Below are 72,089 nucleotides of genomic sequence, written 5' to 3' on the forward strand. Positions count from 1 at the left end.
TCTGTGGTACTAGACATAATATGGAATCTACCCGTTACAAGCGCCATTTGATAGATTTTACATTGTTCAAAGGCAGATCACACGATAATCTGACGGATGAGCGAAGAAATGGATGATACAATTCCAAAATCTATACCAAAATTAACAGTTTCTACACCTGCCCTATCAGCCAAAATATTAATACCAATAATAGAAAACTTGCAACACTAAATATGCAATAATACATTGTCATGAATAATAATAGGTTCCATATAGGAGTGAGTTGCCAAATCACTAAACATGCAAGAACAGACATGTTGTATTATTATGTATCGGTGTTCTGAATAAGAATCCTGATGATTGTGATAATGAATAGCACACTTGTAATATTCATGTACGTCGGCCGCCAGAGTGGTGAATGAATAATGTAATAAATAATGTATTACGAACCATATAACTGTATGTTGAACCATCAGCATAGCTCTAAACAAACAGCATTATGCAGCAAATACTGCAGTTACAACCTACCTGATGTTTTGGCTTTAGTGTTGGTAAGTGTAATATAAATTGAATATTTGTAATACTTGTAATGTTACAGGACCATAAAACCATAGTACAGTTTGAATATTTAAGTAGTTATATAAGTATTGTATGGTTATCAACATGATGAGTAAGCATATTAAGTATAATTATTAATATGTAATCTCCCTTTTTAAACACAGTCATTTTATTACATCTATAAAAAAACAAAACATCAATAGGCTACTTTATTTCACTTCTAGTTCATTTAAATAATGATGCATATACCTTTAAATGAGTATTCTGTGTTTTTTAAGTTATGGTTTTGTATGCTATCATTTGTTTTTCAATGATATGTTTTTATTTATTTAATTGTGCCCTGGAAATATATAAGAGTTTTTTGTTATTAGTCCTGTTTCTCTTGCTAAATTTTAAGACTAGTCTTGCAGCTTATATCCACTCAAAGATTGTTATAATTTTCTAAATTTCAAGCACTATAATAATTTTACCTAGGAGTTAATAGTGCGAAAAAAGTATACGTCTGTTAAAATTAAAATATAATTACAAGTTACAAGTAACTTAGTTTGTCTTCAGTGTTTATATGTAGTCTTATTCTTATTGAAAGATCAGTTTGATCTGTAAGATTAAATTTAATATCCAATCAACCTACGAAAAAAAGTAAAACTTACAAGGTGTAAAACGCGTTAAGAAGACATCCTCTGAAATAACAATTCAAGTTATCCACAATCGACTTATTAGGGATACTAAGTAATTTAATTGTAATAATGTACATTTGACGGTAAAAATCTTCACTAGATCAATAATAATGAAAAAATAATAATACACAGCCAAATTAGCCTAACATTACTTGGACAAATAATAATGTCTATTGCGTATGATTCAAAGAGCCACTAAACTTTTTAATGTAAATACAAATGTGTTAGTTAATGAAAAGAGAATTGACTACTTTGATAAGAGCATTAGAAAATATACTGTTTTGTAGAGATCTGAAGTTTATTTAACGAAGCACATTTTAAGGACATACTCTTTTAGCGAGGTTCAGTTAAAAAAAACTTAGCAAGGCGTAAAATTCTTACGATGAGGAAGATTACTTCTTGAAATGAACAAGAATGAGAGTTTGGTGGAATTCCCCATCTTACAACCAATCTATTTGATCCCCCAATCGTAAAAGGTGAGCGTCTGTCAAGACATTGATGAGGCAATTACAACCCGTTCAAACTAAGGCTTAAGTAGAATTCGGATGTTCAGCTTCATGTATTTTTTATATTTTTTTATTCAATATTTTTTTAATGGTAAGGTTGGTTCTTTAATGTTTGATTTAATCATATTGTCTTATGATCAAAGAAAAAATATACCAAATAAATACAGCTTCACTGTACTGTACAGGAATATAATACAGTATTCGTCTGTTTTGCCACATATATTATATTAGGCAAAACTTGTTAGGATCAATATTTAGGCCTAGTGGATAGAGGATTGTAATTATTTCTAAAAAAAAATCTCTAAGTAATTATTGTTTTATTGTCGTATATTTACGTAGGGGTAAAGGGGATTGTCTCAAACAAAGATAATTTTAGAATCGATAATCTTAATTATGACTTCTCTACCTAGTTAGAGGTATGAGTTGAGGTGGTCCACCTATTTATTAATTAAATTATTCATGATATGGATGGTTTAATTTTTTAACTCTTATAATATAATATTTAAGACATTGTTTTTAAAAAGTCTTAAAAGTAATATATTTTCAGATCAGGTAATTTTAAATAAGTTGAATTGATTTTAAAATGTACATTGGTACCCGTTATTTATAACAGTTAACTTATATATCAAATATATTTTAAGTCCTACCGAAAATTAAATAAAGGGGTAAGCTATTAAAGATTTTTTATTAAGGGTTCAAGTCTTTACATAATAATGCATATATAAATTTCCTGATGAAAAAGAAATCCATATTTATTTACTAGTGGTTGATATGTTATATAAAAAAGGATGAGTGAGGTTAAAAATGTTATTTGCTATCCGTTATTTATAAATTGTGTATATTTCAAATCCTACTAAAAATTTAAAAAAATGTAAAGCTATTTTAATTAAATTTGATTAAAATGTTATTGCCTTTTTACTAAGTTCATGAGCCTTCTACGATGATTTTAAAAAATAAAATGGTTCCGTAAATGGTAAAAGTTTTCAAGACGGATGTGCAAAAATATTTACTTAAATTTTAAATAGAAAAAATTATTTAGAAAAACAGTATAAGAGCGAAAAATTCTTGAACGAATTACTGGCCAATACCTATGTATTTGTAATTTATTTATGTTCACTTTATAATAAACGTCTGATGCAGGCTGTCATATGAAATAAAACCAGCTGACGTACAGGTTTGAACACCTGTCACTAGTCAGGTGATTTTTATGAGAAACAATAATCCTGCGTGTTTTAGAATTAACTGTCAAGCAATTTGTCATGTCATTCTATATTAATATAGAGAACATTGACGAGTTGAATGGAAACATATCCCAACCTATATGTTTTTGTTTTTTGACGTAGTAATTTTGTAAAATCTATTATTTAAACTGGAGGGGTGATAAAACATAATTTGTATATTTATAATTAATTAAAATGTAATTAAGAAACTACTACGAGTTTTATTGTACCCACAAATTTGTGGATTAAAAGGTATAGTCTTTAAAGATAAAAACTGTTCTGAAATCAAAGTATAGAAACTGTTAAACGGATCAAGTTTTTATTGAAATAATACTAATCCTATACATACAATAGTTTATTTATAATCACCGCTACCAAACAACCTATGAACAAAACTTGGTTTCTGAGTTAACATCAAAAAATGCTATACTTATAACAACTGAATATTAAATTTAAACAGTTAAATAATCACACATCTTAAGAAACAATTTAAGTTTATTGATTTAGGCCATAATACAACTGGTGTTTGTAAACAGAACATTTCTGTAAGGTATAAATCAACCAAGGCCCCAACAATGACTTACGGGCTTTAGTGTTCGTAATTGCTTTCCCACTTTCGAAGACTTTAAATTACAGATTCCTCTTGAAGGCATATTGTTTGTTATACACATATTACCAAAAAGTTATTATTTAATCACAAAAGAGCATGTCCTTGTATTAAATTATTTTCGAAAAAATAATATCAATTTGTCTTTATATCATTTGGAAGAGTTACCAATGTAGAAATAATTGATCAATAAACGTTTCTCACCATCTACTTTTTCAATTTTTACATCATAGTAAAAAAAATAAACAAAGAAATATTAAAAATCTAAGTAAAATAAAAAAAATAAAACAAACACTCCAGAAGAAAATAGTTATTTTTTTACTTTAAATAAATGTAAACTGTTTTTGGACTACTACAAACAATTTGAAAATTACGATTTTCCTGTTAAAATATACCAACTAGGGTCTATTGAAAGAAAAAGGGGCGATCTTTTTCCGCAAATGAAGATATATGTTCACCTGCATCCTGAGGTGTGAATTATACATCCAGCTCTTCGTGTCTATTAGAGGGATGTTCAGTTGAAAGTTGTCTGAAATAAATCAACTCAATAGGTTCTCAAATGTTCTTTGTTTCCGAAAGTAAAGGTTTATTGTTTCCTTTTATGCTATTTTTTCATTTAGCAAATCCTATCAATCCTGTAATAAAATGTATTATACTTATTGACTTTTGGTATCAATATTTTTATTATTTCTGCACAACTGTATTATTGATATAGTTTGAAACTACTGCGAATGTAAACTTTTTTTACAACAGCATAATATATTTGTAATTGTTTTACTGAACTTATACTAATAATAGCAATATAAAATGGGGTTTTTGGTAAGATGCAAGGGAGGAAACTGTATTAAGATTTGTAGATGTACATATATAATTTTTATTAATATATAAAATGCAATTGGAGATTTTTAAGAGTAATCAGATGTCAAAAGTAGTGTTTATCTCTAAAAAAATCATTCTGTTGAAATTACTCCACAATTATTTAAATCATGGGAATTAAAGGGTGAGAAACATGTGTATTGAGATGGTTAAAGATTTAAGGGAGATATTGCAACTGCCAAAATGTGCTATGATAGTAATACCATTCACTCCAAATCACAAGATTACTGGTTTGAATCCGAAACCACACTTATTTACTAATCATCATTGGCCTCTTAGTTACAGTTAAGATTTTAAAAAAGCTCGAAGTTTAATGGTAAAAAAGACGGGAGTTTGCAAAGTTATCCAACAAACGAATTTCATTGGCATAATACCCTTTAAAAAAGTATGGATAAAAAACTATTTCTTCTTTTGGTCTTATTTGAACGATTTTTACGATTCCGTGGTAGTAAATAGGCCTGAAGAAAATAATATTTGGAGTAACTTCCATCCCAAAGGTGTGATTTTACAATGCGCTACTGAGCATAAATACCGGTTCAGTGAACAGTCCGTTGTACCTAATTGCAGTTTCGTAGTTTGCGATTTTCCGATCAATACCATAATTTACTATACAGAACATGTTTTCCTTAATTAATATAGATTTTTCATTGAAAATTTTAAAAATGAGGTTACATTTTTAATGCATTTATACACGTTGATCTATTCAAATTAAACCAACGCTTTGAAATAACAAAGGATTGGGATATAATGTCTGCGATAATTGATTTATTATTATTAACTAGAACTGCAAAGATATAACTAAAAAAATTTGTAGTTTTACACAATTCATTTAGTGTTTTTTTTTCAAAGGTTATTTTGAAATATATTGTAAACCAATACATTATTTAGTATCCAATTAATGGGAATGCGTAGAAGTGTCTACCAATTTACTGATAAATTTTAATCTTGACCGAATGTTTGCTGGTTGTCAAGTTTTTACAAGCACAGTAAATCGATTAATGTCGTCGGTCATATTTGACAGCTTGCCATTAATTTTAACCCTGAGGGCATCCAGCGTTAGACAACAGTCGCTCGTCCTACACCAGTTTCATTAAAAATATTTAATTTTTTATGAAACTGAACTAAATTTGTATGAAACTGGAAAGTCATACATATTATGTTTGAAAATAATACACGGTAACTAATTCTCATATCATAAAGTTATCTGAACTATTTACACGAAATTGGAGTTCATATTGTTAAAATATACAACAGAAAACCTAACAACCAACGCTTATTCTATGTTAAATCAATGAGCTCTTCAACAATTATATTTTAAATGAAAATAAATTTATACTTGGATTCACACTAAGCGTAAATAGAATTGGCCTAATGAGTTATGAAACATAAATATAATGAAATATTTAAAATAAAATTAAAGTTTTTTTTTAAATAAATTTGCTAACGTTGTTTACTACATACTATATTTGTCTTTGGTACATATATTTACTCATCCAAATCAATACATTTACTGTTGTTGTCCGTTCAGTTACTATACCTCCATTTGTACTTGTATTTTTATAAAATATGACACAACATCTTAATCTATTTATCTTTACGACGAACCACCCATATTATATTTTCAAGGAAGGCTTTAATGGGGTTATTTAATACAAAAACAAATATTAATTGTAAGCAACATTTTAAATTCGGTATAGGGCTAAAAGGTAAACTCACAAGATAAAAATTACTGTTTATAACTGTACATATTTTTTATAAAATCAAATAGTTATAAAACACATTGTGGGCTTAGACTTACGTTTGCTTCCGAATAAGGAAAAAACACAATAAAAGAAGCATCGTTAGGTTCAGAGATCCAAGTTTAATGTCAGTTGCTTCTCTTGATAAGAGTTCCAAAAAGGGTTCAGATTAATTTTTTATTTATTTGCTATTAATGACCACTTTAATTGTATACGTGCGTTGACTATTTATAGTGATAAAATGAAAATTCTAGATTCCAAATCCCGTTTTTCCACTCATGTAGATTTTGAAAGTATTTGCATCTCCAATCCAATCGGAAAGCAATAAAAGTGCGCTTAAGGCAATTCTGTTTTCAATAGAAATTTTTTCCTCAGCAAGTCCAGTGAAAAGTCTTACATTCCAGTGGCGTATTTTTTTAAACCAAAGTGTAATCCATAGATAAAAAGTGTAATAGTTAATTTTACGCTGTCCTAAATATTTTACACATGCCTTTTGTCAATGTGAATACATTTTGTAAAACGCTATAAATGAAAAGATAAAAACTTTACAGACTATTATTTCAATGTTTCATATAACGATTAACACAAATGTTTTATAAAATAAATTAAATTATATTTGTTTTTTTAATAAGGCAACTCATAATGATATTTTAAAACATTATCTGATAATTACCAAAATAGTGACCTTTTCCCTCGATTATCTTCCTAATTATCTTGTTAGTGTTAAATGTAAATAGAAAACTACCCACAATTCTGTACTTAGTTACCGTATCGATATTACGTTTTCAACGCTAAAAGTACGCGGCAGTTAGCAAAATGATGGATTCACCAGGTTGGTCTGCGTCAGAAATATATTTAAAATGCATTTTTCGATTTGAAACTTATGAGGTTTGAGAATGTATCTTTACTATTTATTGATATTTCTGTACTATTACTGTAGGTACATTGGAAGGTAACTATTATTATGGCCACTTGGGAGACCTTGAATATACAAACTTGACACAAAATGTTATCAGAAAACTTCACCTCTTGTTTTTTACCGGCTCACTCTCTGCTTTGCTTAATCCTTCACAAGGCCTATGTGGAGTGTGGAAAGGAAATTTCAAGGTGAAAAACCATCCTATAGAAAACAAAATCAAAACAAACAAAATGTCCGGGATGTTTATTACTATTTTATTCAGCGTACATTTAACCATATTAACCATAAAAAATTTTATATGTTTTACTGTTTTTTATTAACTATAGCTCTACCTTTTGTACGAGAATGAAACAGTCTTTACGAGTCTGTTTGAAGTCACTTCAGATGTACACACGGCTTTGTTGTTTTAATTGCCAAGTTTGTCTTTCACAAGTACACTGGAAGTACGAGAACGCATCAAATATTGACAGTAACGAGTTTTACGTGAGAACTGTTATTTGGCTTTGGCCATTTACTATTCACTTAATGCAGGAACTGTAGAAAAGTCTAGAAAATAGTGAATATTTAGTATTTAAGTGGTCATATGCAGTTATTTAGTGTACACCACCACAATGAGCCAATGCATATGCGTGTTATTCAGAGATGTATTTAAGTAGACATCTTAGTTACCTTTTGTGTCGTGAATGATATTTAATGAAAATAGGATACTTGCGATTTTGTAAGTTAAATTTATACTTTATACTATTAATAAAACCTAAATAGTGAAAACTCCAAAACAGGTCCGAAACGTTATAAATACATTAATTTTCCAAAGTTTACTCTCTTTACAATTATTGCATTTTATTAGTTTAACCTTTATCTGGTTTTTGCTATAAGCAATGTGTTGAATAAATTAATTTTCAATCAATACCAGTACTATTTCCATCGATAAGGTGATTATTTTTATTTAATAGAGATATTGGTGGAGCGTGAATAAGAGAAGTTAAGTGTATCGTGTAAGCCATCTACGTTTCTAATGGCTCTTAAGGGATGGTATAATAGCTAGGTATCCTGTTTACAAGTGTGTTGTTGTTAACTGTAAGTGTTTTACCGCGTTTCCATTTCAAATGATAATAAACATGTAAGAGCAGATTAACTAAATTCTTATACCTTTAGCCAAGAGAGTTCTATGACATACAGAATTTTTCTCCTCACTTTTTATTGGTTTTATATATGCCATATACAGCTTAAGGTCAACACGAAAAAAAATTAAGACAACCTTATCACATAACTTTAATGTTATCCATCCGTAATGTTTCCAGTTTCCTTATAATATGTTAACATGCAGCAAACAGTGTGCTTAGTAAAACGAATAAATTGACCAAATCTTTATTTCTAATTTCAGTAATAAATGTTAACTTGTAAATAAAAGAGCTGATGTATGATGTATTACAAACATTCAACAATAACAGCTTTTCAATTGTCAATGTTATCAAAATATGAAACTGAAATTGGAACACCGTATACCTAGATATAGTCATTATTTAAGCTTTATTCAACAATCTTACAAATATATATTTTTACACAATATTTTAGGATTATTTTCCCTGTACGTGACGCCATTTTGCATTACTTCCACGCCATATTCCACGGATCTGACAACCACTAGTCTGTTGGCTTACAGCGAGAGAAAATGCCTGGATAAATATTTTACATTTGAAACACTGAAGGCTCAACTGTAAATATCTTGTTTTGCGGCCCTTGACGAAGGATTTTTGTGTTAAGTTGTATTGATAATGATTAATAAACAAAAACAGATTTTCATTGTGGAAATAGTATATTATTCAATCTCAGTTGGTAATGAATGTCTTTTTGCAATAAAAAACTAAATTCTGGATTCACCAACACTTAACAAATTTCGTCCCTCCTCTTCCTAATCTTATTTCTTATGTCGAATGTAAGTGACGCTTACTTTTTATGACGCTAAAATAATTTCTCAAGCATTATTTCTTAAGTGCTGTTTTGTCAGTACGCCATAACGGTAGGAAACATAAATCTGGAACCAATAGTAGGCTATATTACGTTACTAGTCCGTATAGGTGTTGCTACATGAGTCCATCATATAAGTCCAGTGCGGGATTCCTATAGGAGTCCTGTAAACACATTTTGGACGAGTGGCGTATACTATTTTTTGCCATACTACTCTAAACTAACCAAACAATAAAAAAATATATTGAAATAACAACTGTGCAAACCAACTACATATTCCCACCGACTAAAAAATCCTACCAATAACCTATAGAATAGGTTACGTTTTAGTTAATAGTTTTAAAAAATACGAAAAATCGTATTGAAGACTTGCTGATGGGATTATAATACCAATTGCCGTACTAAAAGAGGAATTGCTAAGACTAAAGGTATTTGACTAATTACTAAAAGTTCAGCAACTCTGGAGGCTACGAATGAAGAAAACAATGCCAGATTTGTCCTTAAGGATTTGGAAAACCCTAATATAAACATGTTTAACCTCTGGATAACATTACTTACAAATAAAAGGTTAAATACCTGCAGCACCATATGGGTTTGGTGCTGTTTACCTAATATATACAAACAACTCATACCTACATTAATGACGCACTGTATATTATTACACGGTACTTGCTACAATTTTAGGATTTTAGGAAGATGCAGTACGAATGCTACACACGGCTTGTATCCAAAAAAACTTCGTAGTTCCATATAGTCTATGATACATCATATAGCGCAATGATGTAAAAGCCAGCCGAGCGTGTTTGTTCAATTCACTGGTGTATCAAAAGTACAAAGGTAAAAGCCATCAGTTTCTGTTACTGGCTTGCATTTTAACATAGCGTGTGTATTAATCATAAAGTGAAAAGGAATGCATTTAATACAATGTTAAAAACTTATTGCAAAATACTATTTTATACTTTAGTTATAGCTCAATAGTGATAGTTATAGACCATGGATTATTGTAAAAAATATTGTTTAAACTAATTACTTTACCATTGTCTTTATTAAATACAAATTTCTCAAGAATTATGTTTTTATTAGATAAGGATAAGATTTTTAAAACTCATGTACATATTTTATTTAAAATAAATATTAATGTATGATATAAGCTTTACTACCACTTCTGACATTTGTAATTACTGATAAAGTGAAACAATCACACTCCTAGATATTACCAGTTATTCCTCACTGAAGTTACAGTGCGTTAATGTACAAACTGCAATTTACTTTCGCATTAAAGACAAATAATTAATTAAAAATATTCTTTTTTAGATTTTTTTTGTGTGCTGCGAGTTACTTTGTTTCAATTTAAAGTGTCTGCCGCAAACCACCGTAGAAATAGTGTAAGGTGTTAATTCCGAGGGGGGGTAAAACTACACCTTATATGCCTCGGATCTGCTAACAGTCAGGTGTGTCCAGGGTTCAATTTATATTATTAATTGGCTGGGCTCAGACCAAAGGATGTTATCATTGATTCAGTAAATCATTGGTCATCATCATTGCCCAAATTAAAGCCAATTAATCCCCGATCGTGTTTTTATTATCATTGAAGTTAAGTAAAAAAGTTAATCAAACGTCACAAAAAGGAAGAACCTTAGGTTAGTCGTGAACAAACACTATCGCTCGTGCGTTACCTACGCTCACCAAAATAAAATTACTTCTACAAAGGTTACTTCACCTTTTAATAAAAACTAATAATATCAAAACTAAAAATAACTAACGAAAATTATTGTCACGACTAACCACTACGTCCTAGGTTCCCTGAGTTGTTTCACCCGGGTGTGACGTGGTAATAGCCTATATCAGGTTTAAAACAATTATTTTAAGTGTATTAATCTAGATAGATGTGTATTAATTAATAGACCACACGACGGGCCTGATCACGACAAGGCTGTTCCGCCCGTCACCTAATAATCGTCGTAATTTGTAATAAGTAGTGATTTAATATAAGCTGAGCTTTTTCGCCCGCCACCTAGTAATCCGATTTAACACAATAAAATGTGTTCTGTAACCACTATAATTTATGGTTATGAATGAAGAGGAATAGGGCTGAGCTACTATCGGTTACGATGGACGTGAGCTGTTTCGCCCGTCCCCTAACAATCGAATTTTAATAATAAAACTAAATAGAGTACGTTCTTTAACAATTATAACTTGTGGTTGGTACAGACAGTTGTAGAGCTAAGCTACTATCGATGGACGTGAGCTGTTTCGCCCGTCCCCTAACAATCGAATTTTAATAATAAAACTATAGTAGACCACTATCCGTCTACACCATGAAATAAATCTACTCTCAAGAAGACAACTAACAATACCCGTAAATAGTCTTGTTAAGAGTATAACCTATCTAACTGTTTTAGCTCGAAACTATCGTGGCCCATAAATTCCAACAAAAAGGAATATTACAGCAAAATTAATAGTAGTGAATTTAATTAATTATATTTAATACCCAGAGTACTTACAGTTGGTGATCGTTTAGAATAGGGACGACGTCCACGTTTATTTTACCCAATGGGTTTTTGTGAATGAGAGCGGGTTAACAGGGAGTAGTCAAGAGAGGGAAGTGACCAGCTACACGCCGGCCGATCGAGTGTCGGTTGATCCTAGGTCCTGGAGAACTCTCGCCCTACCCCTACCACTACGTCCTTAAGACGCTACTAGTGCTGCGGGTGGACACTGCCGGTAACATTTCCCGCTCTAATTTAAAATTTAATAGAGGTCCAATTTGGGACCTTACACCCTCTTCTCACTTTCGGGAAAGAAAAAAAACAGACGGGAAAAATGTTTTCCAACTAAAGTTTAGACTTTTATAAGGGTTGAATACGCTACTAAGCTAATGAAACAACCCCCTTTTTAAAATAAAATAAAAGTGTACTTCACAATGACACAAAACAACTGTTAACAATCTATATAAAATAAAATTAAAATAACAAACTTCTCTTCTAGCAAAATTAACGAATACTGTCACAAGGAACTAATAATTGGTAACAGAAACACGGCCCTAGGCCTACGGAAACAATACTTCTCATTAAAAGGAAATCACCCAAATCACCCCAAAAATAAACCCGACTAGTACCAGCGCCTGCGGTACTGAGGCTTGCGATACTGAGGCTTACGGTACTGAGGCTTCAGTACTTTCTCTCGGTAGAAGGTCCCGTCCTCTCTCCACCTTCTTATTTTGTAGAAGCGGTTCGGCCTCCGCCGCCATTCTGATCCTCCGGGAATAGTAACAGTTCGTGCCCGAACAAGGCAACTTTACTCACGCGCCCCCTGGTAGCTCCGATACCACCCTTCGCCCAGTCTCCAAAGAATTCCGTGTCAAAAGCCCAAGCGGAGGGCACTTCACGGTAATACCGACTTCGGCGCTCTAGGAGCCTTAAGTAGGCGTTAATTACTAGTCCATCCACACAATCATTATTGTACAGCGCATCCAGCTCACCACTACTAATTTTTATTATCGGCCTTAAGGTAGCCATGCTAAAGTGCACAAGGTATGGCGTAAAGCAACAGTGGGGAAACTATGGTAGCATGCACAAGCCAAACACTACAATGCAAAAGCGGGACCTGCAAACAAGAGAAATCAATCAATTTTGGATAGAATAGTGATAAAAATATGCTACGCACTAACTATGTACAGCAAGTTTAATACTAGTGAAATGAAAACTTAACTATTGGGACCATTTAGGATTAGTCAACTGTGTAGATTTATTTATAACTTAGTCGACAATCGTACGCTCCTGGAGTGCCTTTAAATCTTTGACATGAGCGGTTTGTTTTTTCCTTGAACCGGGCAATTGAATTTCATACATATTGTAGCCTACTTTACGGGTAATAACAAATGGCCCTTCATACTTAGGCGACAATTTCGTGGCCACGGCATTAGCTTTGGACGATAAAATGTGAGTCCGTTTTAAGACTTGCTGGCCAACCGCATATTGTACATCCCGGCGTCGCAGATTATAATATCTAGCTTGAGAAGAAAACGCGTTTCGCAAGTTTCTCTGAGTTGCTTGGTATAGAGCCCTAAAACGTTGCATTCGCTCGTGGTGTAATTCATCAGGAGTTATTTCACCCCCGTCATTAGCAACCTCAAATAATGGACCACGGATCGCCTTAGGCACCCTTAACTCCCGACCATAACACAACATGGCGGGCGTGTACTTGGTAGACTCGTGCACCGCCGTATTCATAGCGTACACGATTTCCTTCAAACTCTCGTCCCAGGTTTGCTGAGAACCCTTAATACTTTGCGCAACTAGGGTTTTAATTACCCGGTTGCGCCTCTCAATAGGGTTGGACTGGGGACTGTATGGGGCTGTATTTTGACAGGTTATGTCCCAGTCCTTTGCTAGCTCCTGGAATACGCGAGCACCAAATTGAGTGCCATTATCGACGATAAGCACTTCAGGAGACCCATGCCGCAATAAGACCAGTTCCTTAAATTTCTGAGCTACTTGCGCGGCAGTGGCACTCCTAAGTGGCGCCATTTCAGTCCACTTACTGTACTGATCTTGGAAGGCTGATCTTGGAAGGATAAACGTGTTTCCTTTTTTAGAACGTGGTAAGGGTCCCATAAGATCTGCCGAAACCGTGTGCCAGGGCCCACCTGGAGGGCGAAAATGCATAACTCCGGCCGGCTTGGTCTGTTCGACCTTAAACCTTTGGCACGTAGCACAACTTCTAACGTAAGCCCGGACGTCGTTCCGCCAGCCCGGCCAGAAATAACTCTCTCCAGTTCGTTTGGCTGTTTTCTTAAAGCCAAAATGACCGGCAGTGAGGGAGTCGTGGGTTTCAACCAATACCCTTTCACGGTCCTCTACTCGAACGCAAAGCTTCCAACATTCCTTCGGTTCGCCCTGAGACTCTTTCCGCCTAAACAATTTATATAGTTTATTGTCCCGAATAGTGAATCTATTGTTGGAAACTGGATTTCTGTCTACCTTTGCAAAAAGACGGTCGTACCATTTATCCACGGACCCTGTAACACTGTCCTGGGGCTGTTTCGCCACCTGACTCGGGGTGTTCACGTCCACGGGACAAGCCGACACGTCAAGGTCGTCAGTAGTCAAAGCCTCGACCGGAAAACGCGACAACGCGTCAGCTACACGGTTGTACGCCCCTTTCCTATACTCGACATCAAACTCATTTTGTTGGAGCTCGAGAACCCACCTGGCCAGCCGTCCAGTAGGTTCTTTTAGACGCAAGAGCCACTTTAGTGCGATATGGTCCGTCACCGCAATAAAGCGGTAACCCTCTAAATAGGGGCGAAATTTCTTTACTGCCCAGACTAAAGCCAAGCATTCTTTCTCGGTTACAGTGTACTTGCGTTCGGCATTTGAAAGCAGACGACTCGCGTAGGCGATGACCACCTCCCCATTGTCATGACGCTGGGTGAGGGAGGCTCCTAGTCCTTCGTCTGACGCGTCCACTTGAAGGACGAACGTCTTTTCAAAATCAGGGCAGGCGAGTATAGGTGTAGAAGTAAGGCGACTTTTTAATTCAACGAACGCCTGTTCTTGTTTATCCGTCCACATCCACGGGTTTCCCTTCTTTAACAGACTCGTAAGAGGGGAAGTGATGCGGGCAAATCGATCTACAAAGCGCCTGTACCAGGAAGCGAGCCCTAAGAAACTTCTAAGGCTCTTAACATTCGTCGGCCTAGGAAACTCGCTGATCGCTTTTACTTTGTCAGGATCAGTACTTATACCTTCGGCGTTAACGATATGTCCTAAATATTTCAATTCGGTCTGACAGAAATTACATTTTTCGTAATTTAGTTTGAGGCCAGCGGTACGCAATCGTTCAAAAACCTCTTTTAGCAAAACAAGATGCTCATCAAAGGTTGAGGTAACAACGATAAGATCGTCAAGATATGCGAACGCATGAGGTTCTAATTCAGGGCCAATAATTTGGTCTAAGAGTCGTTGGAACGTGGCAGGGGCCGAATGGAGGCCAAACGGCATCACAGTGAACTGAAACAAACCTACCCCCGGTACAGTAAAAGCCGTTACTGGGCGGCTCTCAGTGGCTAAAGGAACCTGCCAGTAGCCATTGGCTAGGTCCAGGGTTGATATAAATTTGGCATTTTTGAGTTTGTCCAAAATAGCATTGATACGCGGAAGAGCATAAGCATCCAGCTCGGACGCTCTATTAATAGCACGAAAGTCAATGCAAAATCGATACTTGCCGGATGGTTTACGGATTAGAACAACCGGCGAAGACCAGCTACTACTTGATTTTTCAATTACTCCGTCGTCCAGCATTTGTTTCACCTCGTCGTTAATCACACCCTGCATCGCAGGGTTGCGAGGATAGTATCGTTGCTTAATAGGGGCTACTCCCGATTTCAGATTTATTTTGTGTTCGATTAACGAAGTTCGACCCGATACCTGATTAAAAAGGGGCAATTGCTTACCTAAGAACTCGTCTAGTTGGGATTTCTGACCTTCGGTCAACGAGGTTAGAGCTCCTAACCCCTTCTCTTCTTGGGTACTATCACTCTTGTCCGATCCCTTTAAACAAGTTACTTTGATGTTGTACGAAATCAAATTTAGCTGACTAATCATATCAATTCCTAATATGACATCACACGTCAATGAGGGCAAACAAACCGCCTTAATCTCCTGGCGCGTACCCTCAATAATACCCTCAAACTCATAAACACAATTTTGTTGCACTTTAGCCCCGTCCGCTAACTGTACTAAAATAGACGCGTTTTTAGCTTTTATGCCCTGTGCCTCCAAATGTTTTGCAACTTTAGAGTTAATTAAAGTTATCGCGGCACCAGTGTCCACAAGAGTCCAGAAGTCCATGTTATAAATATTAACTTGAATATAAGGCCGTTTATCTAAACTAGTAGTACCGACTCCAAACCCTTCCGGAAACATTTTGACTTTTTCCAGCCAAATTTGCCAGTCGGAGGATTTAGGATTAGATTTGGACTCGGGCGACCTCCTATCACCTAAGCCCGTGGCTCGTTTCCCTGACGACATCCACAATCACGGGTTCGAATACCTACCTTCTTACAGTGGAAGCATTTTAACACTTTTGGTAATTTACAATCGTAATATGCATGACCAATTTCATTACAATTCCAACAAGTAGGTGTACGTCTTTGTTTATTTGTTTGGGACATCAGTGTATTATTATTCGGCTGTGTTTGTTTACTAACATCGCGGGGAACCCCCTTATCGGAGAGTTGATAAGCCGGTCGAGCATTACACTGCGGACTACTTTCACTTTTTACCTGAGACAAGTCCCGCGGCATATTATTTTGCCATCTAACTGCCGCTTTGTCACTTACAGCCGATTTATTTACAGCAGATATTTCTCCGCTATAAAAAACATTAACCCCACAGTGTCCCATTTGTCTATCCTCTTTTCGCCTCGGTTGGTACGCGGTTTCCGGGACGAGTGCTATTGAGGGGGGAGGGGGCGGCCTATATAACGCCTTTTCCCGAAAATAACTTTCCACATGCTCAGCCTGCTTAAGCATACCCTCATAGGAAACGATTTCATCACGTTTCATTGTAAGCTTATAATCAGGTTTCATGTTAGTATAAATAATGTCTAGCTGTTTCGCCAGAGATAACCCACCACGTCGCCTCATTAAAGTGCTCAATGCGACGACAAAGCTACGAAACGGCTCTTTTTCGCCTTGGGTTCGGCACCGTATCTCCTCATCAAGATTCCTCAAATAGCCCGGTGGTAAAAAATGTAAATCAAAACTATGACGGAAATCATCATAAGAAAACCAATTACTTTTATTATTCCTATACCACAATAGCGCGGTGCCATGTAACAATTCGGGTAACACTATGAGAATGTGTCTGTTATCAATACCGTAGGATTCCTTCAATTCCTCTAACCTCTCTAGGAATGATATAGGATCTTTACTCCCATCAAATTTGACATTCCATTTTCGAACAAGGTTACACAACGAAGATGGATCATCTCGGTTTACACCCGGCAAATTATTGTTTTGAGGCGGAATAACGGACGAAATAGGTCTAGCTGAATGACTATGTACAAGGTCGTGCCCATGTTGGTGAGGCCAGCCTAGATAATTACTCTCATCATTTTCCTTAACGTTCGACGTCGATTGTGATTTAATTAACAATTGGGATACCGACCTACAAACTTCATCTATTGAGGTCTCAGGTGGCATTCCTAACACTTCAGAAATTTTATGCCATTCATTCCCTCTCAACTGAGTAAACGTTGGTTGTGAAACGCTTTGAGCAATATCGCTTTGAAAAATATGATCCGCGCTATGTAATGTGTGATCGCGGTACAATAGACTTCCGGCCTCGGTCGACTCACCGGCCTGACCAGTAGGTGTTTGTTTATTTTTCTCGCGGGGAATTCCATCCTTCCAAAACTTTGAAAAACGCCGTCTAAGTTCGTCTACTGTTCCCGAGGTATCTAAGTCGTACTTATTCATTTCAAGTCTAAGTTCATCTTTGCTTAATGACCTTATCCAGCTAGTTCTGGGGTCATCTTCGGACGGGGTTTTAGATATTACACCTACAGCCTGTGTAGTTAATGGTAACTCTAATTGTGATTTACTCACAGTAACTGTATCGACTGGTTTGACAACTTTTGGTATTGTCCCAGTACTACTAGTACTGGTACTAGTCAAAGTACTACTTGCTGTACTTGAAACGACTTTCAGGGTCTTATCACCCTTATCACCCTTGCTCTTATCAGGGGTATTTATGTAAAATGTAGGCCAGAATAGCTGGAACAAAACTTTCAAAAACAAACGCCAAATTCTCATTTTGAAAGTTTAAGATTCTACAACAATACGGTATAATTAATTAATTAATTAAGTCCTTTCGTTCGGGCGCCAATTTGTAAGGTGTTAATTCCGAGGGGGGGTAAAACTACACCTTATATGCCTCGGATCTGCTAACAGTCAGGTGTGTCCAGGGTTCAATTTATATTATTAATTGGCTGGGCTCAGACCAAAGGATGTTATCATTGATTCAGTAAATCATTGGTCATCATCATTGCCAGTAGGGTAAAAATGAGAGAGCTAGCACCACCGTGTTATTAAACGGCTGAGAGAACTGGCACGGGGAGAACGTACATGGGTGAGAGAGCTGGCACGGTGAGAGAGCTGGCACACGGTGTCGAAAGTTTCCGTCGGCGTGTCGGGGTGGACGGTTGAGAGAGCTGGCACCGCGGAGGCTGGCACACGGGAAAGGTGTCGGAGGTGTGTCGGTTTGGAAGGGTGTTTGTTACCTGATGTCGGGCGTACGACAAGATGTATTATAAATATTTTTATTTAAAACTCGATTTTTAAGGTGGTAACGTTTGACTGACAAACGCTTCTCGCTTCTGCCATTTAGTGTTGAGTGTAGATAGTTTTCCAAATGTGTGGAGTAAATAGAATGTTAAATTGTTAACCTTATGTAAGAAATAATGGATAAATAATAATATCTTAATAAATTAATTTAAAAACACTTATGGTGGACTTAAAAGCGCTTTTATGGCATGTCATTTAACGATGACGTTGTTTACCATGAAAACAATTTGTTTAATAAGGATATTTGTACATTTATATCTGAAATTCATTTATATCATAAAACTACTGTTTGTATATTTAAATAAATATTTAGCGCTGAGCTGATAATTATCCTTGATGATGCAAGGCTTATCGTGGCGTGCAAAAACTCTTGATAGGGATTATCATGGATGCAGCATTAGTTTATCAAAACATAATAATTTGCGTAACCATTACAAAGTGCAGCGTTGCAGCGTGTGTGTTTAATGACTTCCGACTGATAACGTAAATACCACGTGTGGAGGTTAAGGTCAAAGACGTCATATCTTATCAGTATATATATATAGATATATAATTCGCGCACACAAAATCATTATCATCATGTCTTCCTCCAACGCGCTGACCACACCCTCCACCTGGGACGTTTCCATCGTCGAGGGATCAGGCCTGGAGAGTCTTGAAGACCTCTACATTATCTTGAAGGCAGTGTTCCCTCAACCTAATGTTCAGGTAGGAAAAAAATAAAAATATTATTGATAAAAAACTTTAGATTTATAAACGTTATACTTTATATCTTTAAAATGTTTTCAACCAAATTCACCTAAGATTCAATAGTGATGATATGTTATATCACTATCTGATAAATACACTGTATATTAAACTTATTTGCAAGTAATAATACCCTAAATTAAATAATCATACTTATGAATTAAATTATCAATGTCAATTTCTATTTTTATATCTACATTTTGAATTATGATTATTTCAAAAATGATTGCCCAAAAAACTAAATTGTCATTGTATGGAACAAGAAGGCTTTAATTTATCGTTTCATGTTCATCATTATTTTCTTTGTTAATTAATGTTTAGGTTGATTAATTATTTTTTTACCTATAAATTAAACTTATGACTAAACCTATAACTAAACTTTGATATATTTCTAGATAAGGTACAGAAGATAACAGCACTTAATTTATTTTAACACACGTTTAAAAAATATTATAAATTAATTTTATTTTACATGTTTGTTTAAGTTTGAACGGAGGGATGACCAAACATACAGAGTACGGCTGCCGTATTGTGTGAAGCTCACATCGCTCCAGGCCAGGTTTGGGGAGTATGCTGGGGCAGTGACAATAATCTCCGCTGCGGCAGACCTCACGTTGGCTCAAACCAGACGCCTGGCTGAGCTGCGCTCGAAGATCATCAATAGTAAGAGATAGTGAAAAACCATCAATTACTATAGTACAATTCATCGTAGGGACTAGCCAATTATAGAAAAATACATTTTATAATTTGAATAAGAAATACTCCATATCATTGTCAAATATAAATTACTATTCTATTGTAATCTGTTAACGATGCAAAACTATCTTGCAACGATTAAACTCAAATTTTGTAAACCATGTAATACGTGGTACAGAGAATCTGACAATCACCCTGCAAGTAACACTCATTTAAAAAATACATTGGGCTATTTGCCAATTATTGAGACCGAGTCTGCTGCAAAATGTAGGCTTAAAACCTATTACTTAACAAATGGTGAAGGATACATCGATATAGGTAATTTTTTAAAATATCACACGAAACCTTTGATTATTTCAAAAATTCAAGAACACCTTCTTAAGTCGAAAACTCTGAAATGTAATATTATTTTAAAATGTATCTATGCAAGAACTGAAGGAGAAGAAGATGAAATCAAAGAACTGTCATTTAAGACTGCAAACGAGCCCATACTACTAGGTACAGATCTAAACACGTATTGTAAAAACGCTTTTGATAAACTTTTAACAGAACAATCAGAACACCAAGGTAAAGGTTCAGGATGGAGTCTAAAGAGTATTATAGGGCTGGAACTAAGAATTAATAAATACTATCCATTAAGAGGATGTAAACATATATCCTTACCAGCTTTCATTGCAAACAAGAAAGCTGTTGTAAATGTAAAGAATCAGGATGATTATTGCTTCAAGTATAGTATATGGGCGAAAAATGTACCTCGTAATCCACAAAGAGTCCGCAATTATATTGATAATGCAGAAATGAATGCAGCGTATGACTGGGACTGTATTAACTATCCTGTAAAACTTAAGTCAATACCTAAATTTGAACAGATAAACAATATGTCTATAAATATATTTGGAATAGAAAAGAAACACAATAGTGAGGAATATATTGTATATCCTATTAAAGTAACAAAACAAGAAAAAGATGATCACCGTGATTTATTACTATTGAAAAATGAAACAACATCTCACTATGTGTGGATTAAAAACTTTGATAAATTAGTAAGCGCGCAAACCTCTAACCACAACGGAAGAAAATTTGTTTGTAAATCATGTTTAATCCATTTTAATGATAAACCTACCTTCGATGTACATAAACAGCTATGTAACAATCATGAACCTGTTGCTGTAGAAATGCCTAATGAAGATAATTGTAAACTTAAATTTAAAAATTTCAAACACCAACAACAAGTCCCGTACATTGTATATGCTGATTTTGAAAGTATATTAATACAAAAAAGTCCATGTAATAATTGCAATTCTTTTACCTGTAAAAATCCCAATGAATGTTGTATTAACTGTTTCCGAGTCAACTGTAAAAATTTGAATCAATGCTGTTTGAACTGTAAAAGACCGAATTGTAAGAACTCCCACACCTGCAAAACTAAACATGCTACGCAAAATCAATCTACCTCTTCAACTGTTGACTATCAAAAGCACTACCCATCAAGTTTTTGTTATTATGTTGTTTCAAGTAATGGTGAAAAATCAGAACCAGTCCTTTTTCGCGGAGAAAATGCTGTGAAGGTATTTTGCCAAAAGATCAGAGATGAAGCTCTTAAAGTGTACGAGACGTACAAAAATAAGTTGCCTATGGAGTTAACGGATGAAGAAGTGGACATGTTTGAACGTTCATCTTGCTGTCACATATGTGAAGAACAGTTTACTGCTGATAATTTAAGGGTTAGAGATCACGACCCTAATACAGGGAAATTTAGAGGTGCAAGTCATTCAAATTGTAACTTGTCATATCAAAATCCACACTTTTTGCCCGTAGTCTTGCACAATATGTCAAATTATGACCTCCATTTTATTATTAAAAGTCTCGATTATGATGAAATGGAAATAAAGGTAATCCCTAATACAGAAGAACGGTATATCTCTTTATCAAAGAAAGTTGCTGCTAGATTTGAAATTCGTTTTCTTGATTCGTACAAATTTATGTCTAGAAGTCTTGATGAACTAGTCAAAAATCTTGACAAAAATCAATTCAATGAAACACTTTCTTATTTCGGTTATGATAAACTTAATATTGTTACAAAAAAAGGCTGTTTTCCCTACGAATACATAGATGGCTGGGAAAAATTTAATGAGACTAGCTTGCCTTCTATTGATCAGTTTTACAGCTCTCTAAATAAGTCAGAAGTTGCTGTAGAAGATTATAATAGGGCTGTTGAGGTTTGGAACAAATTTAACTGTCAAACCTTAGGAGAATTTTCTGATATCTACCTTAAGACTGATGTGTTACTATTAAGCGATGTATTTGAAAATTTCCGAAAAGTTTGTAAATCCAATTATGGTTTGGACCCAGGTTGGTATTTCACAGCTCCTGGCCTTTCGTTCGACGCGTGTCTTAAATTGACTAAAGTTGAAATCGATTTGTTAACAAGCTATGAACAGTACATGTTCATAGAAGCTGGTATTCGTGGTGGTATTTCTATGTGCACTAAACGTTACTGCGAGGCATCAAATAAGTATTTAGTTTCAGAAACAAATCTTGACTCGGAATCACAACCTGGTGTCAAACCTATGGATCAGGGACTCTGGACAGTTGATAATTCAAACTTTATATTATTCCTAGATATAAATAACCTTTATGGGGCTGCAATGGGAGAAAGTTTACCGTTAAAGGACTTTAAATGGTTAACCCCTGTTGAAATTGATGAAGTAAAAAATAAAATTAATGATATTGGTGAAAATGATGAAGTAGGGTTTATACTTGAGGTAGATCTAGATTATCCGGCACATCTACATGAACAACACAACGACTTACCATTTTGCGCCCAAAGAAAAGTACCACCAGGTAGTAAACATTCAAAATTGTTAACAACTTTAGAACCTAAACGTAATTACATAATTCACAGCCAAGCGTTAAAACAGGCCGTAGAGCATGGATTGGTTTTGGTTAAAATCCATAGAGGTATGAAATTTGTTCAGTCTAAGTGGTTGTATGGATACATCGAAAAAACACAACATTTAGAAAAATTGCGCAAAATGAGTTTGAAAAGGAGTTTTTCAAACTCATGAACAATTCGGTTTATGGCAAATGTATGGAAAACGTAAGAAACAGAATGAATATGGAAATAGTTTGTAGCACTTAAAGGCTCGATAAGCTTATTGCTAAGCCTAATTTTCGTGATAGAACTATATTTACAGAAAAACTGATAGCAGTTCATCTAAATAAAACTAAAGTAAATTTTAACAAACCCATTGCAGTAGGTATGGCTATTCTTGAACTAAGCAAAATTGTAATGTATAGATATTTTTATGATATTTTTCCTCGTGTATTTGGTCAAGGAAATGTAGAACTATTATATACAGATACGGATAGTTACCTTATAAATGTAAACTCAGTTGACGTATATGAGCAAATCAAGGAGAATATACATTACTTTGACACTAGTGAGTACCCAATAACACACGCTTGTTTCTCTCTCGATAATAAGAAAAGACTTGGTGTTATGAAAGATGAAACTTTATCAGTTCCCCTAAAGAAATTCATTGGTCTTAGGACAAAGCTATATACTACTCTTAGTAAGAATTATGATTGTAAGAAACGTGCTAAGGGTGTAAAGAAAAGTGTTGTTAAAAATGAAATAACTTTTCAGGACTACGAGAGAGCTTTGTTTTGTAATCAAAACCAGTACAAAGAAATGAATATAATTAGGAGTAGGAAACATGATGTATACACAACGAAAGTACGAAAACTAGCGTTATCGTCTCATGATGATAAAAGATTTGTATTAAATGATAATATCCATACCATGGCATATGGCCATTACAAACTAATTGAGAATAAAAAAAGGAAAATTGATTTACACAAAGAACTGATTGCAAAAAAAGCTAAAATGACCAATGATTCTTGTTAAGCTCAAATTATTTGTTAGATTTGTATGTAAGTTAATTTAGTTTTTTACTTTTCAGATAATGTTTTTTTGGAAACTGTACCGGTCAGGTACGAACAACTTTCTGTTGACGAGGGCTTCCTTAATATGTCTGAATACGAGAACATGGGTCGGGTTGCTATACCTCTGCACGCATTTTTCCCTTCCTGTATTTACACTATAACCTTAAATCCTGGAGAAAGAAAAACCATATCTGCGGGTATAAAAATTAGAATACCTGAAGGTTATGAAGGACAAATTCGACCGGTAGCATGGCAAGCGGAAACTTTCGGGGTGACAGTTTTAGACTCTCCAGCGTCTATTGACTCCAACCATACAGACGTAGTCAGGGTTAACCTAATAAATCATGGAAACGAGCCGTTCAGCATTAATTACTGTAGTCACATCGCAGATCTTGTCCTAATAAAGGTTGCTAGGGTGTGTTGGGTCTTAAACGGTGGTTCCGAAGATCACGATGATCCGGACTGTAAATTAGAGGAAATAATTGTTGACAATCATGTGTCTGTCATTGTAAGAAGGGACATTATCTAGTTACAAATAAATCAAGTAATTTGAGCTTTACAGTAAATTTATGTAAATAGTGGAATAATAGAAAGTATTATGACTGTAATGAAAAAAACTGTAAACTTAACTTATCTATTTAGTTTGATTGTTTATGTTTTTAATTACTGTAACCATTGAATCTTCAAATTAATACATAGATTTTTTTTCATAATTTTGTAAGTGTAACAATTATATTTGACATTTGTTATGTATATTTGTAATTTTGATATGTTTGTAAATAAATATAAATTATTTTGACATACAATCTGTGTTCAGTGTTATTTATTACCTACCTTGTTTCAGATTAATTTATCTCCCTTTCATTTATCTGATATAAATATATATTTATACACAATTAAATATTACGTCATGAATAAAAACATAGTTATATCAATCAAAATAAGAGAATAGCATCATTTGATGTTTGACTTTCAAGACGATGAAACCAAGTATCGACAAGTTTGGAGGTTATATAGGTTTTACTTCCAAAGAAAACGTTGTAGTAGGACCTTCAGGAATAGGTTTCAAGCTAACTGATAAACAAAATTTTAATATTGAAAACAAAAGGTTAACAAACGTAGGGGAAGCTGTCGATTCTAGTGATGCCGTTACTTTAAATTATATTTCATCAAAATGTCTATTGTTAGAGGATAAACAAGTTAATTTAAGAAAGAGAAAAATTGTTAATGTCAATGATCCTGAATCAGACATGGATGTTGTTAATAAGAGGTACTTTCAAAATAGTATGGACAAAGAACTACGAGATACTATTAAGTTTGATAGAAAGAAATTTATTATTGATTGCGAAAATCATAATATTAAAAATATATCAAACCCTGTAGATGGAAAAGATGCAATATCTCTCGATTATTTCAAAAGCAATACTTTAATGTATGAAAATGGCAATTTTAATGCTAAAAGAATGAGAATTAACAATATTGGAGATCCTACCGAGTTAACGGATGTAGTTTCTAAACAATACATCGAAAATTATGTTAATTCACAGATTAATTTAAAATGTGTGACTTTTGGTATCAATGATGAAATTAATATGAAGAATAAACGATTGAGCTTTTTTAAAATTGAAAAAGATCCAACCGATGACTCTGATGCAATAAATAAACTTTATCTAGATAAAGAATTAGTTAGGGTAAATCAAATAATTAGCAAGACGGTGGAATCCTTCATTAAACCAGAAAAAGGAGAATTAAACTTTAAAAAGTTTATAATTAATATAAATGAAGCCATAAATAATTATTCTCCCATTACTTTAGGTCAGGCAAGAACACTCATGCAGAAGTATTTATACATTGATGACAAAAGTGAAGTAAATATCAATAATTCAATAATAACAAATGTCAAAAAGCCAATTGAAAGACATGATGTTGCAAACAAAGAATATGTAGATGAAACAGTACGAAGCAACAATACAACTTTAGTTGAAGTGGTACTGAGGGAAATGATAAAGGATTATATTAAACCTGATATGAATGGTGTCATAGATTTAAAAAAGTATAATATTCAATTGGTTGTCAAAGCGAGCGAGAATGAAAATTCACCTGTGACTCGTAAACAATTAGATGCTTTCAAAAACAGGATAAACTCTGATATGTCACGTATTGATGAAAAGCTTAAGGTTTTTTATCCAGCTTCTTCGTTGACTGCAAGGTCCCGAAATAGAGAAGGTAAGCCCATATCAGATGTCATGAGTGCAATGATAAATGACTTAGCTTATCTTAGGTCTGAAATAAAAACCTTGAAAGAAAGTAAATCAACAGAAGATGATGATAAAGACGACTTTTGGGATAGGGTAGGTAAGTTGAATAGCAAGTAGGACTGGTCATCAGTATGGTTCTGAGCTTCAAACGAGGTGGAGGTCTAATTAATAAGCTTATTGATAACCTACCTTTTGAGGCACATCTGTTGGGTGGATACCAATTTTGTGGGGCTGGTACTAAATTGGAGAAACGTCTGGCAAGGGGCGACAAAGGGATCAATCCACTTGATAGTTACTGCAAGGAACACGATATAGCATACGCTCAGAACAAGGATTTAACGAGTAGACACAAAGCTGACAGGCTGCTGGCCGATAGGGCGTGGACGAGAGTATCGGCTCCGGACGCTAAACTCGGTGAAAAGGTAAACGCTTTTTTAGTAACGAACGCTATGAAAGCAAAACTTAAACTCGGTGCTGGTATGAAGAAATCGAAGTCAGAAAGTGTTACAAAGAAAAGGCAGAAAAGGAGTCCGAAACATGACAGTAAGAATGGAAATACACAGAAGAAACACCTCAAGGATGCTATACTGGCGGCTAAAAACGAACTTAAAAAGAGTAAAAGCAAAGAACTTAAGGTATTGGTTCCTGCAGCGTTGAAAGCTGCAAGAAATGCGATGAGGGGTGGTAAAAAGGATCAAATAAAAAAACCTAGAATCATACCCATACCCAAATCTGGAGGAGCGTTACCGTTCCTGTTGCCATTATTTGCCGGACTGTCTGCCATCGGAAGTCTGGCCGGCGGAGCTACCTCAGTGTATAAAGCCATAAACGAAGTTAACAGAGCAAGAAAGGAAAATGTAAGTGACGTTAAGATTAAAACAGGAAAAGGATTGTATTTGAGACCATACAAACAAGGGATGGGTATTTTTTTAGATCAAACGCACTAACCAATCTGGATTTGGAAAGGTATGCTAAACGATTGAAAATACCTTACTTTAGAGGAGTATTCTCTAAGGATAAACTGCCTTTGCATCCATGGAATAAAGAAGCGATAATCATAAACTTAGACGATGATGATGGGCCCGGGACTCATTGGGTCGCTTTACGTAAAGATGGATCACATGCAAAGTATTACGACAGTTTTGGGAACCTCAAACCACCAATGGAAGTTATACATTATTTAAAAAACTGTATTATTTTGTATAACTATGTTAGGGATCAAAATTTTAACACTGAAATATGTGGACAGTTGTGTTTGAAATTTCTGTCTGATTGTAATTAAAATATTCTCCAATAACTATCTCAGTCATTATTTGACCATCGTACAAGCAACATGTCTCACCTATTTGTAATTTCGGGAAATAGTTCACTCTTAAGCTGTGAAATATTCCCCAAAATTGAACTAGAAAATGATCGAGATTACGTGTTAGGGTTCATCAATTTTGAAACATTTAATTCAATTCCAAATGTTGAGGAAGGGTGTAATATGTTTTATTATCTTACCGATAAAAATGAAGAGGTGGGTATAGAAATACCTACTGGATCATATGAAGTTAAAGATTTGCAAAAGTATTTACGAAAGGTTCTTGGAGATAAGAGAGGTGAAACAGAAACTGACATCGATACTAGCTTATCATACAAAAATGCGTATCCCATTAATCATGATGTACTGATAACAATTCAACCAAACAATAATACGTTAAAAAGTGAGATAAAGTGTTCCAAAGACATCGACTTCACTCCTTCAGACTCAATAGGTCCTTTATTAGGTTTCAAAAATAGAAAATTAAACAAGTTTTTCACTCATGTGTCGGATGGAACGGTAAACGTCTTAAAAGTCAATACTATAAACGTGGAGTGTAATATAATTACGTCTTCGTTTGTAAATAGTAATCCAAGTCATGTGATACATACATTCTTTCCCACTGTTCCACCAGGATTTAAAATAGTTGAAACTCCCGCCAATATAATCTATCTTCCAATCAACACAAGGACGATTGATAACATATCCCTTAAAATAACTGATCAAAATGGTAAACCTATCAATTTCCGTGAAGAAACCATCACAGTAACATTACATCTTAAACGTTTGTAATCATGCCTATGATCTTCACCCCAGTTAAGAACATACCGTATTTGAAAACCGTGAACATTTCTACACCGGACACCGTGAAGAGAGGTTCTCTTTCTAAGAGTAATAGAGACTTTTTAGTATCATTAGGCTTAAAAATTAAACATGGCTGGTAGTATATTACAAGTAAGAGAGCAAATTTACTTTGACGAATCGATAAATAAAATAGAAGTACACGCACATCAACCATATGCTAATTCTTCATTCAACAATAATGATGAAATTAGAATACCAATCCAACATCAAGATATCTATACGTATCCCTGCAACAGTACTCTCTACATCGAGGGGGTGGTTAAATCAACAAATACAAAATTCATTAATAACGGATATGCTTATTTATTTGATGAAATACGATACGAAATCGGTGGAGTTGAAATAGATAGGGTGAAAAACGTTGGAATTACAAGTACAATGAAAGGTTATCTGTCTTTTAATGATAGTGACATTAAAATGTTAACTAATGCAGGCTGGACGAGTGAAAAAGGTAGTTTATTGACTCTCAAAGAAGACAGTACAAATAAAGGTACTTTCTATTTTAATGTCTGCATTCCTCTTAAGATTTTAATTGGGTTCGCTGAGGATTATAATAAAATTATATTAAACGTTAAACAGGAACTTATACTTATAAGATCAAGAACTGACCTAAATGCTATGCTTGGTGAGGTTAAGACTGAAACAGGAGCTGCAGGTACAAGTACAAGTATCGAGCCAACGATGGACATTAACATCAAGAAAATTCAATGGAGAGTTCCCTACGTATTCCCATCAGATCAAGAAAAACTATCTTTACTCAAAGTTATTGAAAAAAATCAATCAATTTTCATCAATTTTAGAACATGGGAGCTTTATGAATATCCTTTATTACCACAATCAAATAGACAGACATGGAATGTAAAAACATCAACTCAGTTGGAAAAACCACGATATGTTGTATTAGCATTTCAAACGGACAGATCAAACAATATCAAAAAAAATGTCAGCGAATTTGATATATGTGACGTTTCAAATGTAAAACTTTATTTGAATTCAGAGTGTTACCCGTATGACGATATGAACCTTGATCAGTCCAAGAATCAGCTAGCGATTCTTTATGAAATGTATGTAAAATTTCAAGAAAACTACTATTTTAAAAAGGGCGAACCCCTATTCACATATAGTGAATTTGTAACACATGCTCCGTTAATTGTAATCGATTGTTCCAGACAAAACGAATCCATAAAATCAGGACCAGTGGATATAAGATTAGAGTTTGAATCGAAAAGTACAATCGCAGCTAAAACTACAGCATATTGTTTAATATTACACGATCGTGTCGTTGAATACAACCCGATGACAAGTTTGGTAAAAAAGTTAGTATGAGGTGAAAAAAGGAAAACAAAAGGTCAGGAACAAGGTCAAGGGTTAGTAGGTTGAGATTAAACAAGTTGTAACGTGATAATTCACAATTTTTATTCCAGTTGCTAACAAGATGTCGAACAGAACAGTCGTATGTGATATCCAAGGGTTCCGTGGACTAAAAAATGAGTTCATCGTGAAGGAAGCAGCTTTTCTCACAACTTCAGGTAGTAAAGTGCAATCGATTATTTTCAAACCACCTTTTCCATATACAGCGTTACCTGAAACACAACAAAAGGTTGCAACATGGGTTAAGCAATTCTGTCATGGAATTGACTGGAATGACGGTTACACTCCATATTTCGAAATGAAGAATATTTTTAACAGGATATTAGGATCTTACGATGTTGTATTAGTCAAAGGTATGGAAAAAAAGATTTTTATTGAAAATACTTTATCGAATAAAACTGTGTCCGTGCGGGATATGGATGAAATTTGTTGTCCAAGAATCAACGATCTGAGAAAACAGATGAGCTTTAGAAAGTGTTTTTACCATTCTCGAACGACTGATCAATGTGCAAGTGAAAATGTTAGACTGTTGTTACACTGGTATATAAACAAGGTTGAAAAGAAATCCACATTATTGGAGATCGAAGACAAAACAGTTGACAAGATTGGAGAAATTATTGATAAATTCAATACGCTTGATAAATACGGTAACAGAACTTTAGCCAATTTAAAAATACAAGAAATATCTTACCTACCGAAAGAGTATTTTGTACATCACGTGTCCCCGAGTGACCTATGGCACGTGTGGGACCTTCTCCCAGATCACAAAAAAGATAAGCTAAAGGATATAATTTACTGCTATGAACATTACAACTCCTCAGGTGCGGGTACAGATCACATCGACGGAAAACCTCAGAGAAAAGAAAATTGTGCAAGATGTACGCAATCGAATTAGAGCTTTTTATTCAAAGTAATCCACAAATCGTTCAACATTTTAACGGAATATTTCACGCTGAAGGTAGAATACCTTCATACATCAACTATCCCTCATCATATATATTCAATACTGGAGACCGATGGGTAGCCGTTTACATTGACGAATTTCATCGGGGTGAATATTTTGATAGTTTCGGTTTACCTCCACCTTACAAAATATTTCTCTTCATTCAAAATGCTACTGAAAAATGGAGTTACAATCGACATCGAATACAGAGTGAATCATCAGACTACAGTGGATACTACACTTTGATGTATCTGATCCATCGATCTTCTGGGCAAGACATTGAGGGGTTTACATCATTATTTTCAGACTGCACAGACGAGGAGAAAGATAAGCGTATCGGTGATCTGTTTTCAAAAAGCTTTAATAGTTCAAAAATTAAGTCAGTAAAACTTGCTGTAGAAAAAATGAAATCTTTATATCATAGGATGGAAAATAGAACCATGTGGAAATAAAATAGTTTTCATTTATATTTTTTCGTTTATTATTTATATTCCCTTGTGTACTACTTATAAGATTACATAAGAATTTAAGAATGCCGATCAATCTCATTTCTGCATAGAACGTGGTAAGAGAAGGTTATCTCATAATAATGAAGGTGATTAATCAAAAACAAAAATTAAACATTGAAAGTTTTGATTTAAAACCGGTTGATAATAGACGAAGACATAGTGGGCTCCTTCCAAATCAAATCAGATGTTTAATTACAGGACCATCATCTTGTGGGAAAACTGCTGTGATGTTAAGCCTAATTACAGATCCTAATGGATTAAAATTTGAAAACATATATGTTTACTCAAAGTCCTTATATCAACCAAAATACCAGTTTTTGGAAAACGTTTTAAAAAATGTAAAAGGAATTGGTTATTATAAATTCTCTGAAAATGAAGAAGTAATTCAACCTTCTGAGGCTAAGAAACACTCGGTGTTTGTGTTTGATGATATAATATGTGATAAGCAAAACAACGTAAGTGCATTTTTTAGTATGGGTCGACACAAAGACGTGGATTGTTTTTATCTTTGTCAATCTTATTCCAGAATTCCGAAGCAGTTAATTAGAGATAATGCTAATATGATAATTGTTTTTAAACAGGATAATAATAATCTTAAACATGTTTATAACAATCATATTAATCCCGACTTAACATTTACGGAATTTGTAGATATGTGTCAAATTTGTTGGAATAAAAAATTTGGATTTTTCGTAATCGATAAAGAAAGTGATCTGAACAATGGTAGATATCGCAATGGGTTCGATAAATTTTTTATAAGGTAATATTGTATGTGATACCACACAGTCTTCATCCAACTTCGAAAGGAAATGGATGTTAAAAAGGAGTTAATCAAAACAAGTAATACGGTAAGAAAAAAATATTTAGCACTGAAACGAGGTATTGTGGATGAAGAAGAAATATTCAAAAAGAAATTTAAACCTATCGTCGATCCTATTAGTGAAATAGTAAAAAATATTGAAGAGAAAAAGAAAAAAAAGAGTGACAAGAATTCATCAATTCTTGATAGTGAACAAACTCCGTCGTCATCACTTAAAGTTATGAATGAAAGCAAACCTTCACAAATTCAAACCAATGAATCATTATCAGAAGAATCGGATTCCAATAGTGAACATGATGAAAACGAAGAAAATTTTAACGATTATATCAATAAATCTATTAACGATAGTAAAAATGAAATGGATCATACGTATGGTGTATATTTAGGTGATAATGATGAATGGATGATTGGAAATAGTAAAATTAACTACGATCCATCTGATAGTTTCATTAAAATAAAAGGTCAAAAATTTAAACCAACAATTGGTTTGTTGGAACTTATGTTTAAGAAGAAACCAAATAAGACACTTATCACTAAAGATGATCTGAATTCTTTTAAAGATATATTACTGCTTACAAATGCTCATTTAGTGAGACATTCTGATGGAGAGAAGGTTCAAGCTACAAATACATTTAAATACAGAAACTATATAAAAAATATTTTTAAGAAAGGGAGTGGGTTAAAAACTCCCTATTTAAAATTGGATACTTATCCATGTGCTCCAGACTATGTGCATTATGATAATATAAATGAAATTGTGGACAGGCTGCGATTATTGAAATTATCAGAGATTTCAGGTAATACTAGTCACAATAACGAAGTTATAAATATAATATCAGAGCTCAGAGATAAAGGAGTTATAGAGTAACTAATATTATGGGTATAAAAGAAGATATTGCTAACGAGTTACATAAGTCGGTAAGAAAGAATTTTCCTCGACGAAAGGTAGTTGTGAAAGGGTTTGACGACCTTTGGCAGTGTGATTTAATTGATATGACAAAATATTACAAGGTCAATAAGGGATTCAAGTATATAATCACAGTAATTGACGTTTTTTCAAAATATGCTTGGTCAAGACCTCTCAAAACTAAAACCAGTAAAGAGGTTACTTTTGCAATGGAAAACATATTAAAACAGGGAAGGGTTCCAAAAAATTTACAATCCGATTTAGGAACAGAATTCTACAATTCCGAGTTTAAAAAGTTGATGGGTGATTATAAAATTAACCACTATTCTACCTACAGCATTTTAAAGTCGAGCGTGGCAGAAAGATTTAATCGCACGTTAAAAAATTTTATGTGGAAAAAATTTACAATTAATGGTACTTACAATTGGATCGACATACTAGACCAACTAATGGACTTCTACAATACAAAGAAACATTCGACTATAAAAATGAAGCCGTGTGACGTATCAAAGAAGAATGAAATGGAATTACTAAAGACCATTTATTCATATAAACAACCCAAACTACGAATGATACCTAAGTTTGAAATTAACGACTACGTCCGCATTAGCAAATATAAAGGGGAATTCGCCAAGGGATATACTCCGAATTATTCCACAGAAATATTTCGCATCACGCAAGTAGTTCCGACAGAACCCGTCACTTACAAGTTGGTAGATGCCGAGAACCAACCCATTGCCGGAGGATTCTATCAAGAAGAGCTAACTAAGGTTAAACATAAAGACGTTTACTTAGTCGAAAAGATTCTCAAGAAGAAGGATGATAAAGTGTTTGTAAAATGGCTTGGTTTTCCTTCGTCCAAAAACTCCTGGATTCAAAAAGATAATATTGTTTAACATGATATATAATAGACATTTTTTATACTGTAGTACTACTGCTTATTGTGAATAAATATATACTAAACTCAAAAACATTTCTTTTATTACATATATAAATTACAATTAAATATAGTAAAAATAAATTATCCTAATATACTTACCTTCGTCAGTCCCGAACCCGGTCCCGTGGCGTCGAAGCCCGAGACGATAACCGCTCGTCAACCTGAAACATGACCTACACAACCTACCTCGTATCGATATCAGTATAAAGACTTGCTTCAGATTGTAAACAAATAATTGGTATATAAATTAGACATCTTATCTGTTGTTTGACTCAAATGAATTGATGATGCACTCGCAGTTATCACTATCGCATGTTTTCTGCAACGTCACGATAAGCCACGATGCAAATCCATTAAGCGCTTATCTAAATACTATACAATCTGTAAATTGTTTAACTTATTTTAAAATACAACATATGTCAGTCCTAAGATTTTTTAAACAGATGAAACTAATATTTTATATATATATTTTTTTAATCACATGGTAGTTTTTAAAATATAAGTTTCGAACACAAATTCCCAAACAAAATATGTCACATATTTGTGGAAACAACCTCAACGTTAAATGATATACGAGCGCATGCCATAAAATCGCTTGCGATTCCACCATAATCGTTTTTAAATTAATCTATATAAACATATTATTTATCCATTATTCCTTACATCAGGCTAACAATTAAACACTCTATTTACTCCACGCATTTGGAAAACTATCTACACTCAACACTAATTGACAAAAGCGACAAGCGTTTGCGAGTTAATCATCACCACCTTAAAAATCAAAATGTTAATTTAAATATTTATAATACATCTTGTCACACCTGTACCCTCCACGGTGTCAGCTCTCTCGTCCGTCCACCACGACACACCACCGACACCTTTCCCGTGTGCCAGCCTCCGCGGTGCCAGCTCTCTCAACCGTCCACCCCGACACGCCGACGGAAACTTTCGACACCGTGTGCCAGCTCTCTCACCGTGCCAGCTCTCTCACCCATGTACGTTCTCCCCGTGCCAGTTCTCTCAGCCGTTTAATAACACGGTGGTGCTAGCTCTCTCATTTTTACCCTACTATTGCCCAAATTAAAGCCAATTAATCCCCGATCGTGTTTTTATTATCATTGAAGTTAAGTAAAAAAGTTAATCAAACGTCACAAAAAGGAAGAACCTTAGGTTAGTCGTGAACAAACACTATCGCTCGTGCGTTACCTACGCTCACCAAAATAAAATTACTTCTACAAAGGTTACTTCACCTTTTAATAAAAACTAATAATATCAAAACTAAAAATAACTAACGAAAATTATTGTCACGACTAACCACTACGTCCTAGGTTCCCTGAGTTGTTTCACCCGGGTGTGACGTGGTAATAGCCTATATCAGGTTTAAAACAATTATTTTAAGTGTATTAATCTAGATAGATGTGTATTAATTAATAGACCACACGACGGGCCTGATCACGACAAGGCTGTTCCGCCCGTCACCTAATAATCGTCGTAATTTGTAATAAGTAGTGATTTAATATAAGCTGAGCTTTTTCGCCCGCCACCTAGTAATCCGATTTAACACAATAAAATGTGTTCTGTAACCACTATAATTTATGGTTATGAATGAAGAGGAATAGGGCTGAGCTACTATCGGTTACAATGGACGTGAGCTGTTTCGCCCGTCCCCTAACAATCGAATTTTAATAATAAAACTAAATAGAGTACGTTCTTTAACAATTATAACTTGTGGTTGGTACAGACAGTTGTAGAGCTAAGCTACTATCGATGGACGTGAGCTGTTTCGCCCGTCCCCTAACAATCGAATTTTAATAATAAAACTATAGTAGACCACTATCCGTCTACACCATGAAATAAATCTACTCTCAAGAAGACAACTAACAATACCCGTAAATAGTCTTGTTAAGAGTATAACCTATCTAACTGTTTTAGCTCGAAACTATCGTGGCCCATAAATTCCAACAAAAAGGAATATTACAGCAAAATTAATAGTAGTGAATTTTATTAATTATATTTAATACCCAGAGTACTTACAGTTGGTGATCGTTTAGAATAGGGACGACGTCCACGTTTATTTTACCCAATGGGTTTTTGTGAATGAGAGCGGGTTAACAGGGAGTAGTCAAGAGAGGGAAGTGACCAGCTACACGCCGGCCGATCGAGTGTCGGTTGATCCTAGGTCCTGGAGAACTCTCGCCCTACCCCTACCACTACGTCCTTAAGACGCTACTAGTGCTGCGGGTGGACACTGCCGGTAACATTTCCCGCTCTAATTTAAAATTTAATAGAGGTCCAATTTGGGACCTTACAATAGTATACTTAAACATCTTTGTTGTATAAAAAATGAAAAAAAAACTTTTTGTTTGTTAGCCTTATTCATCAGTTTGACCTCGATGACAAGTTTTTTAAACTTGGTGAAGCCAAGCTGTTGTAGTTTCTATAATAAATATTTTTGAATATTTGAATTTTAATTCATGTGCCACACATCTTGGGCGTATGGATTTTAAGTATAATATTTAAACACATATTTCAAAATTACGACTAATTTTATATAAATAACTTCTTGATCAGCATTGTACGTGTTATTAAATTTACGGAAAGTAAATAAAAGAAACGTCTTATAACACTTTAAAAAATATACTTACGCTTATACAGTTACTCACAAGACGGTAAATATACAAAAAAGATGGTAAGTTGTGATCGATTTCGATCGAATGACGTCTTTTGCCAATAGGCGTATAGGGTCTGATGATGATTGCAGTGTCCAATCGTAATCGATCACCACTTAACATCTTTTTTGTATATTTACCGTCTTGTGAGTAACAGTATAATCGTAAATATATGTTTTTAAGTGTTATAAGACGTTTCATTTATTTACTTTCCGTAATTTTATATTTCGATTTATATAATACAATCAATGTTATTTTAATCGCAACTTAAAATAATTTATAGTGATACAGTTATAAGAGTTTATAAATAAATTAAACTCTACTACAACGTGTGCAGTACATTATAGCTGTTTTTAGTACCATACTCTTACAGGTCAAAATAAACAAAATATTGAGTCTAGGAATCTAAAACGCAAGCTAAACTAAAGTACATCAAAGCGAGCAGCTATTCACCAAATATTGTCAGTTATCAAATGACTCTTATCTCTTTGTTAAACAGCTGCTGGTACCATCATTTGGTATTAAATTTACAATCGCGTTAGATAACATGATTAATAAAGGAATTTATGATAGTTATCTTAATAACTTTACCTGCGACTGTTTTTTTAAAGTAGCCGTTTCAGTCCATTTCTTAGAAATGAAAAGTAACAGCATCGTTTACTTTCATAACAGCATAGTTTTACTCATAACAACACAGGTCAAGGAGGTTTAACACTAACCAAATTTGGCAAAGTAATTGTGTTGTAGCAGTCTTTTAATAGCCTAAACAATAATATCCACATATTAAAGCTTGGAGATCCTTGACTACCCACCTGAAATTATAACTTGCATTTACTTAGTTTGCTATGTTACAGTTTTTTTAATTGTGTTTTTAAATAACAAGATACAATTGATCGTTTGTTACGATTTAGTAAATAAAATAAGTGTTTCGTGAAAATGCGTTATCGCAAAAATGAATTCAATTATGATTTATTTAATGAATTACAGTTTATTAAACCCTAGGACTTTCCTGTAAAACACACATTTCTCGGTTTTATAATGTTTTTAACATTGTTTGTTTTACCAAGCAATGAGCAAGGGAAATCTTAAACAAAATATTTTGATACGAAAGTTTAAATAATGTCCGTTGCGTTAAAAAATAAATTAGTTGAACTCAGTTTAGAAAAATGAACTGAAAGAGATAGGAGTAACTTATATCAAAAACATTTATAAAGTATCAAGTACTGTGGTATAAGTGTAGACTTTTTGGAACCATGCCTTGTTTATCTTTCAAATGTTATTGAAAGTATTTTCTGTTGCGTAAATGGCGCTTCTTAGTAAAAGTGTCAGAATTATAAATTTTGCCAAATAAATAAGCTGATCTTGTTTTTTAGTGTTTTAGTGTAAAAAAAATATTTATATTTCTTCTACTTGGTTGTGTTCTATGACTTTTTCTATGCTTCCATTGTTTGCAAATCGGTTATTTCAATGATTGCTCAAGAAATGTAGCACAGTATAATTCAGTTTTATTTTTAGCCCATATCAAATTGTCCAGGATTTCTCGCTCTTTTCCATTGTAATAATTAATTTGCCATTTTTCGTCTACAGATGCAATATGCCAAAGAATATCACTTACGTACAATCTCCAAGAAGTGGTAAAAAAAGGCAGAAACCAAACCATACAATAGATATAAGTTAACTCCATAAGAAATAATTTTAATAGTTACTGAGATATTAGGATTTTCCACTGATTTGGTAATAGAACATTATATTGCAAAACATGACACGATACAGAAGAAAATCAATTTTAAAAATCAGAAAAATCCATTGCAAATACTGTACTTCATTTTGTCAAATTCAATAAATCACAATTTAAATATTAACAGCTGTTGCATTAAAAAGTGTAGAATTATGCATATGGTCGTAATGTAAACAAATCTGAAGAGGCAACTTTAAAGGTTTCTGGGGCAGAGCCCCAAGAGAATTTACCTTATTCCTCTTTTGATGGCTCATCTACAGACCAAGACCTTTCTTTAGAGACCCCTACCAAGTTTCTACGCCCAGCCGTTCTCTCAAATTAGCTGTGACAAAAACCCCATTTTCCTCCATAAGAATAACATGGGATGGGAATTTAAAGGCCACAGGGGCAGAGCCCCAAGGGAATTCACCATGTTTCTCTTTTGATGGCTCATCTACAGACCAAGACATTTCTTTAGACACCTCTACCGAGTTTCTACGCCCAGCTGTTTTTTACAAAATAGCTGTGACAAAGAAAAACACTTTCAAATTAATATACAGAGTGTTTCAGAATTAGTGTCGGATATTTTAGGGTATTATTCCTGGGTAAGAAACATATCCAAATATCATATTTAAACAGTCCGGAAGTCTTTATTTACTCAAACAGCCGCCATTTTGTTTTTTTCCTTTAATATTTTTTTAAAGAGAATAGTAAAACATACGGAATTGAAACTTTGCACAAACATTTCTGACTACTAGGCAAAGCTACAAGAAAATTATGAAAATTTTCCAAATACATAAAACAAAATGGCGGCCATTTAAAATTTTGTTTCTTAAATAACTAAAAAACCGTTGATTTTATGAAAGTTTTACAAGAATAACTTTTTTTTAGGTAATTTTATTACAAATCGATTGACACCTTAATTTTTACAATTGAACGTATATTAACTGAGATATGGCAGTTTTAGTGATACGTGACCACTGGAGGTTAGTTGTAGTGCATGCGGAGTTATGCATTGTTGTGGCAGACGTATCACTAAAACTGCCATATCTCAGTTAATATACGTTCAATTGTAAAAATTAAGGTGTCAATCGATGTGTAATAAAAGTACCTGAAAAAAGTTATTTTTGTAAAATTTTCATAAAATCAACGGTTTTTGAGTTATTTAAGAAACAAAATTTTAAATGGCCGCCATTTTGTTTTATGTATTTGGAAAATTTTCATAATTTTTTTGTAGCTTTGCCTAGTAGTCAGAAATGTTTGTGCAAAGTTTTAATTCCGTATGTTTTACCATTCTCTTCAAAAAAAATATTTAAGGAAAAAAAAACAAAATGGTGGCTGTTTGAGTAAATAAAGACTTCCGGACTGTTTAAATATGATATTTGGATATGTTTCTTACCCAGGAATAATACCCTAAAATATCCGACACTAATTCTGAAACACCCTGTATAGATACACCAACAAATATAACTATGGAACTATTAAAAGCACCAAATATCATTAATTAACCAAAAGAGGATCAAGTCAATTGTCTTGTATCCTTTTTTATTTTTACTGTACAATAATAATGCTATCCAAAGCGAGGTCCTAGAAACACTTATATACACAACCAATCTGCTTATCTACAGTATTATTATATACTATATGAAATTAAAAAAAATAACATGGTACGAAAAATAAAATTAACTTACTTTGTGCTAAAACTAGTTTTTTGGGGTGATCATATTTTCTATATAACCATCATTCATCGTGTATAACATGCCATGAAACAATAAAATAATATTAACTATGAATTAAACTAGAACATAATTTCTTATAAATGTAAGATTTTGAGATTAAAAATAAACTTAGTTGTTTTGTACTACCGACAGGTAATCAAGAAACTAAGTAAATCAACATTGTTCAAAGACAAAGGTTAAGGTTCACCATCAGATATTTTATTTGAAATGTTCTCCAGGAAATTAAACTGCCAGCCGTGACACTTAAAGAGATTTTGAAGTCTTATCAAGAGGAAACGTAGCAGTTGATGCTGTAACATATTCTGTAAGAGGTAATATATTTAAATCAAAATAATTTCATGTTACAACAATAACATATATATTTTATTACATAATGAAGAACCTTTCCAATAAAAACCATAAAATTATAAAAATATATTCTAAATGTTGCTTTAATTTATATGTAGGCCTACTCAGGCTTATATAGGATCAATTAGGAATAACTTTGTAACTATATGAACAATAACAGCAAGAAACTTCCAAGCGGTAAAATAATTACAATAATATAGGAATACTGAATTATTTCCACTTATAAAAGTGTACCAAAAGTTGATATTTTGTTAGGCAAATATTTACTGTATTTACATTGGGATATATGATGTTATTTTTATATGTCTACTTACAGTATTTTTAACGCTGAATCCATAAATGCAATCAGTTTTTCTTCCTAAGTTGCCGTAGTGGCCGTAAAAGTAGGTTAGGATTACGAATTTAAGGATAATTAATTGAGCGGTATTGAAGGTGGTAATGGTAATATGGCGTGGTCTGGACTGGGCGGGTCCGTACTGAGTGAGGAGTGAGGAGGACTGAGCGAGAAGAGCAAAACAACTGTTTATACTTGATCTAATGCGGAATGAAATCAAATCAATTAGTTTTGATTTTTGAAACCAAATAATCAGTTCTTATTTAGGCATGTGAGGAAGGTAGGTCGGGTTTTATGCAGATACGTGACTGTATTAAGTGTTTTGAAGTGAGGTTAGATTAGGAAGGTAAAGGTTAGGTTATAATGAACCGACTCATTAATTTATGCAACTTCCAGACTGTTTTTGCACAATTAAATAGTGAGTGAAACACAATAAAATAACGATATCAAAAATGCACATAAAGTCCGACCTATCTTCCTCACGTGCCTTTTCTGACATAAACTGCGATTTAAATATTAATATTAAGGTTGGGTTTGGTTAGGTTAGATTAGATTAGACTATGTAACATCATTTATTAGTTGCTGATACATTAAATTATGCACTGTGGCACGTTTTCACTTTTAGACACAATGGGATTATGTACTATGGGATTATGCACTATGGCAAGTTCATTAACAGACGTTGAGGCATTAGCCAATGGTTGAGGATTGGAATTAGGACGATGATCATGTCGGCAGTGGCCTAGCTTCTATTACTGATATTTTACATGAATAAATTCTATTTTGTTTTATATTTTAAGTTCATGTGATTAATAGTTTATGTATCGTAGTTGATTCATTGTATTTTCTAAACAGCACCAAAGTCCATTTTCTTTTAAAAATCTAGTTATTGCATATTGTTGCATATTGTAACTCTGATTTTGCTCTCATGGCGTCGTGTGTGGTTTTGTCTCTTTAGTTTTGAATGTATATTGAATGTAAACAACTGACAGCTGTTTCCACTCCACAAACCTTCCACCCCTTTTAGTGTTAGTCACCACTAGAACCACAAATATGTTAATAAATCTACAAAACTGAAGCTTAATATTAATTTTTTAACTGTATGGCCACTTAGGAATCTCTCCGACCAAAACTGATTGCATTTTTGGATTCAGCGTTAAAAATACTGTAAGTTAGCATATCAAAGTTACATCATATCCCAATGTAAATACGGTAAATAATTACCCTTTGTTAAAATTACGGACAATTATTTTTCAAAATGTAAATTACATAGGAAATAAGGATTATTACTTGACAATCCAAGACCTAGCTAGAATTATTTGTTATCAATCCTGATTATAAAAACATATTTTAGTAGAGACAGTATCTAAAAAGAGGTCAAATTTGACTCAATGATCATGTATTTAACCTCTGATTGACTAAAAGGGTCTTTAACGTGGCATTAAAATACCCCCGCCGCAGCAAACCTGCCGACTAAGCGAATTTCCATTTGTCTGAATTGATTTTCAGTTAAATATATTTTAATAACATTAGGTTTAACGAGTACCTAGGTTTGCTGCTACAAGGAAACTAATAAAGTGTGTTTTTGAGTAAAATATTGATAGCTTAGTACAAAATAAATAAATTTGCCAAGTTTGATCAAAATATATCCATAAACAAGCAAACTACAACATTTGACAATATTCTCCATAAGAATAACATGGGAATTTTAAATTTACAATTTTTTTAATTTTCTCCGTTACTAATAATCTAACAAAAAACTTTTATTTACTTAATTATTTGTTTTTTTTGAGCTTTTTAAAAAGGTCTAAAGAGAAATCGGGAAATTTTGTGTTTTGAGGGTCAATAGTGAGAAAAACCAATTTTTACCCCATAAAACCCCCCGTAAAGCCCCGTTCCCATGGTCCGATCGTGCTGGTTCGCGAACTCATTCAAGATTATCCCGCCTTACACCTTTAAACCAAGTTTCATCAAAATCGGACAAAAATTACTCAAGTTATCGCGTTCACGGACGTATATATATATATATATATATATATATATATATATATATATATATATATATATATATATATATACAGGGTGAGTTTTAATTGTCCCCCCCCCAACTTTTTTCTACATTTTTTCAAATATCAATCCCAGACCACTTTCAAACATTGTTGGGTAGTAAGTACTTCATTTTGACATGGTGGTCATTTCCGGCCGCCATCTTGGATCCGCCATATTGGATGCAAAATTTTTTTTTCAAATGTAAAGGTGGGGTTGTGACCCATTATTTCGAACTACATTTTTACCTTGATTACAATGCCGCAAACCTTTTTTAAAAATCTTGATTCATTCTAAAGTTACGATGGCTTTTTAAAACTTTATTTTTAGCCCATTTTAACATTGTGCATTTACAAACTAAGACCATAATCCCAAAATAGTGCTAGATAATGATAAGTATACACTACCAGTAATTGTCCACTTATTTTCACTTGGTTATGACTGATGTATTTTTTTCGGCCGCCATCTTGGATCCGCCATTTTGAAATGTGATAAATTATTTTAAATATGAATGAGGTGTTGTGACCCATCATTTCGAACTACTTTTTTAAGTTGAACTTAATTCCATAATCCGTTTTTCATTTTCATTTTTTGATTTTGAAATATTGACATTTTTAACAAAAAAATTTCAATATTTCATAAATAAAACTTGATAAAAAAAATGGATTGCGGCATTGAGTTTAGCTTAAAAAAGTAGTTCAAAATGATGGGTCACAACACCCCCTTCATATTTAAAATAATTTATCACATTTCAAAATGGCGGATCCAAGATGGCGGCCGAAAAAAATACATCAGTCATAACCAAGTGAAAATAGGTGGACAATTACTAGTAGTGTATACTTATCATTATCTAGCACTATTTTGGGATTATGGTCTTAGTTTTTAAATACACAATGTTAAAATGGGCTAAAAATAAAGTTTTAAAAAGCCCTTGTAACTTTAGAATGAATCAAGATTTTTAAAAAAAGTTTGCGGCATTGTAATCAGGGTAAAAATGTAGTTTGAAATAATGGGTCACAACCCCACCTTTACATTTGGAAAAAAAATGTTGCATCCAATATGGCGGATCCAAGATGGCGACCGGAAATGACCACCTTGGCAAAATGAAGTACTTACTACCCAACAATGTTTGGAAGTGGTCTGGGATTGATATTTGAAAAAATGTAGAAAAAAGTTGGGGGGGGGACAATTAAAACTCACCCTGTATATAAGTCTATATATATATATAAAAGTCTATATATATATATATATATATATATATATATATATATATATATATATACATATATAAAAATTGGAACGAATGGTGTTTTTGGCCTCTGGGGACATCAAAATGAAAAAGTAAATCGGTCCCGGGTCTAGGTCTTACCGTGCCACCTACGGTAATAGCTACTTCCCTACAGGGAAATTCGCTAAAACGTTTTTCAAAACTGAAACTGCTTAAATGTTAGTTGTTTACTTAATATTTATAAGATTTAAAATGTTGTACTTTTCTCGATGAGAATTACACTTCTAGGATTATTTATAGTGCAGAAATAGTCTTTTCTGCTCTAGTGCGGAAATGGTCTTTTCTGCACTAGTGAGGAAAATGGTCTTTTCTAGACTAGTGAGGAAAATGGTCTTTTCTGCACTAGTGAGGAAAATTGTCTTTTCTGCTCTATGAGGAAAATTGTCTTTTCTGCAATAGTAAGGAAAAGGAAAATTGTCTTTTCTGCAATAGTGAGGAAAATGGTCTTTTCTATATTTGTGAGGAAAAATATATTCTGCTCTAGGGAGGAAAGTAAAATTCATGCTCGGGTGCGGAAATTATCTGTTCTGCTCTTGAGAAATATAGTCTTTTCTGCTCTTGTGAGAAAATTGTCTTTTCTACTCTAGTGCGGAATTCATCATTACTGCTCTAGTGAGGAAAATAGTCTTTTTTGCACTAGTGAAGAAAATGGTCTTTTCTGCACTAGTGAGGATAATGGCCTCTTCTACACAAGTGAGGAAAATAGTCTTTTCTGCTCTAGTGCGGCAAATGGTTTTTCTGCACTTGTGAGGAAAATGCTCTTTTCTGCTCTAGTGAGGAAAATGGTATTTTCTACACTAGTGACGAAAATGGTCTTTTCTGCACTAGTTAGGAAAATGGTCTCTTCTGCTCTAGTGAGGAAAATGATCTTTTCTGCTCTCGTGAGAAAAATGTTCTTTTCTTCTCTAGTGAGGAAAATTGTCTTTTCTGCACTAGTGAGGAAAATGGCATTTTCTGCCCAAGTGAGGAAAATGGTTTTTTTCTGCACTAGTGAGGGAAATGGTCTTTTCTGCACTAGTGAGGAAAATGGTCTCTTCTGCTCCAGTGGGGAAAATGGCCTTTTCTCCACAAGTGAGGAAAATGGTCTTTTCTGCACTAGTGAGGGAAATTGTCATTCCTGCTCTAGTGCGAAAATTGTCTTTTCTGCTCTAGTGCGAAAATTGTCTTTTCTGCTCTTGTGAGGAAAATGGTATTTTCTGCTGTTGTGAGGAAAATGGGGTTTCTGCACAAGTGAGGAAAATGGTTTTTCTGCACAAGAAAGAAAAATTGTCTTTTCTGCACTAGTGAGGAAAATGGTCTTTTCTGCACTAGTGAGGAAAATGGTCTTTTCTGCACTAGTGAGGAAAATGGTCTTTTCTGCACTAGTGAGGGAAATGGTATTTTCTGCACTAGTGAGGAAAATGGTTTATCTGCACTAGTGAGGGAAATGGTCTTTTCTGCACTAGTGAGGAAAATGGTCTCTTCTGCTCTAGTGAGGAAAATGGTCTTTTCTGCACTCGTGAGGGAAATGGTCTTTTCTGCACTAGTGAGGAAAATGATCTTTTCTGCACTAGTGAGGATAATGGCCTTTTCTGCACAAGTGAGGAAAATGGTCTTTTCTGCTCTAGTGCGGCAAATAGTTTTTTCTGCACTTGTGAGGAAAATGCTCTTTTCTGCTCTAGTGAGGAAAATGGTCTTTTCTGCACTAGTGAGGAAAATGGTCTTTTCTGCACTAGTGAGGAACATGGTTTTTTAGGAGGAAATTATAATTCCTGCTCTCCTGCGGAAACTGTCTTTTTTGCTCTAGTGCGGAAATAATATTTTTCTGCTGTAGTGAGGAAAATGGTTTTTTTGAACAGGTGAGGAAAATGGTTTTTCTGCTCAAGAGAGGAAATTGGAATTCATGATCTAGTGCGGAAATTATCTGATCTGCTCTTGTAAGTAAATTGGTTTGTCCTTTGTACTTGCTTGGCCATTGACTTCTTATCTATTGTACTTAATATTGTTGTGCCTACTTTACAACAACCCTCCACTTTGTATTCCTGCTTATCACGAACTTGTCACACTTAAGAGACTCATGTCTCACAAGGAAGATAACTATCAGTGAAGATCAGTCTTGTATGTAGACAGGTGAAGTGGCATATCGTGTTAGTGGATTTTAAAACAAAACCGATGCATCAAACTTTGCCTGGATATTTTTACTGAACTAGGTAATGTTTGATTTATTTGAAGAAAAGAGTAGTAGAACATAAGAAAGTATAATACTGTTTTATGCCCTATTAGGATTATAAAAATGTTAAGATATTTCGTTTTATAAAAGTATGAGGACTAAAAGATTAGTAAATTATAGGCTAGATATTTTAGTATGTTTCTAGTGTAGATAAATATATTGCTATATATTTATATATATCAACAATAGAACATAGCTATACCTTTTAATATACTTTTTAGTGATCTTTTAGGACTGTAATTTAAGGGTTCCGATATAATATATCATGAAAGGAATTTGATAAAAATTAGTAGTTCGTAGCACAGAGATAAACAGAGATTAAATTTTCTTATATGATAAAAATAATACATCACGCTAAACCATCGTGTAATTCAGAGAAAACATTAAAAAAACACCTAAAACAAATTGGATTTTAAGACATTTTTCTAAAGAATAATTGAAAACATACATTATCTTTATCGACGTTCTCAATTGTTAGAGATATAGAATTTTCTATAAAACATAACACATATAATATAGTAGTGTATAATATATGCCATTAAACAAGTTCCATTATGATGTACGATATGATGATACGATAACTCTTTTCTGAAAGTTACGGTAATTATTGAATACTTATAAAACATTTATGTTTGTCGAACAGCAAAGTTGGGGAATGAATAATGTAAAATAATATATTCAGTTTAATCTAACTCAGTGCTGAACCATCAGCATAACTCTAAACAAAGAGCATTATGCAGATAACACTGCAGTTGCAAACTAAATCATGTTTTGACTTTAATTTGGTTAAGTATCATAAAAGAAAAAGTTTATTAAAAAAACTCAACCTCTTTATTAGTTGCAAGAATTAGTTACTGTCCTAAATAAAAACCTAAATAAAAACCTAACTAAATAAAACTAATAGTGGTGTCCTGGTAGAAACCCGATTTGTATTCTTGTAATATCCAAATATAAACTAATTGCAATATTTTCATGTAAATACCAAGGATATAAGTTTATGGACTTGTATCTCAATGCGAATACACAAACCGAATGTACGATAGCACTTGTTGACTATACAAATCACCTGGGATTTTTATTTAACTGAGCTCATAAAACTCACAAGCTTTGGAGCACACCTGCCCCGTAATTTATTATGTACGAGTTTGTTGCGGAGAACAGAAATTAAAACAGCCACAGTTAGTGATTTACTATAGGGTGTGTAAAGATAAAGAGAATATTTTTAGTTTTATCGGTAGAAGAATTATATTTATAAAATCGTCAAAAGTAGTCGTGATATCTTATTTTTTATCTATGAACTTTAGATTTCACATCCGCCCCTAAAAGACCTAGAGTTTTATTTTGTTTTGGCTTAAATTATTGTTGTCTTACTACGATTGAGTTTTAACTTGGAGGTAAACTAATACAAATGCACTTTTATTCGTTGTTATATTTCATTTGTTTGATCATATAGCATGTTATACGGAAATACAATTTTTTTTAAATTTATTCTCATTTTTAATAAGGTTCGACGCATGTCAAAGAAGCCACAAGAGCATAAAAATGGGAATGTAGCAGGCAACATTTAAATTACAATAAATAAATTACTTTTTTAGTGAAGTTAAAAAATCTAAAGGCTAATTCAGATATTATACGTAAAGGATGTAATATGAATGTAATATTTACGAACAAATTGCAGTATATGACTGTGGCAAATGCTATATTAGTGTGTGATCTTTGGTAGCAAGTGTACCATTATAAAAAAACTACAAATTACAACATTGACAATGTTTTACCAACTCATTACAGCCAAATGTGTGTTTAGGTGTTTTGTCTTTGTATAGTAAAAATTCTAAGAACATTAATCATGAACAACACTGTATTGTTTTACATTTTAAGTCCAGCTGTTCCGAACAATGTCTAATTAGCTTCTACAATTAGCTGTCTGATCACATATTATTGTCTATGTCGATAATGACGTCATGGCATCAGTTAATGCTCACTTAGTGAACATTATAACCCTGCTATTATTCTGAATGTAGAACGTTACGTCATCGGTAATATACAGTGTTTATAATGTGTATATAGTCATAAATTTAACATAAATTATCTTTATTTTAAGTACAAACGATATTCATCCTTTACAATCTTTACTTTATTGAAATCACTAAAAAACAATGTAGCTTTATAAAATCAAACATAAATAGCTCAACGAACTTCAAATGCATATACACAAGAATCTAGTTTTTTATTTGATTTTAAAACTGTTTTAAAGGTATTTTGCAAATATTTCAGAGCAATGGTGAGTTTGTCATTGTTTTTGAAAAATTCACTTGTTTCTGTGCCTTGTATGCATTTTTATTTGGTTATTGGGTTACGTTATTTTGAAACACCACCATCGTGTTCATAAAAATATTGATCAGTTATAAGATAATTTGACAAAAGTTCAAAAGGTATCAAAGAAATACTTGTTATAATTATGCGTATGATGATTTATAACTAATAGGTAAAATATCCGTCAGTAATAAGTAGGCCTACTACATTGAAAAATTAAAAGTAACTTTTTAAATACATTAACAGTATTACCAAACTGGCACATACTTTCCCCCTTTGACTTGGCAATCAACATTATACTAATACATCATTACTCATACTCATAACATCATTATCATACTTACTACTTGAAAAGGAAAATGCCATAAATTAAACGGGTAACCGGTAGTAATAACTATTGATTTTTATAGCTTTGAGGCTTGGGCCATTTAGTCAGAACACAACATTTTAATCACATTTTAATCAGAATCTATAGAACCATTTGTGTAAGAATCAAATATATGTATATATATATTAATGTGTTTTGTGAAAAATGGCCATTCAAAGTCTAAAGAAAAATTAAAGAAACACCTGGTGATACTAAATATTGGTACCAACATAAATCTTCATCAAAATCGTACAGGAGTTTTAGCCCGAAGCTCTACAATTACAATCTTAAGGACACACAAAAGCCAAACACAGATATCACTTGAACTACCCAAAACTAAAAATCGAAAATTTGGACGAAGAAGTTAAATTTTTTTTATAAAGGTGGAAGTAAAAACATTCCTTATGTCAATAAAAAAATATATAATTTTGTTAGTGGGGAATTAAAAAAAACACACTTTTTACAAATAAAGATTCTATATAAATTGAAGTAGGGTTTGAAACATGTTGATTTTTAACCAATGGAAAACAATTCTTTTCAGAGCACTTTAGGGTCAAACGTTTTTGCAATGTTCAGTTAAATAAGCTTAGAAACACGTACAATTCCCAACGACAAGGTAAATGACTTCTTGAAATGAAAGAGAGAAAGGGTTAGATATTTTACAGGCTTACAACCAATCTATTTGATCCCTCAATCCTACAAGGTGAGCGTCTGTCAAGACATTGATGGGGCAATTACAACTCTTCAGAAGGGAGGCTTAGTGAGAAACTATGATTTTTCCATATTATTTTCATATGAGTAGTTTAATTCATTTTTTATATTTAGTATATACATTATAGATTAATGTGTTATGATTAAAAGTAAACTCTTTTTGAATAAATAATCGTAGCTAAATCGACCATAGGAGATTTTTTGTGTCATATTTCTTGTTAAGTAAAATAACATATAATTGTCAGAGTTTTCTAATATAAAAATAATGTAAGAACTAATCACTGTGTTAAGGTAATGAATTCAAATGGTATTGTATAAAGACTTTACTCTAGCTATAAAGAAAAACATAATCAAAATCTTAACTATCCTAACATCCACTTAATAGCATAAAATCTTGTCGTCATAAAGTATAGATGATGTTGTACAACGAAAAATGATCCATATACAGGGTGGCTGAAAAGTAACTTGCACCCCCACTTAACTTTTCAACCATTTGAGATATTTGAAATCCGTTTGCGGCAACCTTCTTAGATATGAGGGGCTACAATAATTATGGTCAATTTTGAAAATTTTGCCCTTAGGGGTAGCGGGGGTAGGGGGTAGCTCAAATTTTTCAAATGACAAGTATAGTCGAGTTTGGTATAATTTTACAGGTCTTAACAAAACACGAACATTGACATAAAGAAACTCAAAATCGGCTAACTAATAACAAAATGGCGCCCTAAAACGTTTCAAATCCAAATAACCATGAGGGTGGCAAAAAAATTAACTTGCACCCTCTTTAACTTCTTTACTATTTGAAATCGGTTTGGGGCAACTTCTTTGGAAATGAAGGGTTACAATAATTATGGTCAATTTTGAAAATTTTGCCCTTAGGGGTAGCGGTGGTAGGGGGTAGCTCAAAATCTTCAAACAGCAACTATAGTCGAGTTTGGTATCATTTTGTAGGTCTTGACAAAACATAACAATTAACATAAAGAAAATAGAAATCGGACCATTAATAACAAAATGGCAGCTAAAAATGATTGAGACAATGGTTATTTAAAGTAGTTTTGAGCTGCCATTTTGTTATCAATGGTCCGATTTCTATTTTCTTTATGTTAATTGTTATGTTTCGTCAATACCTACAAAATGATACCAAACTTGACTATGGTTGCTATTTGAAAATTTTGAGCTACCCCCTACCTCCGCTACCCCTAAGGGCAAAATTTTCAAAATTGACCATAATTATTGTAGCCCCTCATATCTAAGAAGGTTGCCGCAAATCGATTTCAAATATCTCAAATGGTTGAAAAGTTAATTGGGGGTGCAAGTTACTTTTCAGCCACCCTGTATATTCATTTCCAAAATAGGCTTGACACATTTTAAAAGTATTTGGTTTACCGTTTATTCATAATGCTTAGTCTAATTTTAATTTAAACACTTCTTAAAATTGAGTAGAATTTAGAGCTACAAACGTCTTTTTACTACTGCAAGATATGAAATATAAAATATGGAGGGACCCACTCCTAATAAAGAAAAATACTATTCTTATTATGCCTATTTAAGTTTAATTTAATTTCATGGTTACGCAAAAAAACTATTAATGAATTTAGTCGCAAGACTGGAAATTTTTTAAATGCATCTATTACTACTTATATCCCTGCAGTTATTTAGTGAACAGCTGATTCTGGATGATCACGAAATAAAACAACTGACATAAAGCTTGTCACCTGTCAAAAGGGTTTTGTTTTATGAGTAAACAGTAATCCTTCATGATTTACAATTAACTGTCATGCAATCTGTCAAGTAATTCAATATTTATACTGCGGGCACCGGAACGTTGACATAAAAAACCTAATTTAAATAAAAAAACCTGGTATTGTAGGTAGTTTCTTGTTTAAACTTTTAAACTTGGGAAATTGCAATATATAGCCCATCCGTGTATTTATAGTTTATTTTTGTAACAACGAAAAGGGTTAATAACATTAGATGAATAGCTAAGATTTTTTTTTATAAAAAAGTGTTTAAACAGAAAATAAATCAATACTACATTTATTTCTCGATGTATACGTTTTTATTTAAATTACTGTCAAGTTGGCTTACGTTTTTTTGTTTACAACTTAGCTAAGCTTGAGAAATCTAGCGAGTACAAAAAAGAGAATAAGCTGCAAAACAGATCGTTAAAAATTGAATCTATACGTAGGTTCTTTAGATTTTTCATTCAAAAAATCACGAGGAACATTATAACATTTGGTTAATAAATATAGAGATACATTAATAATAAAATGTTCTCAATACGCAGAGCTTTTTATAGTTTTTTACGTTTTTTTGACGTCACGGCAAAATAATAAATCGCATAAAAATCAAATGCGCATAAATATATACATGGATCTAAATACAAAAGAAAAAGTACTTTACAACATAGGGTTACGCATGCGTACAATTTAATTTTAATAAGTAACCCAATTGTAAAAGATTTGAGTTTTTCCTGAGATGAAAATACTCTCAAGATTGAAAGAAAAACAGTGACCTTTTCTGCTAATGAAGATATATCTTCACCTGCATGCAAATCTATAAATTAGACAGCCAGTTTTTCGTGTCTATTAGAGGAATGCTCAGTTGAAAGTAGTGTAATATAAATGATTTAAAGAGGTTCTAAAAATTTTCTCTGTTAATATGAAAAAGCCAACATAAACATATTCATACATGTATACATTTATATGATTACATGATTACACGCACATGTATAAATCTAATCATATACATGTATACATGTTTATGATGGATGTATACATGTGCATGATAAATGTATAACTATTTACTTTTTAGTAACAATAACTTATAATGCTTGCTGCACATATTTTAATGTAGCATTAACATACTAGATATTCAAAGTATTTATGAAACCAAACTTCAATTAAGTTATATGTCAAACTGAATGCATGCTTAGAACAAACATTGCAAATTAAGCTACTTTTGTGTCACGAAATCAGGTGGCATATTGTATTTCATTTTGTAATGGTAATTAAATAGCTTAAATCAACTTCTTGTATACACATGTGGACGTTTAAGTGTACATAGATCTCAAAAATAGTTATAATTTCGTAAATAATTGGTACTTTGAAACAGTTAGGGCTTGTAAAAAGTTTACCTTAACGCCGCTAATAGGAGTTTTCAATCTACAAGTATTTCACCACATGATGGTCTTTGGTATTCTAACACTAAATATTGGCACTAAACTAACTCTAGAAATAGTATTTAATACATTTTTCTCTTTACGAATCACTTTCACTAATTAATTGTTTACTATCGAGATGTTGACATCGTCATAACGCTTATCAGTTCTCATTGGCACTAAACTAACTCTAGAAATAGTATTTTATACATTTTCTCTTTACGAATCACTTTCACTAATTGTTAACTCTCGAGATGATGTCGTCGTCGCAATGCTTATCAGTTCTCATACATCGCAGATTTTGAGCACATGGTCATGGGTAGGTGTTATGATACATGTTTTTATGCTTTGACACAGTGAAATAGTTGCCAAAACACCTACCCCCAGTTGTCATTTATTATTAGGTGCCATTGGCATAAAATTCGTAAACACCAAATAGTATAGATAAAGATTTTTTTTCTTCCCGTAAATTTCTTTTGGTATTTTGTTTACCATTTCTGGTAGTGAACCTGAGAGAAAAATAAGTTTCCAACTTTTACCCAAAAGGTACGATTTTGTAGTGGGCAACTTAGCAGAAATACCAGTGAAAGAAACAGTATATTGCATTCAGTTGCAATTCTTAATTTGTTGCTAATAATATTAGTAATTTATGAAAATTATTATTATTTTACTTCAATTAATTTTAACATTGTATTTCAAAATAAAACACATTAAATTTAATACAGTTTGGAATGTAGTTATTGCATTTAGATTGAAATGCACTATAAATGTTGCACTAATCTCATTAACAAACACCACAATATTAGATAGCAGGATAATTATTTGCTTTTACTTTTTTAATATGTACCTTAAAATCAAACAAACTAAGCGGTTTATTTTTTTCACCAATACTTATGGTGCCTACCCAAATTAGAAAACTTTTCTTTTGAATATTTTATACTTAAAATATTACATTTTATGCTATTTAAAGAGTATTTGTAAAAACCCAACTAATTAACTCACCAAACGATGCATCCTGGGTGAATATCTACTGGCTGTCAGGTTTGCGTGTACAGTAAAACAATTAAATGTCATCGGTCATATTTGACAGGTTATAATTAGTTTTAAGTCGGAGGTTATTCGACGCTAGACACCTTACACTTGTCCAGACTCCAGCTTAAAAATGTTTGTATGAATGTTGGCAATAATAATTTCATCTTAAATATTCAGAGAAAAGGAGGTTTATAACGTAACACATACAGTATGAAATCCGTAAAATGAAGTAATTTATTGTCAATTTCATTGTTTAAATAGGTCTAAAATGAAAAGGAATCACTCCTTGAAGTCAGTGTACATAAATAAAACAGTTTTGTCGAGTTTAACCAAATATGTACCCTATCCAAAAATATATTTAAACTTCACTGGATACTTTTCATTCAGTTTGTTAACGTTAAAATTTTGCTTATTTATGTCTACACACCAAATCCAATGTGACTAATGGTTATGTGTTTAATAACATTATCTGTATTTAGTTGCCATAGTTTTGATTTAATTTAATAACTACTTACTTACTTTTTACACATTTAATAACGCATATATCCCATAACAAAACGTGTTTAAAAATAATTTTTTGTTTGATAAGACAAATCGAATTATTTGTATGTGTTAAGCTTTCAATAGTTGTCATGAAATGGTGATTGTCAATTATTATGAAGGTATAACCTACACTGATGTAATATAATAAGTTATCACTCTAGAATATTCAAACTGTATCCCATAAGGATAGCTCTGGGAACTGCTTATTGCGTTCATTTTGAGTAGCCCATTAGCGCTGATATACTAAAAAACACAATATTATACCTCACTCAAATATAGGCCTACTGAAACGCAAAAGATGAAAAGAACGAAACAATCTATGTTGCGACAATAAGCCCGCTTAAGTACAAAACCCACTGCAACATCCTTTTTAATTGTCATGTAGCATAATAACCCATCCTAGAAGACATATTCTTGTTCATGAGTGTTATGAGTTTTCAAGTCATAACAATTTTTAAATCATTGTGGTCTCAAAATTACGATTATATTCTCATACGTTTATAAAAACAACTTAATATAATTTATCGTGAAGGAAACAATTCCATATAACATGTGTTCTTTGTACTTATTTGAAAGGAAGTTTTTTTCAGTTATTCCTGTTGATAAAGGTTGGTATAAAATGGTTGAACTTTACATTTGATCAGATTGTCATTCATGACCGCTTAGTCTTTTATATAGCGTTGCATCTTTCAGGAAATATAAAAGTAAAAACCTAAGAATTCCACAACCAGATTCCAAATCCCGCTTTTCCAGTCATGATTTAGAAAGTATTTGCATCTCTAATCCAATCGGAAAGCAATAAAAGTGCGCTTAAGGCAATTCAGTTTTCAATAGAAATTGTATCCTCAGCGAGTCCACTGAAATGTATACATTACAGTGGTTAATTTTTTTTTACTTAAATCTAACTCCTAGACCAAATTATAAATTATTAACAATGTTTGGACTCACTCATTTTATATATATATTTTCTAATCGTGTAACAAATGAATTCCATTAAATATTATATTAATCCAGTATATGTTTATGGAGTACTGTATAATCAAGAATGATTTTTCATGCATGTTGATTGTTTGCATTACCGCTAATTTTTTTACTTCTTGTTACATATAATGTTTACAATATTTATTACAAAGAGTTTTATATTAAAGGTTACATAGTATTTGAAGTTTTTAGGTTTTGGCTGTTCAAAAATTACTTAATAATAATTGTTTTTAAGTTTCGGATTCATTATAACGGTGTATATAAAGTTTAACCTGAGTAGAGATATTTCCATTTCCAAGAACATACAGGGTATTTAAAGGACATAACATAAAAAATTTACAAAATAAATTGTAAAAAATCATCTACAAAAATAGAAGCCATTTCAAAACTTATTTCAAAACTAATAAAAATAATCGAATCCGGTTTACACTAGCATTTTCCTATTCAACGTTGATTCAAAATTTGATATTTTTGTGTTTTCAATTTAGAGATTTTTACTTGTAAATTTGAGTTTTCGGAACATCATGCATTTTAAAACATTTTAAAATATTTTGACTTCGTGCCTTGAAATCTGTTTGTGCCGGTTATGCTGTGAAATATTCTCTAATATGTGTTATTTGTCTTACGGTCTGCTGCATGCTACGACGATATATATTTTAATGCAATTCAAAAAAGTATAAATTTACCGTAGAGTTATTACAGCATATCCATCCATATCAACACTTTTACTTAAGTACATCACTAAAGATGCAATGAGGAGAAGAAAAAATATAAAATCACTAGGGAAATAAAATTTTTTTTTAATGATTAAATTTAAAATAATAAAACAATCTAGCCCTAACATAAGTAAAATAAGCTATGATGAAAATCGCAATCTGCATTTCAGTATCCTTATAATTAATAGGTCATATTACTTCTGCTCATCAATGTATAAATCATCAGAAAATCTTGAAGAGGGACTCCGACCTGAATGATTAATACGTAGGTAGAATCCGGCAATACTTTGAAGTACTGTACCACTTAAAATCCGTAAATACTTTGAAGTACTGAACTACTTAAAATCTATCAATACTTTGAGGTACCTAATACTTTAAATATATTTTTTTTATGATTATGCTATGGTTACACTATAAAAGATAGATTAAGAGGTTACGTAATTTACAGTAAAGATTATAGTAGGCCTATTCTACACAAGTTTTTATGTATAACTATAGTTTATGATAAGTTTGATTGTTACTTTCAGAGGGAACATAAAGAACCCAATATATTTCCTTTCCTCGTCAAACCATTACCTTATTATAGCATTTACAAATCTATATAAATAAAATTACAATTTTGTCTGTACATTGCTTAGAATCATGCGGTTTTTGGTTATTTTTACGTTTCATAGCCTAAGAAAGCCGAAACGAGTCTTATCTCAATTTCTGTCTGTATGTCTGTCTGTCCACTCTGTGACTCCGTCTGTAACGCCAAAATGTCATTTTACGCGGCCTACTCCTAGAAAACTAGAGTACCGATCAAGGTTTTAATCATTTTTCTGTATTTACTGGATTGGTGAGAGTGTCTTTGGCTATAAAAACATGGCCTCGCTTCTTCGAAAACAAAATAGCGAACCACCAAAAACCCAATTTTGTTCGATTTTTGTCAAATTTTCTCCCAATGTTTACTATTACATTACATTTTATGAAATAACGATCAGCTGTTTGGATTAGTTCTCACTTCTAGCTGTCACCGATGTGTTTACATTAAAAGTTGTTTGCAAATACCGCAACCATTTCCTATCAAGTTTTGTCAGCACATCCAAACCAAGTGAGATTAAAAACGTTGTGCCTTACTTAACCGGTTTAATTAATCGCAAGTGCAACGATTGTTCTTGAGTTTTGAAAACCGGGGAAAATACCGTGAATCAGTGTTGTATTAGTGCAAGGAAACTTAATTTTTTTTAATCATCGTCACCAATACCGTAGCTTACAAAGGCTTCCACTCATTGACGGCGCTTCAAGGTCAGTTGTGTAAAGTGCAAAGTAAAAAATCACGACTGCAGTGGGTGATCGTGGATGTTGCTGCGATCTTGGAAGATCTTTCTGATTTCGCTGTGGTCGTACCGTAACAGAGGTTTAACTTAACAGATGTAGCTAAACTCGCTTTTCCAATGTGTCACTTTTGGTTTCTACTTACTTACATTTCGACAACGATATCGGTACTTTTCCTACTTAGGAAATAAAACTACAAACGTACAAAACCCCAGATTTGTGCGTTTTTTGTCATATTTCCTCCGAATGTTTGCTAGATATATGTACCGATTATCGTTTAGAGATTACGTAATCTTAAGAAACCTTTGTTTGGATAAAGGTGGTTTCTTCAAACTGTCATTAATATGTTAACATTAAAAGCTGCTTACAAATAATGCTATTAATAAGAAATAACTTTGATTTTCGAAAACTAAAAAAAAATTAAAATTAAAGGAGATTAATAATTTCGGTACCGGTACTGCACCACATTAAGTGAAAGTTTTTTTTAGCAAACCATAGTGAGTTTTCAAAGCTTTACGTTGTTTACGTTACATGTTTTGTGGCCTGTGTGTATTTATTTATTTATATAATTGCCAACTAATTAACACCTATAATACAGTTTGATTAGAAGGATAGTTTGAATTAGTCGTAAGTACTAAAGTTCTTTTCTCAAATGTAAACGTTGGTTTTTGGTACCGGTACGGCAACTTTTCCTTAGAACCGGTGGTAGCAGTACCGGTAAGAATAATTTTTACATACAAACACATCACTATTTTCACTATTTATTTATAAACACTGCACCTTATTGCTTATTAAATTTAATTGATGTCTTACTGTATAATTTTTAGCGTTTTCTGTCTGGACTCCAAAATGTTGTGTGGACTCAATTCTGTATTTGTGTGTGTATGTCTATTGGTAATGCATTAATGTCCTTATTTTTCGTGGAAAAGACAAGAGCACCATTGTTAATACAAATTTCAACCCGAATAAAGTGTGCAGTAGTGAGGTTGAGGTAGTGTTTTAACTACTTTTAACCAGTGTGAAAAGTAACTTTCAATTACAGGCCTACCTTAGGGCTATGCCTCATAGATCTATACTGTAAAGCAATTCCTTTCATCGTTAGATATAAAATATGGACTAACACGATCGGGTGACATTTAATTGCGAAGCATTCGTTTTGGCTTTGAAACTGTCAGATATTGTATTTGAGAAGGTTTATATATACTCCTAAACAGTTATAGTTTTGCCATCATATCTGGAAAAATGCACACTAAATATGCAAACCAACTCCTGTTCTGAATATAAGGTTTTAACTTACTACAAGATTCCCGTACGTAGAACGGGCAAACAGCTAGTTAATACATAATAGTGGGATGAGCTAGATGTGATCCACGGACCTAATATAATTATAAATCATAATATTAGATATTGAAAACCAAAATAGTGTTTCTCTTGTATTATCAAAGAAATAATAAAAATACAATTAATTGTTGATATTCTTGCATTTCATTGCAAAACTATCATTCACATAATTTCAATTGTAACTTAAGCTGATTTACAAATGGTGCCAAAGAGAACAAAGGATTTCCAGACTGAACAAAAGCTTCACAATACTGTTCATTCAGCAATTCCATTTAGGCAATTGTGTGGAAAATTTTCATCTTTTAACACAATGTGGTGTGTTATCCGACTCATTGCATTGACAAATTAAATTCATCATCAAAACTACTGGTTAAGTTTTTTACAGTTATCATTTTCACAATTTATGATTGTACTATTTTTCATTGTTCTTGCTCTATAAACCAATCACATGAAAAGACAAAGTTGCAATTCTATCACAGCTACTAGCTGATGAACTGGTCTAATGGTACACTCTGGTCCTCAAGGTCACTGGTTCAAATCCCGCAAATCACCAATAACTTGTATCTAAGTGACAATTCCATGGCCTCTAGACTATACCTAGCCTGAAATGGTGTGCAAAACAATCACGGGTTAGAGCCTAGGGTCCTAGGATGTGAAGATGCGAAATGAAAAAGTTAATGTAAAGCTTAAGACCGGTTCGTGTTACCTTAACCTTTCCCAATGGAATACATGATTTTGAATGTATTCATACATATAAATGCCTACGCTGTTTGTTTTTCGTAGCGATATTTTATTACTTATGGTTACAGCCTACCGGTGTAATCCCCTACCTGGAAAGTCCTAACCTAATGGTTAGAGGCAAACAAGTTTTAAAATAGCCTTTCTTTTTTTCTTTTTTTTTCAACGCCAGTGGCATTTCAGAAGAGAGTTACGAGAGAATAAATGTGTAGTGGATGTGCTGGTGATTGAACCCCTCCCTCCCGTACCGAAGTCCGAGACGCTAACCACTAGGTTAGCAACACAACCAATTACATAGCCTAATGTTCTTTCCTGTTAGTTTGTGATTATGCAACTTCTAAAATAATGATCTTCATAAAGTAGCGTATTTTATTAAAAATATCTACACAGCTATTATACTAGCCAACTTTGAATTAAGAGTAAGTAAAAGTCAAATTTGTTTGAACCACTACCATTTTAAAACTATCAATATAATAAGAAGTGGTTTAAATACCTACCACAAAATTTTTTTAAACGATTGTATTTTTTTATAGATCAAGGTGATTAAATATGACAGGAATTGTAGACTTTACAGCTCAATTAATCATAAAAAATAAAAGAACAAGTTGCCAATAGAGATTTGTATTTGTACAACAAAAGACTTGGCAGTAAGTTAAACTAATCAATTATAACTTCAATTTTTATTTTCCTATTTATCCATTCAATTGCATGCTGTTTAGCATATTAAACTAAAAATTAAGTAGGATACTTGGCAATATTTCGAATTAATACACTCAGAAGTAAAGCTTTGTTGGCTTCTAAAAAGATTTTAGTTATCTTTGTTTTATTTATAAATGTCCAACAAATAAATTATTTTGTGATTATGTCAAACATTGTACACAGTTTATGGAAAAATGCGATAGAACGATTATCATTTAGAATGAAAACAATTCACATTCTCATTCTAAGCAATAACCTCGTATGGATATTATTTATTGTCTCATAAATAATCCATCTCTATAACTGAAACTAGTTGTAGATATATATAGGAAAGCATAAAATAATTTTTGATACCTTGTGAGGTAATACTACTTAAAGAAATATATCTTTTGGCAACTATTATGATCGGAAAATGCAGAAATAGCCTATGTTTTTGAAAAGTGAATACAGAAAATTACCCAATGATACCCTTTATAATCAAGAAAAAAACTGATGTTGAATTAGAATGATACGTACACTATACACTGAATGATAGTTACAGGTAAGCATGTTATACACATGTAATGGATATTGTAGTTGACTACCAAGCCGACCCTTATCATTAGTAGGGCTAATGTCCCCAGCCGTAAACTTTGGATCGTTTAGCCTTTGTTTAACTGACTATAATTTCAAACGATATCATTATCAATTACTAATGACTACTCGTTAGTATGTTAGTTTAGTACGCAATTGCATTCCCTACATCAACATCATTGTTGAATTTTAGTATAACATTATAAATAAATTGGGCGGCTTTTAATTAATTATCATTATCCATTAAACACCACGAGACACGAAAAAGGTAAAATTTGACCTATCAACAGGGAAATTTCTTAACTAAAGAGGAATGCAGGTATGTTGCAAACTAAGGATTGGCTATTTGTGTATTAAGAGCGCAAAGCACGTCATTGCCACTCGATAACTGTAGACACAGAAAACGTACTACTGTTTTCTGTGCTGTAGATGACTAACTGAGTGCGGCCATACATTTGAGAGCGGCAATGACTGCTTGTTCTCGTAATACGCACAATAATTTTCCTACCACCATAGTTAATTTATTAAAACGCACAAATTAGCTTTTTAGAAGTATATACATGTCATTAAAAAAAAATTATGTTTGCAATTTCTATTTAGTCTAAACAATTTTCACAGTTCTGATAAAGTGATTTTCCTCAATTATATTTCTTGATAAAAACCTTTTAAAAAATAATTGCAGATCATTTTAACAAATCAAACAAAATATTGTACGGAATAACCCCGTAACAATATTATGGAAACTCAGCACGCTGTCCGGCGTGAAGGCCAATCCATCTTTGTGACAGGCTATTATGCCCTGCTTCCTCAATACCCACTGTATCAAATCATGCGACCTATAATGTTATTTAACAGACTATATTTTTCACCACCAACACAAAGAATCAATATTTTTCATTTGAGCCTCAACGAGTGATCAACAAAAATATCCCCGCAACACCAATCCTGCTGACTAAGTGTTTTTCTATTTGCCGAATCAGATTTCCACTAAGATATTTCCATGGCATATTTGTATTCCTTTTTTAATACTATTAGACATGGTAAGTACTTATGTTTGTTGTGTAATCTTGGGTCTTGGTGTTATTATGAGAATACAGTAGTAATAATCCGATATGAGAAATTCGCTAAAAAAAAATAGTTTGTATTTGTTTTACACAATGGTATGTGTTCGGTGTGCTATGTTATTCGTATGATCAATTAGACTTAGATCGTTGTACTATAGAGCAAGGTTAAAATGGTTATTTCAAGGACTTTTCAGACGCTTTCCATCTCTCATTAGTTGGTAAAACACGAAATCTTTTTGTAAAATCTAGAATCTGATGTAGCTATATCTCCCATAATGAGAAGACGTAACCATTGTTGTGTTAGGTGTGGAAACTTTTGGTTCATAAATGAACTATGGATATAAAGTTAAACGTCTGAAATTGTTTTGTGACACATTTAAGATCACCTTAACTGTCACAATTCTACCTTTTAACGTACTTTTTTTATTTTAGGATTGTTTGATTCGTGCTGTAAACATTGATTTGTATGATTACGTATTATTGTTAGAACTAATACTCATTGTTTAGACAGATTTTGTGGGGTCACTCTAGTGCTGCGCATGACATTTTCGAGGTTTTTTTTCAAAAGAAAATCTTGAGAACTATGTGTAGAGTGGATGAAGGCAAACGCTGTAACCGTTGTTTGTCAGACTTAATAATATGACAATAATATACCTATATATATACCAAGTCCATCCACACAAGATTACTTCATTCAGATTTTACCACCAGGGAACATTTCCATTCACATAACATCAGAGGCAAAGAGAAACTTGATTTACCCTAACACAGGTTGGCCAAAACAGGTAAATCTGTTATAGCCAACTGAGTTAGGCTTTTTAATAGGCTCCCCCACAGCTCAAAAGTAATTTAATTAAAACACTTTAAAACTACAGTTAAGAATTGGCTAATTAAAAACCCTTTTTATTCATTTGATGAATTTAAAATGACAGAATTTAGCAACAACATGAAAACCCAAATTATGTAAGATGTATTAAATAGTATAATAATTTGAAAATAATATTTCAAGATTAATCATAATCAATTCCAATAACATAATTTTTAAACTAGTAAATATTCGGGGTTTTCCAGGCGAATAGCTTTTAATAACACATTTTACCGTTGTATACCACATATTGTTTCCCCACTATGCTACCTGAACCACCAGTGGAGCTTACATGGAAATCCTTCTAACATGAGTACATGATTGATTGTCTGCCTAATGGAACATCGTTATTATTACCTGATATATAGGAACTGTGTTTTTTATGCAATGAAGCTACACAAAATATATTATAGAACCAAAGACCGATATATTATAGGACACACTGGTGCACGTTCTGGAAATTAACTTGAAACAAAAAAAATATTCATATGAAATTAGTTTGATTAAATTCCTTAATTAAAATGTACTCATTTTTGTGTTAGGATACGCCAAGCTTCATCCTCATATCAATGAGAAATAACATTAATACAATATGTGAAAATCTTACAAAACATTCTTGTAAATGTTAACATGATTTTGAACTAAGATATCATTTATACTAATTAATATCCTTTAATTTATTTTTAATGGATAAAGAAAAAAAATTATTGAAATTAATTAATGTTATCGAAATAAAAACAATAAATATCCAATACATATTTTATGTTAGTTGTTTTGTAAAGTTTCTCATAAAACGTCATTTTATGTTCCCAGATATAAAGGAGGTTTACTGCTCGTATGACATACAGGAGATGAAACATCATTGTTTAAGCTATAAACTAACCTGTTGGAACATGCTGTAAACTGAATTTACACTCATCTTGTGGCCGCCTGTTAAATATTTTATATTCTTCTTCATCCTAGTAAATGCCACTAGTACAGAGTCCGTCGTACGGGGTAAGTGTTTAAGTGTCATGCAGTTTTACTCGTGTAAATTTAGCAGCTTTTGCTCAGTTAAAAACCATCAGGATTTATAAAATATCTTCACATCATATTTCAACCCCTTTTTGGCTTAGTCGGCAAAGTGACTGACTTAGGACTTAGACTTAGCTACTACCCTTAAGAATATTCTCTACAAGATTTCACTAACTACTTTTAAGTAAGTCTTAGGACTATCTCGTTCAAAGTATATAAAGATATTATGACCTCATCAGATATCCTACTAATACTATATATATGAAAGTATGGATGTTTGTGAGTAACTCTGAGGTTCCATCACGTTAAAACTACTGGACCGTTTGAGCTGACATTTTGCAGAGAGGTACTTGATAGTCTTGAGAAAGACATAGGAACATTTTAAAGTTGTGAAAATCCTATAGGGCTATGCCCCACGAGGTTAAAGTAGTTAAGGTAGTGGTGTAAGGTTCCATGTTATTCTTATGCGTATTCATATTTAAAAGGAGTTAAAGAATTTTGTAAGCTGTTTCAACTAAACAAGGTCAAAAGAGTGTGTTAGTGTTTTAAATGTGTTAAAAATATTTAATATATATTCCGGGGAGGCCTATCTCTTTCTGTAAATATTATTTACATTCGCACTGTTAAAATAGAATCCAGATATTAAAACAAATAGTCTTGAATTTTTGGAAATGTAAAATTGTACTTAATTTGTCTATGAAATTAAGTTCAGAATAAGGTTCTGACAATTGGCACTGTAAAGTATTTCAGGAAAAATTTTACTATGCTTTATTTTACAAAATAAATAAAATACAAATGAGAATAGCATGACCATAGATGAAGGATAAATGAACAGTAGAGATGTTTTATAACAAAAAACTAAAACCACATCGCAGATTTTTGTTCGGTTTTCAGATTACGGTCTATTGTAATAGGTAAAACACTATCGCCAATGGACATGCTGACAATACACCTTCGTTAAATGGAATTCTGTGTCACTAATCGAGTTGGAATGTTTTTAAAACTACCCCATGTGTGCAATGTGATATTTGATTGTAATTTAATTGCATTTAAACATTTATTTGAATATAATACAATGAGTGCTATACTTATAATAATTACATTTTAATAACGCAAGCGTTTTTGGGCAATTTTTTTCAATATTACCTGGTATTGTCACGCTAGACAAAGTGGTTTTTAACACCATTCGCATTTTTCTTTTTATTTTGTTATATTTATTAGGACTTAAAGCTTAGTAAAAAAACTGCATTAGGATTAAGTAACAATTTTAAAATTAGTTGCCAAAAGATAATAGAAAAATCGGTATAAAAATGTTACGCTATTCTCTTTTAAGATTCTATTGTCGAGTAATGTAAGAAAAATCAATCTATTTACTCCTCACTGCTGAACGTAATTGCAGAACGCATATTTCAGAGTAAAACATTTAACTCAACCTTAAAATATCACCTTTAAAACATTTTCCTTTTAAACAAACGTAGGAAACATAGGATAAACCATAAGGAGTAAATTATTATTAAAATACATCTACATTTTCCTCGTACTTTATCAGAGCTCATTGTTACATAGTTCAGACATGCCTCTAGTGGATCAATAGTCAATGATATTGTATCGGTTTGACGATACCATGCTCAATATTGACAGTTTGCAATAAACGCTGAACGTTCTTTTATCTTCGGGCTCTTCTATAAAGTTGTGCTTATATTTACAGCCATAAAGCTTCAAAACAATATCTGATAATATTCAGACAGAAAGTTAAATTAAATAATATTTTTATTATTATTATATACTGTTAATATTTTTTTATAGTAAGGATGGTATTTTTAAATATTTAGTAAAGTAAAAAAAAAAATGCAATGTTGATAAAGCGAAACACAAGAAGGATTAGTAATCATAGTGAAACACATTAAAATGCTTTTGAAAGCTTTTAGAGCTTTAAATACATTTTTAGCCTACTCTCCTGCATTTTATAACACTAATAAGGATATTTTATTGAAACATTACTAACATACATATTATATAGGTACTTATCAATCAAATCATGATCATTAAAATAAAATAGGAATATGCGCCCTTTGCATAAATTTATAGTGGTAAATTGTTCCTTTGAGAACAATTACCTTATACAATTTAATCCACTCTGAACGCAATATTATTGCTTATTAATTCATTCCGGTATGTTTTTTCCTTCGTGATGGCATTATTAATGTTATTCTTAGGTTGTCGGTTACTCATCACTAAAATAAATTAATCACAATTTACTAAAAAATGTCGAGGTATATTTCAAGTTTACATCAAAACTCATCTTCAGCCTCTAGTAACAACATTATATGTTGTTACATATGCAACATTACATAATATGTTGTTACTAGAGGCTGAAGATGAGTTTTGATGTAAACTTGAAATATACCTCGACATTTTTTAGTAAATTGTGATTAATTTATTTTAGTGATGAGTAACCGACAACCTAAGAATAACATTATTGCTTATTTGAAATAAAGTGTAATTCTTTTTATCATTTAACATAGCCTTTATTCTACGAACACAAAATAGATGGGATTCAACAGGCTGTTGAAAGTCAAGACATATTTTGGATATCGAGAGAGCCCAGAGCAACAGGCATTACTTTAGCTTCTAGCTAGGCTAGGCCCTAAGAGCAAAATTAAAAGAACATCTTAGGCTATCCCTTTTTAATTCAATCAATAATGATGCTTTCTAGCATTTGCTAGTCGTTAGATAATTACAAGACTAGCTTTGGATCATTCCCTTACAAAAAAGCTATCATAAATATGACTGTTATGGATAGACACGTCAAAGAAAAATTTGTGAAAGCAGAATAATTTTTATTTAATAAAATCCATCCATACAACATTTTTATACTAAAAATCTTAAACCACTAACAACTAATTTAAGGTCAACAACTCATTACCTTTTACAATGTTGTTAAAATCTTAAAAATAAAAAAAATCAACTCTGAAATCGTTGAGAGTGCAGAATAATAAAAACTAACTCGCCAAATCTCCCCATTATAATTTGTAATAAAACCTTTACTGTACATAAGAAACAATATGGCTACAAACAAACCATTCTTAATTAGACTTAGTTACGTTGGCTACCCTGAGATTAAGATGTAATCCAAGTATTACTCGTCGTGTTATCACTGTTGCCTTTTATATAAACAAAAATTGTTTTTAATCACCAATCTTTTTGTTTCAGTTCTTGGCGTCCTCACGTAGAATAACTTTGATGAACTGTACCTAAAATACGTTTAATTATTTTCTCGCTTTTGGTTATTTTGTATACAAATAAGGATACAAACAAATACCTAAAACATATTAAAAACATGTCTAGCTGGGTAGTTCTGTTAATGCTCAGCTTACAATCTTTCGCCGTTTCTTTTACAACTAATCATTAGTTCTAAAATAGATTTTAAATCAGACCCTGCCTTTCTTTATCGTTGAGTACAAAGTCTCCATTAGCTATTGAGAAACGAAAAATTCTAGTTAGTAACAAAGCTGCATAAGGAGTCTCATACAAACTCATCAAATTATGGTTTCGTTTTTTCCTGTAACAAAAAATAAGCCATTCCAGAACTCTTATTACATAAGGACTATAACAATATTTGACATAAACTGCAGGATGAGGTTTATTACTCGTATGACATACGTGAGATAAAACATAATCGTTTGAGCTATAAACTGACCTGTTGTAAAGAGTAGTAAACTTGATTTATACTAATCGTGTAATCACCTTTTAAATGGATTATAGTTTTGAGTCTCCTGGTCGGTATTAATTTTATATTATCAATGATCCATTATATATTATAAGGCTAGTTGAAGGCGAGTAATGCACCATTTAGTAAATGAAAAAAAAAACTGCAATACATTACCAGGATGTGTGATAAACTAAATATTTGGACATGCAATTAATTCTGTTTGCCTTTCTGTTTCTCACAAGCTTGCAGTAGTCTATTTAGTATATCTTTTAGGATTGAAGGAAAGATTCTCCTATTAATAATAGCTGTGTTACAACTAAATAGTTTTAATAACCATTTAATATTACTAACCAGTTTCCATCCTATCATTTTACTTAATTTATTATTCAAGTTACTTATATCTTTGATGTAATCAAAACCATATGCTTTAATTTAAGTTAATCGTTGTTTTTAAATAGTTTCCTTGGTAAATAATGACTCATTGCAGTACTTCATAGTGGTGAGGTATATATTTGTGGATTGTAATGCATTGTAAATTTAAAAGATGTTTATGATACACACTATAAGATTCTTCTCCAAACAATGTTGTCTCAAGATGAACATACAAATATAAGAAATAATTATCAAGTACCTTTATTCCATTTAACCTTTTCCTTTAGTCGTATACTTGCATATTTAATGTAACATCAACTTTCTTCGCACAATATAAAGTAGCACCCAAAATCCGAAGCATCCTTCAATATGTTGGTTTAATATTGCTACTGCAAATTTTACAAAGGGTTTTTATATCGTACTAAAACTAGTTGAAACAAAGCGGTAAGATTCCTCCACTGGATCAATAGTCAATGATATTGCATCGGCCCGACGATACCATACCCAATATTGACAGTTTGCAATAAACGCTGAACGCTCTTTTATCTGTGGGCTCTTCTGTGATGCCGGGTTTATTTTTCCCTTTTTACCATAAAACTATTAACTAAAATTGCTTGTTTACTTCTTTTCAATGCTTTTAGAATACTGCCAAAACACCAGCAGTTTTATTGTTTTGGTCTTACTGCCAAAATACCCTTGTTATAAATATGTGCCTGCCAGAAACCACCTTAAAACTAGTTTCATAATTGTTTTTGCATTCAGAAACCAAAAATAAAGTAAAAAGTCTGTAAATTTTGTTTATCATTATTTGAATCTATTGTTCCTCACCGACAAGCTTTGTAAACTTGGCGAGGCTATGCTTGTAATATCTTAAATAAATATATTTGAATTATTTTAATTTGAATATAGTTGTATGTTAGTATATTTAAATAAATAATTTTGAACTGTGAAACTAGTAATGACAACTACATTTATGTAAGGGATTTATCATGAATGAAAACCAATATAAGAGCCAAAATAATTAACTTTTTTACTATGTCACAAATTATCATTCAACAAACCGTCAAATATACACTAATAATATGTAGGCCTACATGTATATCCTTTTTGCCATATGAACAGTAAAAAATAAAACTGCATCTCTTAAATTATAACTTTTACCAATGCTTTGAAGAAATACAAAAAGCTTGTAGGATTTAAGGACTTGTCGAAGGCTAAGTCGTATGGCCGATATCAAGAGAGCTCAGAGCAACAGAGATATTACATTGGTTTTTCAGAGTGATGCTATAGAGAATGAGGTAAGGCCCATTCTTTTTGTTTAGGATTTGCCCTGAAAAACTGTTATCAACCTCTCTTTTACTATGTCAATCACCAATATGGGCTTGATTAATGTTTAGAAAACACATAGAATATTATAATTAATTATAGACTGTATTAAGATGTTGTTTATTTTGAACGTTGAGGAATTATTTGAATACAATATAAATGTATCCAAAGTATATAATAACTGTGAGCACGTGATCAAGACAGCACAGACTTACTGAGTCACTGGAGCTGCACTTACTGGCTATCAAATATTCAAACACCAACGCATGATACTCTGTACTTATCATTTAGTAAAGAAACATCTTTATAGCTGAGAGTAAAAAGCTAATGTTTTTCTAATATTTGCAATCTTTTCATAACTTTATATCGTACACTATTGTATAATTTAGTAAACAGTGTTTTCTTGTCATTTTTTATCAGAATAATTAATATTTTGGTACCAAATAAACTATGCTGTTTAGTTTAACATTCTAATATTGAATTTCTTATTTTGTTATCAGGTTTTTTAGTAAATCATACTTGTACCTCAGCTTGAGTATTAACCGTTGAAAATTCAAACACTTCTTTGGAAAATGGAATAACTTACAAGATAAACACAAAATTGTAAAAAGGTAAACTCCAATTATAGAAAATATGTTTCAAATATTTATAATGTGATTTTGTTCAATATTCGTTTTAAAAATTTTACAAAATGTATATAATATAAATATTTGATCTAGAGAAAACCAGACTTAGAAAACATTGGAAACTTGTTAAAGTGTCACTGTGGTGTTAAACGTTGTATCAGATCTGATTGATATTACTTTTGATCTTACAAAAGGTTCATCCATAGAATTAAGTTTAGTTTCTATTAATTACATAAATGTTCAACTCATATTATATTTTACTTTAAGATCATATACATTTTACTCAAATGTATTCATGGTTGGGATCTTTAATTTCATTTTTAATTTACCATTAATCAAACTATCTGTCCTTACTAACAGACAGTTACTTTCCAACATTCAACATATTTTAAAATCACAAAACTAGGATGAATGTGTAAAATGTAAGTGAAACTATATAAAAATACACGGTGGTGTAACATAAGAATAACACGAACGGTTTTTAAGATTCTTATTTCATTAGCACTGATAAACTCTTTTTTACACTTAGTCAATATATTTTGATAAAGATTACATTTAGGATGTGCACTTGACAGATTGTCACGATGATGAATTTACTAGAGTGGACACTGGACAACATTTAAAGCGAATCTGAAGTGATTGATGGATTTTCTCTGTATAAGTTCAGAATAAATCTGGCCTAATGCAGATACCCAAAGTCTTCAACTATTCTACATTTAAACAGTCACTGTTATTTATAGTAGTGAGTGCAGATATGAAAGAGATATGGTAAGTCAAAGGCTGAGTCGGTACACAAATTTATGAGTGATAATTTAAATATGCAAAACCTAGTGAATATCATAATAATGTAATCGGTAAAGACTAGTCACTTATGGTGAACCTAGATCTTTTGAAGCGAAGCATGGTGGACATTTTTTTATAAACTAGAACTCAAGTTGATAACACAAATAAAAACAAAATGCATTGTTGCAGCAAAAATATATTCTTCTCATCCTTACTCTTTCGTGTTCAGGTTCACAATTATAAAAGGTTTTGTTACAAATATAATGTCTCATTAACCCCCAGCATGACATGGGACAATTTAAGTACTGCCTGTATACAATGAGACACAATTAAGTTTCATCAAAATATCTAATTTGCACCCTACTGTGGTCTAAATTACTGTTTTGTCGCAAGAGTATCCATTCTATTGTTATGCTTAAACGTTATAATTTGTTCCATGTTTGTACCACATCTTAACAACAAAACACATATTATTCTGTAGCATGCAATAAGTAGTATAACAAATGTTAGTGAAAAATATTATACATCATTTCCAAATGTAGTTGGAAGTTATCATACTTTTAAAAATTTGTGTTTTCCTATTATAAGCTATAATAGATTTCAGAACCGCTTTACCCTTAACTAGAAACCGAACACATGTTACTTGTATAATTGATTTAAACAAAATAAGTTTATGATTATATCTTGAAATAAAATTATTACTCAACGGTATTAAAAATAATATTATAGCAATAATGAAAACTCCTGTTTGATTTACTTAACTCTATAACATTTTTCATTTTATTAAATTCAAATTAAAAGATGAAAATCCGTGATTTGTTTATCATAGCATTAATTTACTCATTGTTTTGTACAAATTTAACATTTTTTTTTAAATTTGTAGGAGTCTTTACGCTTTGAGTGGTTAATAAATTGGTACAACATTTAAACAGAAGACATTTTTTAATTGTAAATCAACCAAGGTGTAGGAAGTCGTTTGTAGTAATTTAGGTAATTAAATTTGTCGATCAGTCGATAATACTCTTCTCGGCTTCAGATATTTTTTATATTGCAAAGGTATTAATAATGGCAATGTACAAGGTAGACTAGTTTTATAGATGAATTATTACCTGTAAAAGTGATATACATACATTTAAAATAAATTCCATGATTTAACTCACATACCCTACTTCGTCAACAATATTTATTTATAAAGGCCACCTAAAGACAATGGACTTTATTAAATACGTGTAATAGGGCTTGGTAATTAAACGAAATACAGCATCAAAATATTTTAGTCAGAGTATCGTTAATTTTAATTCCAAAGCTAACTTTTATTTACTATATTCACGAATATCAACATTGTAAAAAATTTAAAATTCAAGTAATCTTTTAAAAGCTGGCATTTTAGGCTCAGTTTTCTATTTGAGTTTTAGTTTGCGGCATTGTATTTTATCAACAAAGACTTATAATTTCATGCGCATGCTTATAAGATATCCTATGCATTCTTTCAAGATTTTCTTTTGACTCCTAGTGGGGCATCCCCTAATGAGGTAGCGTATCACTAAATAATATGTTGTAATAACGGTAACGCATGTAAAAAAGGTTCACGTTTTGTTTAACTCCAACATTCTTTTAATACGTACCGTACCAAATCTGTTTTGCCACTACATATATTGTAAATTAAGGATTTACCATATTACATATTATCACAGGTGTGACCATGTTTTGTGGTCTATAATTAATATTCAATTTTTATACAAAGAACCAATGAAGCCTACATCGGTATTGCATGCATTCCAA

This window comes from Macrosteles quadrilineatus, unplaced genomic scaffold (genome assembly GCF_028750875.1).
Source record: "Macrosteles quadrilineatus isolate MER2022 unplaced genomic scaffold, UCM_ALF_1.0 Scaffold_4__1_contigs__length_99947679, whole genome shotgun sequence".
Lineage (NCBI taxonomy): Eukaryota > Metazoa > Arthropoda > Insecta > Hemiptera > Cicadellidae > Macrosteles > Macrosteles quadrilineatus.